The sequence below is a fragment of the Euphorbia lathyris genome, chromosome 4 (genome assembly GCF_963576675.1).
Source record: "Euphorbia lathyris chromosome 4, ddEupLath1.1, whole genome shotgun sequence".
Taxonomy (NCBI): domain Eukaryota; kingdom Viridiplantae; phylum Streptophyta; class Magnoliopsida; order Malpighiales; family Euphorbiaceae; genus Euphorbia; species Euphorbia lathyris.
The window spans coordinates 42,896,480-42,968,568 of NC_088913.1; the positions used below are offsets into that span (position 1 = coordinate 42,896,480).

Consider the following 72,089-nt stretch of genomic DNA (forward strand, 5'->3'; position numbering starts at 1 on the left):
TTGGCCTGGAGGTGGGGAATGGTAAGTCCATTAGTTTCTGGTTTGATAACTAGATTGGGGATAAACCGTTAATTGAGGTGTGTTCTTCCCCCCCGCCTAGTGATATACAAATAGCTTCTTTTAAATTAGACTTTCTCTTCTAAAGTTTGAAGGTAAATAGTAAAGGGTAATTTAATCATTTCTGAAGTCATAAACGGTAAAAAAAATATAACAAACAGACGGAAGGACTAAACAGTTCATTGATAAAAAGGTTAGGGACCTTACCATGTGTTTTTGAAAATACAAGAACTAAACAATGTGTTTTGTCAAAATATAGGGACTAATAAATTAATTACCTTTAAAAAAATGGCAGCGAATGTGTATATTTTGATTAACTGTGTATATTTTGGTTAACTGCTGGCCATGGTATAGTTAAAAATACTAAATGATAAAATTGTAGTTACTTTTTAAAATTTGAATTTCTTTGTAAATTTCCCTTTAAACATTCAGCATTTAGGCGATAAAACTCGGCCCATTTTCTAACCGAACACGAACACGCCATTAGGAAAAGAAAAAAGAAATTTCCGAAGCCCTCCCCTCGCAAGGGTTTCCTCTACCAAACCCCTCAACTCGGACCCAACACAACTCATTCATACACATTCAAATTGTCTATACTGCGTACTCTCTTCCGATATGGGTAGCACCACCGCTATTGAAAAGACCGAGGAGGAGCTTCAGCGAGAGATAGATGAACTCCATCGCCAGCAGCGCCAGGTCCTTATCTATTCATTATTCTTTTTTTCTGTAATCTGTCCCATGATTTATTTCATTACTGATTAAATCTCGTTCTCTTTTTTTTTGGTGTTGAAGATTACTGACCGACTGCGTGATCCTCGGGGACTCCGAAGGGGCGGGTTGTCTGCTGCTGGTCCTAGGAACTTCGCCGCCAATGGGGTTCGTCAGCGAGGCTTTGTTCGACCTGTAATTTCTCTTACTTTTCCTCTATAGTTACTATTTGTAGCATAATTTCATTATTTCCTTTATTCTGCTCTAGTAGCAGCTAACCATTGCAGTCTTTTTTTTTTCTTTTAATGCATTGGGAGTTGAAATAATTTTCCCTCAACTATTTTTCTTAATCCAAGAATTCGAATTTTGTGGGTGGTTTTCAGGCTGATAGGAATGATGTGGAAGATCAACCTCCTGCGAAAAGGAGGCTTTTGTCTGCTGTTGTAAAGGTAAACTATTTGTTTTATGCATAATTTTCTCATTGTGCCCATTAGCATTTTTGAGTGATGTTGCATTTGGAGGAGCCATAGAACGGTGGTTTATGATAGTTTCAGTTCCATGTTATTTGTTATCTCGGGTAATAAAGGAGTTTTTATATGTGGTGTACTAGTGAATATGTCGTCAATTGAAGTATGGATACAGTTGGGTCATTTCTATCTTCTTGTCATCATTTTAAACTGTTCAATGATTTGAGTTTTGATTTCAATTGGCCAATGAAGTTGGAGGATGGAGAGATTCTTGAAGATTATGCACCGGCAAAGGATATGGAGAAGCAATCAGGAGAAGAGGTGGAAAACATTGGAGTTAACCCACAGAACCAAAGTGATGGAAAACCATCCGATCTACGACAGAGTGGTTGGAATAGGAGGGAAATTAATCAAAGACTAGGGAAGAGGGTAAATATTATCTCATCTTATTGCGCTTGTGTGTTTTCCTGTGGATATAAATTGTTGTTTTCTCATTGTTTTCCATCTCTAGGAGACCGAACTTCCTATTGCTGAGCATGTTCCAAGGGTGCTGCCAAAGGATGAGGATCCTAGCTTGGTTAGCAGAAATAAAAGAATGTTGGGGCAACTCTTGGGTACTCTAGAGGTAACTATAACTTGATTTCTTCAGCCTTTATGTTGAAAGGATTTGATATTTGAAAATGTTAACATTTTCTATGATCATCTACATTCATTTCAATATCACAGAATCCACGTGGACTTAATAACATTTGCTTACAGAAATTGAAATTGAATTTGTTTTTATTTTACATAAAATTTGATTCTGAAAATGCTGTACTACCAACATTTACGTTTTTCCATTTATTAGGAATGATTATACTCCTCAATGCTTGGGACCAAGGATTGATTGCGGTGTAATTATACTCCCCAATTTTTCACTAGTCTTCCATAAATTCCTTTCTTTTTGTTAAAGTAATTTAGTTTGTAAAGGACAATTGAAGGAAAAAAAAAGTATTTGCAATATCAGCTTCAAATAATAGCATTTACAATCGTTCTACTTCCAAGTGTATATAAACATTATGGTCGGATTTCAATCTAAATCGCGAGTCTTCCATAAATTTCTGTCTTTTTGTTGAAGTAATTTAGTTTGTAAAGGACACTGGAAGGAAAAAAAGAGTATTTGCAATATCAGCTTCAAATAATAGCATTTACAATCGTTCTACTTCCAAGTATATATAAACATTATGGTCGGATTTCAATCTAAATGGTTCATGCATTTGATATGAGATCTTCTCATAAAAGATGTTTCTTTCTACAACTCGCTTTATGATTAATTTTAATATGAAATTGCTTTTTAGTCTATGATTTTTTATTTGTATATTTCTGCATTTTCTGAATAGAAATTCAGGAAAGAAGATGTGAAACTCTCAGGGTCAGAGGCTTACAAACAAAGGTCCAATGCTTTGCAACGAGTGAGTATATCATCCTTATATAGATTTTATTACAAACTTCTAATGCTTTGTGCCTGTTTGTTTACCGAAAAATATTCTGCAAGAAAATATATATTACTGATTTCACGCTGTTTGCTTGCTTGCTTGCTTGGGAAAATAAGTCAACGGAAAGTTTTAGGTTAGTCAATAGAAAAATTTATGAAGAAAGTGAGTAAACTCTTTTATCCTTTTGAAAAGAGTAAAACATTTTCCTAAGCTTTTGGAACTCTACTTCATCCCTTCTTACCCTTTTGAAAGTACTAGTCACCCACAACTGCTTTGGTGTTGTAGCAAAACACCAGAATTTTTTTTTTTTTTCCAACACAAAATTTTCCCTTAATATTTTCCAAAACACAATATTTTTTAACAAACAAATGGTGCTTTGATATGATTGAGTATTATTTCATAGAAATTCATACCGAGGCGCCTTAAGCAAGGCTCAAGGTAGTGAGCCTTAATTCCCCTAGGCGAGGTGCAGTTTTAAAGGCTCTCGCCTTGTGCGCCTCGACTGGGTTTCGTAGGCTCTCATCCAGGCGGGCCTCAGTAACATTTAGTGTTTTGATTAGGTTTTCTTTAACGGTTGATTAATCTCAACCACCGATCTAATCTAAGTAAACTTAATTTTAACCCTTGGTCTAATCTAAGTAAAAGTGTAAAACAAAACAAGAACATGAAGATAAGTACATCATAGAAGAGGGGATTGAAGACATAATCCATTGATGAATGGTTGATAGGTAGAATGGAAGGAGAAGTAGATGAAGATGATGCTTTAGTGTTTGAGCATGATGATTAACTTGGGTTGCAGTTGCTAGAGCTAGTGGGGTTGAGGATGAAATATATACAACAAGAAGTCGAAGCCAAAGTGTTGCTTCCACCTCAGGTGTTAAGGCTAAGCAAAAGTGTTGCTTCCACCTAGGCTGTAATCGAGCCGAGCCCTGCTCAAGCTCGGCTCGCTATAAAATTAATGAGCTCGAGCTCGAGCCGAGCTTTGACTTGCTCAAGCTCGGCTCAGCTCATTAGAAAATAAACGAGCTCGAGCCGAGCTTCGAGCTTGTCTCGAGCCCAAAATCCTCTTTGAACTTGGTTCATTAAGAAATTTATCTAACCATGAATTTTTTGTGAGTAAATCGTTAATTATATTTATGAAGTTTGCTCTTTAATTGTGTATATAAACAAGCTCACAAGCAAAGTTCGTGAATAAATAAATAAGATGCTTATAAATAGTTCGTCTATTACTCTTTTATTATGTTTGTGAACGAACTCATCTAATAGCAAATGAAATAAAATTAAGTTTAGATATTTGTGAACTAACACGAGGGCGAGCCTTGGCGCAACGGTAAACGTTGTTGTCGTGTGACCAAGAGGTCACGGGTTCGAGTCTTAGGAGCGGCCTCTTGCCAAATAAATTGGCAAGGGAAGGCTTGCCCCCAGTACACCCTCGTGGTGGGACCCCTCCCCGGACCCTCGCTCAGCGGAGACGCGTAGTGCGACCGGGCCGCCCTTTTTTATTTATTTGTGAACTAACACAAAACTATATAGTTTTCCACAAAACTAAAATTTGTTCATAAAAATTCTAATCGAGCCTGCTCGCGAGTTTCCGAGCCGAGCTTTGGCCTGCTCAAGCTCGGCTCGTTTACGAACCGAGCCACGAGCGGCTTATTTACAAGTCGAGCCGAGCCAAGCCGAGCTTTTATCGAGCTGACCACTAAGCTGCTCATGAGCGGCTCGGCTCATTTACAACCCTACTTCCACCTTGTGTGAGAGCTACGCTATGTCATTTATAAATGAGGAGCAGGAAGATGAATATGAAGAGGAGGAAATTGGAGATGAAAATGATAGTGGAGATTTTGGAGAGGACGATATTATTCTTGAGGAGGATCTTGATGATGATGATTAGTTTTTTGGGTTCTTTTTAGTTCATTAGCATTAGTTAGGTATTTAGGTTAAGTATATGTCTCTATGAAATTAACTTGGTGTTTTTGACATTTAATATTATGTTTTATGTGGTTGTCTTGTTTATGTGGTTATAAGTATGTTTTTTTGGTTCATCATGCCTTATGATTTAACTAGTAATATAGTATTAGTGATATTAGTATCAAATATTGATATGTAGATTTTGTATATATTTTTTTATTATTTTCTGCACCTCTCGCCTTTTGAATTTCGCCCGCCTTCCATTATAGAAGGCAGTGACTTGATCGCCTGGGCCGCCTCTCGCCTCAGGCGATCGCCTGGGTCGCTTTTCGCAACTATGGCCTTGCGCCTAGGCTCCAGGACCCTTAGCGCCTTAACGGGCCTTTAACAACTATGATTTCATGCAAATCCTGTTGTAGTATGATCTGCTACTCTGTGGAATTCTATTCAAGGCTAAATTTCTTGCTCCAACTTGCTAAACTTGGAAATTTTTGGCTATGAATAGTAGAAAAATAGTTTTTGTTGTTTCAAAATGGATATGTTGTTCACTTTTGGCTTTGAGATTGTCTCTATAGCTCCATCTTTGTGAGTGCTTTTTAAAAAAAAAAAAAAACAGGTTATGTTTATGTTGTTTTATGGTATGGCTAATATCTCAATTTTTGCATAGGCTGAGCAAAGAGCACGTGAAGAAAGTGAAAGGCTGAGGCAGCAAGAGCGTGAACAAATTGCAGAAAAAAGGAGGAGGGATCTGGTTTGTCCTTGAATCTACAAATTTAAACCACTTTGGGGAAAGCTTTAAATGTTTCTTTGTGACATCATACTCTAAATTGAATGATCTATCTTACGTTCCAATTGATTGGCACTTCATTGGTACAGACTCTCAGAGCACGTGTTTCTGCCAAAACAGAAGAAAAGAAATTGGAATTGATGTTTCTTCGGTGGAGTGAGCATCATAAAAAACTTAGCAATTTTATAAGGTCTGAGTTTCATACATTTTTATTAGGCACAGTGTGCCCACATGGCCACACATGTATCTTACATTTATTTGTTATATTAATTTTTATTTATTGTCTATTTGCAGGTTATTTTTAACTTTGGTCCAAAAGTGTCCATATTCACAGTTTTATTGAGACAAAGATAAGTTTCTGTTCAATTGCATAGTTGTGCTGAAGGAACTTTTGACAAGTGAAATTTCCTGCTTTGCAGGATCTTATGTAGAATTGCTTATAGTTTATTGATCGTTCTTGACTCGTTTAATTGCTTTGGGGATGTATCTTTCAGGACGAAGGCAGAGCCTCCAATTTACTATCTACCAAAGAAACCATTGGATGAAGATGCTTCCTTGCTGGAGCAGCGTAAAGAAAAGGTGATTTTCCTGCCATGATTATCAGAATTTTAGTTTGAGTCTCTTAATTATGCCTATGGATTGATGTATGAACACTGCACATCATTCATTCATTTTCAATGGCAATGTTGAATATCAAGAAAAGTTCATATCTTTTTGTGTGCCTACTAGTAGTCAGCCATATCCATTTTTGAATTCCAGGCTTCCAGTTTATATCTTTTTGTGTGCCCTGCAAAATAAATGGGAAGATGGGCAGTTGTGCTTTATCTATTGAAAGTTTCAACAATCATCTTCCCTGCATCATTTGTTTATGTCTTTCTCCGTCTTGCTTTAAATTCGTAGTGTCCATCATGTGTCCTAAATCCCGTTTTCTCCTCATCACCCTCTCACATCCGAATTTGATCGAAACCAGACTTTAAGGCTAATTTGGAGAAAAATGTAGCCCCCTTTAACTCATCTAGGAGCTCATCGACAATTGGGATGGCATATCTATCCGGGATTGCCACTTTGTTCAGTGCCTTATTATCAACACACATGCCAAGAAGCATCTTTCTTTTAACCAGCAGAACAGGGCTAAAAAAAGCACTCTGACTCGTTCGGATTAAGCCCACCTCTAACAACTCAGTGACTTGTCGTTGAATTTCTTCCTTCTGAATGTGGCGATACTGGTAGGGGCGAACACTCACTGATTCCTTCCCTGGAAGAAGATTGATAGCACGATCATGTATTCATCTTGGGGGAAAACCAGTCAAGGGCTTGAAGACTTTCGAATTTTGGAGGAGTAGGTACTGCAAATCGGTTGTCTGTTCTGTTGACAAAGGAGACCCAGTATTGCCCAAAATTGAATTTTGCCCGCCATCAGCGGTTATGGTGCAAGACTCGCCTCCCAGCCAAACTTGTAAAGGAGACAATACAGGTTGATTCCTTCATACCCTGTAATTCTACACAAATTTCATCCAATGTTGATCCCAATTGTGTAAGACTTCTCCCAACGATTTGAGCCCAGCCATTCCCATAACCATATCCAATTGCCCCAAGTCAAACACAAGAGCAGACAGAGAAAATGTGCCGGAGCCAATCTGAAGGAGGATGGAGCATTTTTTCTGAACCGTGACTATGTAGCCGTCTCCCAACTGAATGGATAAAGCAGGAACGGATTCCATGAACAAAACCAGAGATCGAACTGATTATCGGGAGATAAAATTATGAGTTGCCCCCCAAAATCAACTAATAGAACAATTAGAATTCCCAGAATTTCTCCAGTTAGCCTTAGTGTTTGAGGGCTTTGAATCATTGATGAAGCGGCAGATAGAAGTTCTAAGGCTGCACACTCTCCATCAGCCCCAACTCCATCTTCCCCTAGGACATTGTCTCCTCCTGATAAAGAAGGATCATAATCCATAAAAAATTCAGTCTCTGTCACCGTTAATCGCAGTTACAGTGGTGTTGGGGACTATAGGGTTGAGCACACTTAAAATAGAGACCCTTCTTTTTTTCCTTCTTCTAATTCCTTTGCTTAGAGGTGGTGAGAACCACGATTGCGATTTGAGGTAGAGGAATTGTGATTCGGAATGTTGAAATTCTGAGTGGGGCGGTCACAATTCGGATAACCCACTTTCTGATCCCGGTCTGTTTGGTGGACCCGTATCTTTGGGTATTTGAGTTCGGTACATATGGAAATCACATGGGTGTTACTAGTAACTCCATCGATATTCCCTCCCTTCTCCTTGCTATGCGATTGAATCCCTTGCAACCCATAGGAAAGCTCGATGTTTATGGAAAATTCCATGTCATCGTCGCAAGTTTGGGGTTTCAAGGTTCTGACCCATGGACTAATCTCCTCCAATCCACCAATGAAGAAACCCAAAAACTGATCTTCGGTGGTTTTAGGGATGAAGGCAGTGACCATTTCAAAGGATATATATACTTGTTGACAGTACCCGTTTGAGATGGGGTAGAAAGTTCTTCATATGTGTTAGCCAAAGTTAGTTTCATTAGCGGCTGGGTATTGTGGACCCGGAAATTCAATACTGTCTGTGTTAGCCATGAATGTGGATCCTCATCGCCATTGAATATTGGAATTTTCACCTTGGGCATCACCATCACAGCTCCGATAAAATGATTAGGGCGTATGTCAGAATCCAAACTGCTACAACTTCCTTCTCCCATCTTAGTGTTGTTGGAATGAGCAATCTTATGTTGGTTCAATTTAGACTCTCATTAGATTGGGAAGAATCAGTAAAAAGAGTGGATATACCTTCCATGGGATGTTTCCCTGCTCTCTTCTGGTTCTGAGCAGTGAGATCCGCCATTTCCGCATCCATCGCCTGCATCAATTTTCCCAGATTGTCCATGGTGTTCAGCAAAAACCGTGAGTGAGTTGTGAAATATCTCAAACTGCTCCTCATGACTTTCAAGTTTATTCTGCACCTCAAGAATGGTCTCAAATCTGGTTTGGGCTGGCGGATCATTAACCATGGCAAGAGTTTCCCACAGACGGCGCCAATTGATAGGAATAAATCAGGTAATGTCCTCAATCCTTACTCAACAGAATCAACAGCAAGGAAATAGAGAAGGCAGAGAATGATTATTATTAATAAGAAAGTTAGAAAAGAGAATTCTAGGTTATGTCAAATCCCTGGGAAGATCTCTCTACAAATTAGATAGAGCTCTGCAATCAGCAGAAATAACAATTCTAAAACAGAATATCTCTCAATTCCCTTTCTACTGTATATATAGAAAGTTGCCCCTTGATTAATGCAAATCATCATTACGTTGCCCCTTGATTAATGCCAATTAGTATTACTAGATTGCCAGCTCTTTATTGCTAACTCAATATTCCTTTTCTGGTCTTGAATGTTTAAGCTTCTTCCTTACATAAACTTGCAATGGTTTTGGGCCACTGTCAATGTCTAAAACAGCCCCATTTATAGTTCGTTCTCTATCAAATTTTAGTGTGTGTGAAAGGCAAGGCCACTTCAATTGCGCTTGTGGTGATTGTGTGAAGGAGTTTGTTGGAGTTCAGAACCTAGCGATCTCCCCTGTTATTTTTTGGAGAATATTTCATACATCTGTTCATTGCATTTCAGGAATTTTCGGAATGGAAGGCTGCAAGGAGAGAGGAATTGGCTGAATATCAGAAGCAGATAGCAGAGCAGTATGTTGGCAATGTTGAGAATGAATTGGAAAGGTGGCAAAATGCAAGGAAAGCAAGGAGACCAAACAATGATGCTAATTTACAGGAAACAATGGACAAAGAATTGGATAGCCACAGGCTTGAGCATGGTCCCAAGACAAGAAAGATTCCTGGTGGAAGCAACAATGAAGAGGATGATGATGTGGAGGATATAAATGTTGGTGAGGATGACATGATGGATGATGTTCTGGTTGTTGATGAAAATGGCAGAAGAGGTGAAGAAGCGCCCAAGCCAGAAGCTGGTAGCAGCAGTCCACGACCTCATAATCCTGAACAGTGAATGATTGAAGTCACTCGAATCAAACCCTGGATTTCAGGTTACACCCTTGCTAGGTTTATCTCTTATTATGTGGGTTTTTTTTTTTTTTTTTTAATTTAATTTTGTACTTTCTTATATTGTTGAATTTGAATGCATTTAGGGTTGTTAGCTAATCGTTTTCATTTTGATGGTTTTGCTAAGTTAGAATTAAAATGTTTTGTTTCACTCGCTATTCAACTTGAGGAATACTTATTGTGTGGTGAATCTAGTTATTATTATTATTTTGCAAATCAGCTAGCAGCCAAGGATGATTTTGCAGAATCTGTGTTGAATGAGTAGGTGGTTTGACCAGTGTTGAAATTTGATAATAGATTCCTTTGGATTGTCCTAGTTAGACAGTGTAGACCAGTTCAACTTGGTTTCTAACATGAGCAGTTGGAAAGTGCAACTTATTTCTGAGACCCATTATATTACTTGCAATTGAGAAAGAATCCATGTGCCAGAAAACACAATCCACTTTCCTAGTTTAGCTTTCTCACTTTACCTTTTTGTTTGATTTATCGACTCCCTAAATACTTTAAAAACCACACCTTTTATTATCTATTGCAACAAAATTCAATTGGTTCATAAAGAAAATTGCCAGCCTTTCTACTTTCCAACTTTTAGTGCTTTTTTTCTTTTTATTTATTTGTTTTAGTAAAATATAAAATATAAAAGCTAAATGCTTTTGTTAATTTGCTCTCATCAATTTACAAAGGGATATTAGATTACTAGGATTGATGGGTGGAGGGGGCTTCAAGTTAAAAAAAAAATGTCTACAGTGTAACTAGAAATCAAACAAATTAGGATGTGTTTGGTATGCTCTGATAAAAGTTTTAATGCAATGGGATGAATTTGTGATTTTACGATTTTATTACCACCTTGGTTAGTAATTATGTTATTTAGCTAATTATAGTCATAATTTTATTTACTCAATCAATAATTTGGAATATAATCACAAAGTTTTATATACATAATTAATTATTTATATTACATGAAAATTATTCAAAAACATTAGTTGATTTTTATGATTTTAAATTATTTATATGTTGCATCATTTTTTGGAAAATTATTTATGTGCACTAAAGAAAGAATAATTATGAAATAATATAAATATAAAGTAATAATCAAGAGAAATTTGTTTTTTAAAAAAACCACATCATATTGATTCAAAAAAAAAAAAAAAAACCACATCATAAGAAAATCCAGAGAACACATAAAAGAAAAACCAAAAAAAGAAGAGATAAATGGAGGAAAGACTAAAGACGGTGAAAAAACCCAAGAAAAAGTAAATGTGAAAAACAAAACGAATTAAATTAAAGAAAATATGTTTCAAATAAAAGAAAAGAAAATTTGAGAAAGCCTATATAATGGTAGAGATGTGTTTGTTCATACTTACTATATGTTAAAAATGTGTGTTGGGATCCTTCGTTTAACATGAAAGTTAAAATTGGCGCATTGGGTAAATACATCCAAGTTTGGTGTTACACAATATTTATTTAAATTTAAAAACAATAATTCAGTAATGGCGGTTTCTTCTCTTTTTTTTTTTTGTAATAAAATATTGTAAAGAGATCTGTTATATATATATATATATATATATATATATATATAAATATAAATAAATAATGACCTTGTAATGTAATGGAAATTTATTACAAAGTGCATTATATCATATCAAAGTAACATTTATAAATTCACTAGTGGTAATTTAGCTTGCAACGCAACTCCGTTTTTATAAAAAGATTTTAGGTTTTATAACGACTCTGTCTAGAGTGGATGGCATTGGGGTAGAAACCCAAAGCAAGAAGTGACTCTAGGAGATTTATAATATCCATGTTGGATTTGTCCTAATGCCGACAATGTCTATATGATATTGAATCAAATTGCCTACTCTTCATGTATGATGTGTTGGTTCGGAACGAACTGGGCAAAAGCTAGTGGACTTGTAACAATTCAGTTCAAAATGGGTGATGTTGGGTAGAAGGCCCGAGTAAGGAGCGACTCTAAGAGATGACGATGGGTTGAAAATTAACAAAGAGTGAATGCGATTTATTAGTAAAATACTGATAACATCTGTATACTATCCCGGGGAAAAATAATAAAAACCCACGGATACGAGGACTTATCTACACAAAGCACCGTCAGGTGGCAAACACCACAGATTCAAATATATGGCATACGCCAAATTAGCCCATATACGCCAGATTAGCCCAGATATGCCACCGGGACCAGGTACGCTAGGAGGGGCCTAGGACCACCAAGAAGGGACAAATACGCCATCTAAGGCTGATACGCTCTTGTTACCATTGGGCCATTTTCCTAAGAAACCGTTATAATCAGTGGCATTAAACAGTTCATTTAAGACACTAACGACCAAACCTGGAGAATGTTCAATTAATACATTAAATGACACTAAATCCTAGATTGTTCGTATACTACAAGGATGGTTACAAAATCCAGTATAAATACACCAATCTCAATGAGTATTAGGTATGCTTACTGATTCCTTACTATATTGCTTTTGGGTTTATTCTTAGAACTATATTGACTTTGGCATCAGAGTGTTCTTTGCCGAGCCCAATGACACCTCATAGGGTAGAACTCCGACATGAAGTAATTTTCACTGTTATCAATTGGTGCGATGAGCGTGAAACTCTCAAATTTTTAGAGTTTACACCACAAACATAATGACGTCGGAAGGACCAAATTTTCCCACAACTGTGATCAATGACACTACTCAAGGGGTCACAAAACCACTCTCTAGTGGGACCTCCACTATCCCGATGGAGCCTCTGATTCAAGACATGCATGAGGTTTCACCCTATTCCTTCCAGGCGGAAGTCCAAGCATTGGTAGCAACTCACATGGGCTATGCATCAAGGGATCGTGTGAGAATGATCATAGAAAATCAACTTGTGGGAGGCCCAATAACTAGCCGTCCTCCTACCCATAGGCACGGAAGAAGATTTGTCACTTGATCAGGCAGCACCAATACAGGACCCTCGGAAAATCTCGTTGCTCCTAACACATCGATGGCTCAAGATAGAATGGTGTTAGGTCCAAATGCACAATTCTCCGCCTTTATGAAACCTAGAAGGACAAATCCTCCTCGCACTCGGAATGTAGAGGCAATTGTCAGCTATACGAGGTCTGCCTCCATTCCTCTACCAAGGTGGTTATTCAGTGATTCGCATGAAGAAGTCCATAGAGAGAATTGACAGTTCGACCCAATAGCAAGGCAAAGATTCTCCAGAGATAGAGAACGTCCAAGCTCTAGCCGAAGGCCCCAACCCTAATCTCTATAGGGCAGAAATCAAGATCCGAAGCCGATTTCACCACAACGATTTAACATCAAGCACATGGAAGACGAGATTGAAAGGCGAGTACAAGCAGCTATGGATAGGCGAGAGAATAATGCTGATAGATACGCCAATCCTGGTAATAAAGATTTGGCATTCACAGTACGAATCTTGAGATTCGAAGGAGACCGAAGGTTTAAAGCCCCAAATCTGCCCTAGTACAAAGGGGAAGACAATCTTGAGGCGCATGCCAGACAGTACAAGGAGCTGATGGACATCTATGGTTCCAATGAAGGAATTATTTGTAGAATATTCTTCACGACTCTCAAAAGTCCAACATTTGATTGGTTCCAGTCCATTGTCTATCTGTTATTTAGCTTCATGTGTGTTGTCTATCTGCTGATTATATAAATAAATATATATCCTATCTTTTCCATACTGTTCTGAACATTATTTACTTATATGCCTTTCTCTCTTATAAATGAATAACCCTGATAAATCAACACTTAACTAAAAATTGCAATGTTTTTCAAACGCTTCTGAGAAAGTAAAAACATTTCAAGTATCATTATGTGCATCCTACTTCTTTCGATATTTTATGCCTTTGGTACATTATGCTTCCAACTCTGAATTTAATATCTGCCATTGAACTATCTCACTTCTAACACTTCTTTTATTTTAAGTGAAAATTCTTTTCAGTAGTTCAACCCTTATGCCCGGAAGCAATGTAAGTTCAACTATTATGGGGGAATTAAAATTAAATGTTCCTATCCTCTGAATTTTTGCTAACATCAAAATGGGGGAGATTGTTGAAACACGATTTTCACACTAACTTTTTATTATGATAAAAATATTAAATAGGAAATTAAAATCTCATTGAATAGTTTAAGTATAAAGATTAAATGTTGATTTAATTTAACTAATGGTTTGTTAAGTGTGTTTGATTAAATAAGAGAAAGAAAAGAAATCAAAGAAAGGCCTTAAGGATGGGCAAAAGCCGAAAGCTTCAATCCGATCCAGAAGCTGGAAGAATCCAGAAGCTTTGCCTCAAGCCAGAAGAGTGATTCTACCGGAAGACAAGAATCAAAGAGAATCAAAGAAGATCAACATTGAATTCTCTCACTGACATTGCGCTACTAAATGAGGAAAGAAGTACAAGCAACAGGTTGCTTGTCCCTTGGACAATTTGGACTTTTTGCCATAATTGTCCAAACCATCAGATAGCCTTTGGCAGAAATCAGAAGCATGTTGTCTCTTGAAGATAAAAGGAAAAGCTACTTCAATGGAAAGCTTTTGTACTGGAATCAGAAGGTGAAAGTGACAGAAGGAGCTTTCCCTCCAATGGGCTTTTCGAATTTTGAAATGACCCTTTCTCTAGGCTTCACTATAAAAGCCCCCAATAAAAGCTTTATTTGGACTTGATCATCAACACTAAAATCAAGAGAATCATCTTTCAAGTGCCAAAAGCAAAAACCAAAAAGCTTATACACATTAATTGTTTTCATTCATGTAATAGTTAATAGTACTTTATTCTGTGTTCTAAGTTAGAACAAATTTATCAATAGTTATAAGATCAGAAGCTCTTATGTTCACTTCGGTTATAAGTGAATAGGTTGAAAGGTGGATAGATTGCTGAGTGTAGTGTGCAAAAGACGGTACTTTGCAGTGCATCTGAGTCAATTGTAAAGGTTTGTGCTCTACCATTTGAAAAAGTTCATTAGTGGATTAAAACCCAAAAGAAGGTATTTTGGGACTGTATCTAGACAAGAGGCCAAACCAGTATAAATCGTTGAGTAACTTCTCTCAATCCCTTTACTTTACCCCCTATGATATCTGCTTGCTTTTGTATTAAAACATCTAAGTAACACTTTCGACTATTGTGCAAAATAGATCGCATAACCTTAAGTCATAATAAAAGCTCCTCTGATTGAGCTGCATTTTGTTTAAAAGGGCCAAAAGCAGAATCAAGCTTCGTTTAACTGTATAACTCAGTAAATGAAGATTGCTTGTCATTTCGAACTTGCCTTTGTTTCATGCTTTTGAATTAACTGTAAGAAAATTTTATTAAGAGTTAATTTTACCCAATAGTTCCATTCACCCCCTTTGGAACTAAATTCTAACTCACAAGGGACCAACAGCTTATGGGTTTATCTATTCACATTTTACGAAATGCAACGCAAAATCATCATATGCGAATCGTCGCAGAACAACTATTTTCCCAGAAATCACAAGTTCTAAACCATTAATCACACATATATAACCCAAATGAGTTTGAAAATCACCATTATATCCATTAAACACTAAACACCAGCCCTAACCAAACATAACACATTCAGTCCATGCAAATACTCTTAAACCTATCTAAAATAAACAATGCAAAACAAAAAACAGATGGAAGGGAAATACTTTTGATTTCATTTTATCATCAAGTTTATTCTTTCCAAATTTTCCCATCTTTCGCGGTTTGTTGGTAGTAGTAGCAAATCGCCGGAATTCGCGATAGAAATGAGAATGAGAAGTTTTTGGAGAGAAACGTGAGCTATGGATATTCCGAAAGTGAAAGAGTCTAATTTGGTAGCATATATCTAAATGAGTTTAAATATATAAATGAGCTTCCTCATTGAGTAAATTTTTTTTTTTAAGAAAAGATAGTACGTAATTGGATTTAATAAAAGTGAAAGGTAAATAACTTTTTTGGGGATAAGGTGCAAAAATACATCTAACGTTTACAATCATGAATAATTTTATCCTTGCTGTTTAAAATGGTACAATCTTACTCCTAATGTTAACAACCAAGAGCAATTTTACCTCTAACGTTAATAAGTTTGGTCAATTTGAAAAATAACTCATCAAATTGTCTTCTCAATCATGAATCTTGTCATCTGCACTTCATATATGAGTCATTTTATCACTAATTGGTACTAGATCACAAACATATGATTAGACGTGAAAAAAAATTAAAATAGATATTTTATTTTGTATGAGTTGAATAAAAAAATTCAAATATTTTACTGAATTTAAAAATATTAATTTCTAAATCTATTATTAAATTATAAAAAAAATGAAATATATTTTTTTTAGAAACAACATATAGAATAAGGAATAAAATGTTTGTATTGTATAATAAAATTGACCAAACTTGTTAATCTTAAGGAAAAAATTGCTTTTAACTACCAATATTTAAAATTGTACCATTTTAGACGTCAGAGGTAAAATTGTTCCTCTGTGTAAAAGTTAGTATTTATTGTAACTTATTATTATTATTATTGAAAGAGGTAAATAAATTTTGTCATGACAGATAAAGTAGAATAAGTCAGGTGTAGTGTAAAATTCGATTTTTTCGCAATCCACCCTAAGTCTCTTCCTTTGAAGTAGTCGTATCTCTAGCAAGCTAAACCTAGGGTTCCGTTCACTAATCGTCTTGGACGAACCAGCTCTGGATTGCTCTCCTCTCAATCCCAAGCTCCTCCCTTCTTCTTAAACTCAATAATGGAAAAAGGAAAGAACATAATCGACGATTATGCTCGACTTTGTCTGAACGACGATAACATCTCCGGAATCACCCTCGGCGACGAAGTCCTACACACAGTGGCAACTTTACCCTCCCTCTTCATCGTTGGTCAATTTCAAACAAACAAGGCTATCCACTTCGATAGTATACGCAATACCTTGGCCTCTATTTGGAAGCCAGTTAAAGGGGTTACGGTAACGGAATCAGGGATTGAAGGGTGGTTCTTATTCTAGTTCTACCATGAATTAGATGTACTCCGTGTCCTCGATGACGGACCATAGACTTTCAATCAGAACGTGCTAGTTGTCAAAAGGCTGGGAATCCAAGAACATGCGGCTACTTGTGAACTTCATCAACTGATTATTTGGGTACAGATCTCAGACCTCCCTGTAGGTTTTCAAACTGAACCTGTTTGCAAAATTTTAGGGGACTATATTGGCTCCTTCATCTGCTCTGATCCCAAAAATTTCACTGGATTAAGGAGGAACTATCTACGAATCAAGGTATCGTTAGACATCCGCCTGCCGATTGCTATAGGTCAGAAAATCAGAAGGAGCGGTGGAGATTGCATTTGAATTAATTTTAAATGTGAAAGGCTTCCCAGTTTTTGTTTCTACTGCAGTATCATAGGTTACGCAGATAAGTTCTATGTCTCTATGTTCGACAATCCCAGCAACCCTACAGAAAGACAGTATGGCAGGTTCTTGCGTGCAACAGTAAAAAGACCAGAGTAAAACATTGGCATCGAGTGGCTCCACAATCCTGATGAGGAATTGGGGGATAACACTCATACACAGGGCCATGATCAGGCCAATTTACAGACAGGAAAGCGTCCGGAGGTTAGAACAACTCAAAAAAGTCTCCAGCAAAGCCAGAAAGGAAATAGTGCAACACAGACAAGGCAAGGAATCTGGGGAATTAATCAGCTGGATGAGTCATGATTCATCATTGATCCAAAAAGACCCTAAATGGAGGAAAACATCGACATGATAAGCGAAGCGACCATCTAGTCAGTAAACGGAGCAGAAGTGGGATCTGCTCTTCAGACCCGCCAGACACAATGAGTCTCCTAAGTTGGAACTTTTGAGGGCTGGGCAACCCACGGACATTTAGTGTGTTACGAGACCTCATCCAGGTCCACAAGCCCATCATCATATTCCTCATAGAGATAATGATCAACAAGCAAAGAGTTACCAACATCAGCAAGCGTTTAGGTTTTTCAAATTGTTTCATGTTCGAAGGGCAAGGGCACAGTGGGGTTTGGCATTATTTTGGAAAGCTCCTATCAATATCGAGATTATTTTGTCATCACAACACTTTATAAATGGCTCAGTTTCAATACCAAACCTTCCAACTTGGCAACTAACAGGCTTTTATGGTTGTCCTGAAAGGCACCGTCGAATGGAATCCTGGAATTATCTCCGAATGTTATCAGCAGGAATTAATTTAGCATGGTGTTGTATAGGGGATTTCAATGACTTATTGAGTCATACAGAAAAAAGAGTTGGTCGGCCTCATCCTAATTAGTTGATGGAAGGCTTTCGAGAGGTCATCACAGATTGTCATCTTTCCCCACTTTCAATGCAAGGCTTTTCATTCACTTGGGATGTAAGCAGAGGTACGGATCGGTGGATTCCAGAGCGTCTGGACCGCGCCCTTGTGAATACTGAATGGAAATCAGCTTTCAACATCTCTAAATTAAGCAAGTTAATCACTACAACATCTGATCATACATCACTATTTCTCGAGCTCAAATTGTGGCGAAAGTCGCCACGCATCAGAAGATTTAAGTTTGACAATTCATGGTTCAGGGAAACCGACTGCTCAGAAGTAATACAAAATGCTTGGAACCTGCCGGAAGCACCAACAGTGAGTCTGAAGTTGCGGAATTTCACATGAACACTACAACAGTGGAGCTCAAATCTTGAGAACAACTTCAAATCTGTCATCTTGGAAGCTCGAAGACAAATGTCAGTGTACAGAAACAGCATGTGTTGAAACACTTTTCCACATGATTTTGATTTGACAAAATTATTTAAGTAATGATAAAAATAGTCCAACACATTAAATTTATAATGCTTTGATTTATTTACACTAATGTGTTTGTTCAATGTTGAGTTTAATTGTGTATAAGACATTGAGATTAAAAAGCCCAAAGGCCCATAAAGTGGAAGTCAAGCCCAAGTCAACACATTAACACCATTCGGCTTAAAAGTTCAAAACGAAGCCGTATCAATTAAAACCACGACTCAGCAAGAGAAGGATCGAGAAGCCTTCGTGGTAAAAGCTTCAAGGAGAAGCTGCTGAGTTGGACGACAAAACAGTCAGGACAGCGGCATACAATGTTCAACTTCTAGACAAAGTATTTCTACTTTGGGAAAAGTTCAGAAGGCGCAGAATGCTGTCTCGTGGACTTTTTCTTAAATGGCAAAACATTCTGCCGAAGACTGACGAAGACAGAAGATGCAAGAATCTTATTGGCCAACGACGCTGAGCACGCCCAGAGTGACAACGACAAGAAGCCGTTTCCCTCTAACAGTTATTTCGAAATTCGAAATGACCAGGTGCCTCAAGTGTCACTATATAAAGGCCATCCATTTGCTTCAATCAACACAAAACTTCAAGTTGTCAAAACGCTGACCAAATTCATACTCGAAGATTCTGTGAGAAAAGCAAAGCAAATACCATACACCAATTTCCATATTATTGTGTAAAAGTCTAGAGTGGTTTCCAATCATCTAAAGTGTATTAGCAATTGTTGTTTAGGACAATCTCATTATCATTTCTAGAAGAATAGAAAGGAGAGGCTGAGTACTCGATTATAGTACTCAGCGTAGATATAGGAGGGAGTAGAGGTATAGAGGAAGGTACTCTTGTTATACTCAGCTTCTATTTGTAAAAGGTTTCGTGCTCTACCTTTAAAGAGCTCAGTAGAGAATTCAAAAAGCTCGGAACGTGTTCTGGGGACAGGACGTAGGCGGAGAGGCCGAACCTGGATAAATCTGCTGAGTAATATCTTTCTAACCCTTAAACTCCTTTGATATATATTGCTTGCTTGAAAACTGATTAAGTAAAGAAGTCACGCTGAGTAGTGTGCATTGAGTATCTGAGCTCAGGAATAGACTCAAGTGCTATCTCCTGACTCAAGGAAAGAAACTGACGTAGTCACCAGTTGACTAAGCTAGTGTCTTAAATTCACTCAGCGCACTGTGTAACCCTTTTCATAAAGAAAAGAAGTCAGCCTTAACGGACAAAATTTTAAATAGTTCCTATCCCCCCCTTAGAACTATACATGTTACGTTATAAGGGACCAACAAGTGGTATCAGAGCTTAAAAGCTCACTGTGCAAGATTTAACTACCTTGATCTGATCCCCACTATAGCTGAGAACAGCACTCGGTTTCTCCCAGGAAATCTGACAACTCAGATTTTACCTGAGGGTCTGTCCATTACTCGGCCTCCTCTATTCTTCGGGTCTAACTATACCTTTTGGAAGAATAGAATGAAAAATTTCATTCAGGCAACAAACATGAGCGCATGGCTATCTATAGTCCAAGGCCCATTTGTTCCTGTTGAAACTATTGATGGCCAAACGGTTGTCAAAGCTGAGACTAGATGGACAGAGGATGATCTCAAGAAGCTACAAAATCATGCTTCGGCTATAAACATGCTTCACTGTGCGTTAGATGCTGCAGAATACAACAAGATTTCAGGTTGTGAGTCAGCGCAGGAGATCTGGAAGAAGCTCGAGGTTACCTATGAAGGAACCAACAAGGTGAAGGAATCCAAAGTCAACCAGCACATGAGGTTGTACGAGCTGTTCGAAATGAATGATGATGAAGGAATCTCTGACATGAACGCAAGGTTCACAAACATCATCAACGAGCTCAAGAGACTTGGAAAGATCTTCACTGAGGAAGAGCAATTCAAGAAGATTCTTAGGAGTCTTCCTAAAAGCTGGCAAGCAAAGAAAACTGCTGTTGAGGAAGCTCAAGACTTAACCACCTATAAGTATGATGAACTCATTGGCTCACTACTGACCCATGAGATCTCAATGAAGAATTTCAAGGTGAAGGAAAAGTCTGAAGATAAGAAGCAAAAGTCTCTTGTCATGAAAGCTGACTCCACTGATGGGAGCTCAACAGACGATGAAGAAATGGCTATGTTCACTAGAAAGATGAAAAGGCTGTTCAAAAAGAATGACAAATATTCTAAGAAGCCTTACAAGAAGTTTGATAAGTACAAAGCTGACTCCAGCGACAGCAAGTACAAGAAGGACAGCTCAAAGCCCATTACATGCTTTGAACGTCATCAAACTGGCCATATCAAGTCAAGTTGTCCCTCGCTGAGGAAAGAAAGGAAGAACAGCAAGAAGGCAATGGTGGCAACCTGGAGTGATAGTGATGATTCATCATCATCTGAAGCTGATGCCACTGAGTCAGCAAAGATCTGCTTCATGGCAGATGAGCTTGCTGACCCTTGTGTTTCTGAGCATGCTAACCCTTCCATTGCATCTGACGATGAGGAACACTCAACTGAGGTAATATCACTACCCTTGCTTAGAAATGAAATGGTTAATGCCCTGAGTGATCTTTATACACTTGTCAAAAAGTGTAATAAAAAGGTTAGAGCACTCAGCAGGCGATGTGACGAGGTTGAGGAGGTCAAACTGAGTGACCTTCGATATATTCTCTAGGACACTTTGATTTTTCATAGTAATGTAGAAATCATGCAAAAGTATGTCACTGAGGTCCAATCAGATTCTAAGAAACTGAGGAAGGACGTCACATCAATTCAGAACCAACTTAAGGTTTCGAATAAAAGAAATAATCCTCTGAACACTGAGTACCGAAGTACTAGTCAGCAGAGATGGAATCCTCAACGGAATGTCCAGTGTGACTTCTGTGGGAAGAAAGGACACACCACAAATGTGTGCTGGCACGCTCAGCACTGGGGTGCTAACCAGTCAGTGAGACATCCTAAACGGAAGGTCAACTGTGACTTATGTGGAAAGAATGGACATACTGTCCAAGTATGTCGTCATAAAATAAAATATGATGCTTTACCTGTTGATCCTAAAAAGCAAGGACCCAAAAAGAATTGGGTACCTAAAAACAACAAGCTATATTGCAGGTAAGCCTGAGGTGTGCTGAGAAGTCAAAGATGTGGTACATTGACAGCGCATGCTCGAGGCATATGAATGGTGATGAAACTTAGTTCATCACGTTTGTGCGTAAACGAGGAGGAAGTGTAAGTTTTGGAGACAACAAGAAGGGTAAGATAGTAGAGTCAGGAACTATTGGTGGCAATCCTACTATTGAGTGAGTCTCCCTAGTCAGCGGACTCAAATATAACTTACTCAGCGTAGCTCAGCTATGTGACAATGGGAGAAAAGTTATATTTGATGACACTGGATGTAAAATATTCGAGGGCAAAACAAATGAGTTAATTTTAACTGCCCCTCGTATTGATAATGTCTTTATGCTGAACTTGGAAAAGAAGTTTTCAAAAACTGTATGCTTAGTGTCAAAGGAAGAAAATTCCTGGCTATGGCACAGGAGACTTGGTCATGTAAGCATGGACCGCCTGGCCAAATTAGCAAGAAAGTAATTGGTTGAGGGTCTACCAGAACTTAAATTTGAAAAAGATCAACTATGCCACGCTTGCCAAGCTGGAAAACAAACCAAACAATCTTTTCATAGTAAAAACATTGTCTCAACTAAGCATCCATTAGAGTTACTACACTTGGATCTCTTCGGTCCAGTCCAGCCGCTGAGCTTGGGTGGAAGAAGATTCCTACCCTACCCACAGGATGTCAAACAACAAGTGTACTCTATTGACTGTACGACAAGTATACAATGGAACAATATAAAGAATCACCCTACAAAAAGGCCTAAATGAGCCTCTTAAGGTAACTGAAGTAAGAAATTTGATTTGTAATAATATTTTAACAACTGACTGTTGTCTACCTTTGATTCTGTCTTCCGGGTGAAGGTCCTGCGGAGGTCTTTTTTAGTGATCTAAATTGATTAGGGACAGTGACCCATGATGAAAGCTGAGTGGTTTTCTATTTGTATTTGGTAGGTTAGTTAACGAAAGGGTAAGGTGAGGCTGGAATGGGATATAGTAAGTGTGCCACGAGTGCTCTGTCTCCGAAAAGGCAGAATGCCCTACTGGTTGGTTTAGTACCAGACTCTTAGCTAAGGCTGTTGGGGGAAGTCAGCCTTTAGCTGCCAGATCAGTCCTATCTTTAGACAGGAGAGCTGCATTGGAGAGGAGGGGTAGGCCGAGATGGAGAAGAGGGTCACTGTCAAGGGAGGGCATCATTGCAGCTGGTCCATGGTAAGTAAGGATATGAAGAACGGGAGTAGTGCCAGTGGAAAGGGAAGGGGGAAGTTAGGCCTCACGAGAGCATGGATTGGAAGACGTCTAGACCCGGGCGGACCTTGGTCATTGTAGATGACTTTTCTCGGTACACTTGGATCATCTTGCTGAGTAGCAAGGATGAAACCTTTGAGACATTTTCAAATTTGGTAAGAAAACTTGAAAATGATAAAGACCTTAAGTTAGCTCACATCCGAAGTGATAATGGTGGAGAATTCAAGAACCAACAGTTTGTTGAATTCTGTGAAACCAACGGCATTGGCCATAATTTCTCTACTCCTAGAACACCTCAACAAAATGGGGTTGTTGAAAGGAAAAACAGAACCTTGGTTGAAATAGCCAGGACAATGCTGAGTGAGCATAGGCTTCCAAAGTACTTTTGGGGAGAAGCTGTCAACACAACGTGCTATATTCTTAATAGGGCTCTTGTTAGACCTATACTAAAGAAAACCCCCTACGAACTTTGGAAAGGACGAAAGCCCAACATTGGATACTTTCGTGCCTTTGGCTGTAAATGTTTTATCTTAAATACCAAAGATAGCCTAGCTAAGTTTGACTCAAAAGCTGATGAAGCTATCTTTCTAGGCTACTCAACAAACAGCAAAGCATACAGAGTTTTCAATAAACGAACTCAAGTCTTAGAAGAGTCAGTACATGTTGAGTTCGATGAAACTAACCCTGCAGGAAGATACCAGCCACTGACCGAGGATGATCCACACTCAACAGCCGCTGACCAAGAAACAGCCGCTGAGTCATTTCCTCAAGGGCTGACCAAAGGTAAAAGTGAAACTCAAATTACTTTCACTGACCAATATACACCTGCAGAGATTGTTGAAACATAGCCAGCGGAAGACATCAATTTACCAAAGGAGATTAAGATACCAAGAGGTCACTCAGAAAGTGCCATTCTTGATGCCGCTGAGAATACCCTGATGACGAGAAATCAACTCAGGAGATACCTCAGCAATGTAGCATTCATCTCAATCCAGGAACCAAAGAATTTCGCTGAAGCTGAGTATGACGAATTCTGGATGAATGCAATGCAAGAAGAACTTGATCAGTTCAGACGAAATGAAGTATGGGATCTAGTGCCAAAACCAAGAAGCCAGAAGACCATAGGAACAAGATGGGTCTTCCGCAACAAGCTGGATGAACAAGGGAACGTGGTCAGAAACAAAGCAAGCCTTGTAGCTCAGGGCTACAGTCAGTAAGAAGGTATTGACTACGGTGAGACCTTTGCCCCAGTGGCAAGGCTAGAGGCTATAAGAATTTTATGTGCATATGCATCTTATATGAACTTTAAATTGTTTCAAATGGATGTTAAGAGTGCATTCCTTAATGGAGTTATAAACGAGGAAGTTTATGTTAATCAGCCTCTAGGGTTTGAGGACCCCAAGTTCCCAAACCACGTTTATAAACTCAAAAAGGCTCTGTATGGCCTCAAGCAAGCACCACGTGCTTGGTATGAGAGGATGACCAGTTTCCTGCTGACTAGAAATTATGTCAGAGGTAAAGCTGATACAACCTTATTCATTAAGAGAAAGGGTAAAGATACCATGCTGGCTCAGATATATGTTGATGACATTATTTTTTGTGCCACTAACGAGTCAATGTGCAAGGAATTTAGCAAGCAGATGCAAACTGAGTTTGAAATGTCAATGATGGGAGAACTCAGCTTCTTCCTTGGACTTCAAATCAAACAAGGGAAAAATGGCATCTTCATAAGTCAAACTAAGTACGCTAAGGAGATATTGAAGAAATATGAACTTGAAAATTGTAAGCCAATATCTACTCCAATGGGCACTGACACTATCCTCTGCGCTGATGAGAATGGTAAGTCAGTAGACAGCAGATTGTATCGAGGTATGATAGGCTCTCTACTTTACTTAACAGCGAGTAGACTGGACATTCAGTTCTCAGTATGTTATTGTGCTAGATATCAATCTAACCCTAAGGAATCTCATTACATAGCTGTAAAAAGAATCCTTAGATATTTGCAAGGCTCAGTGAATGCAGGTTTATGGTATCCCAATACTTCAGATTTCACACTTCTTGGATACACTGACGCTGACTACGGACGAGACAAGCTTGAACGAAAAAGCACCTCAGGAGGATGCCACTTCCTTGGGAGCTGTATTGTGTCCTGATTCAGCAAGAAGCAGGCGTCGGTAGCCCTGTCCACCACTGAAGCTGAGTACATGGCTGCTGGAAGCTGTGTTGCTCAAGTCCTATGGATTAAGCAACAACTTGAAGATTATGGTGTTCAGACTAAAACAATTAAAGTCAAATGTGACAACAAAAGTGCAATTGATCTATCAAAGAACCCAATCCAGCACAGCAGGATGAAGCATGTTAGCATCAGACATCACTTCATTAGAGACCATGTACTCAAAGGTGAGATCAAGCTGACCTATGTCCCAACGGATGAGCAGCTTGCTGATATCTTCACAAAGCCACTGGCTCGTGAGAAATTCAACATACTTAGAGAAGCCATTAGTATGTTTAATCCTCTTCAATAAATTCCAAGTATAGTATGCATGCTGAGTGAATTTCCATGATGAATGATTTGTGATATTGCATGCTGAGTAGATAAATATATATGCTGAGTATTTACCTCAAGCTGAGCTTCCACGCATTATATCTATTCATTTGCATAATACTGACTACTCAGAATTTTAAACGCTTGAAATTCTTAACACTGAGTAAAGAGCCGTTGCAAACCTTAAATACAAAGCACGCGAGTTAAATAGCCACCTAGGATGGCGTATAGGCTATAATTAGAAAACACACGTGCCGTATATGTCATAAATGCTAGAATCTTTATCGATTGAGAATCTCGAGGTAAGTCGAACAACCCAACGCCTTGGATTATCTCAACACCGCTATAAATAGTGGATTAATTCCCACTTTTATTTCTTTACGCTTAGAAATCTTTGCCATTTATACTCTCTCTCTCAAAAATTCCCAAAATTCCCAAAACTTCTTTGAGAATATGACAAGAGTTTCTCTAAACATCTCCGGTGCCGGTCTTTCCCATAACCGCTCCGATGACAATCCCACTTCTCCTACTCAGCGTAATCCCGCTGGAGCTACTACGCCGAGCAAGCAAGCTCAAGCTGTCCAAGCTACTTCTTCCAAAGGGAAACATCAGCAAAAGGATAAGGGTAAGAAAGTAGTTGAACGTACCTACACTCAAGTCTTCGAGAGTGTGAGGGGGTGGAAGATAGACCACTCGCGGTGGTTCTCAAAAGGATTTGTGGAGGCCGAGCAACCTTTCTGTGAGTGGATCAAGAACAATGGATGGACCGAGCTGTTCTCAGTTCGGGATCCCACTTACCCTGAGTTGGTACGAGAATTTTACGCCAACCTGAGAGTCGCCAATGACAACAGGAACTACCTAGCAACTAATGTTCGAGGAAAGAACATCTCCATCAACCCAGCGTACCTAGCCTCACTGTTCAAGCTGAAAAACGAAGGGGCTATACTTTGTAAGTCAGGTGACCATGAAAAAATCACCTACGTTAAGACCTTCTGCAAACCTGAGGGTCATATCGGTGAAATTTCAAGCACATCCATGGGTCAGCATCAAAAGATGGCCCATTACATACTGACAAATTTCCTCTACCCCAAAATCAACCGCACCAACTCAGCAACCAACTTCGAGCAGTGCTTCATATGGCACATGCTGACTTACACGCCGATTAATATGCCTGTCTTCATCATCGGTGGGTTTCTTCGAAGTACAGGAACCTTTAGGCTGGGCTCCTTCATCACTCGCATCCTCCTGGATCACAAAGTGGACACAGTTTCGGAAATTCGAGTTCATGGAACCGAAATCACAGCTGCTGCCCTATTTGGTTTGGCGTATGACCTACCAATTGTGTCGAAGGAAGGCAAAGGGGAAGCTGTCCAGAACACTGAGGGGACAGTGCCTAAGAAGGGCAGAACACAGAGAAAGAGGAAAGTTGTGCAAAGCACCTCTAAAGGAGCTGCCTCTACCCCAAAGAGGATCAAGGTTGTGTGTAAAGGAACAAACCCGCTAACTCAGCAAAGTCTGGGTGGATCTAAGTCAGCTTTGAAATGATCTAGGCAAGCTGTGCCTGAGATAGAGGAAAGAGAGAACATTGAAGATCAACCACTAAAGAAGAAGAATAAGAAGCTCAATTTTGAGTTAAGACCTATTGAGGCCATGCCGACAGATATCGTCGTTCCTCCTAACTCATACTATGCACAGAGTCAAGGAATTGACGCTGAGCAACAGGCTGAGGAAGAACAAGACCAAGACCAATTTGGTGGTCAGTTTGATGAGGAAGAGTTGGATGACCAGTTTGAAGAAGAAGAACTGGATGATGAGTCTGAAGAAGAAGAAAATGGTTAGGATGACAATGAGGAACCAGCAGATGATGAGCATCTTGAACCAATCAACACTGAGTTGATTGATGATGAAGAAGAAACTGAGCACCAAGAAAATGCTCCTGCTGTTCAAGAGGATGCCTCACCCACTGACTCCATTGAGTCCATTCCGTGTGACCCTACTCCTCCGAAGCTTAGGAGATTGAGAAAGAAGAAAGCCTTCAAACCACCTGTCATTGACATCATGGGTGACTCACCACTGAGGGATGAGATTCCCGATCTTACAGATGTCCAACTAAAATACTTCTCCAACACACCTGTGTCTCAACCAGAGTTTGAAGAAAATCAAGCCTCTGTTTCTCAAAAGGAACGTGCCGACCAAAGCAATGCCGAGCAAGTGCTCGAAGATTCTGCTCCTCAATCTGTTGAGCAAAGTAAGGAATTTCCTGCTCAGGTGGACGCTGAACTTCCAAACCTTCCATCACCCAGTTAGCTTCAGCCTGACACTGAGCAAGCAACTCTTTCTGCCGATCCTTCACATCTCCATCTAAATGAGCAGATTCAAATTCAGTCAGTTTCCACTGACAATACTAATACTAGGCCAGCCGGTGACAATGCTGGGCCTTCAAATAACGAGCAGAACCAAACACTGCCCCTATCCGGTTCTACTCCACCTCTGGCATCTGGGCCAACACAGGATGGATCCTTTAGCTACCTTATTGCCTCTGAGTCTGGTCGAAGAATTGTTGACTCAGCTCAAGCTCTCATCCAGTACCTCCATCAACAAAGTGCCAATGCCGCTGAATCTCCCTCTGTTGAGACAACTCCATTTTCGTCTGTCACTCAGCTTCTCACCGAGATCAAAGGTATGAAGGATCTTCTGAGTGTCATGACTACACTACAATCTCAACAGCCCAGGCAGGACTCTATACTGAAGCTGGCCGAACTCCAGCTGACCATGGTCAACCATATAAACTTACTACAAAGGGAGTTTCATCAACTGTCAGCTCTGAACTCAGCATATGCCACTTTCGCCGAAGTACACAATCTCTTCAGCCAGCTTCACATCGAGCAAGAGAAAACCAATCACCAGCTTTCCAACTCCTCTCAATGCTCCATCGAGCAAATCAGCGAAGCTGTGCGTCTGCTGAACTTAAACAGACAAGAGATGGCAACTTACGAGCTTAAGACTAACGAGATTCTCAAGTATTCTCGAGCAACCTTCAGCAATGTGCGCAAAATCAACGATCAGCGTGAGTATTATGACTCCTCATTGCTCAAGATGTTTCATCAAGCCTTTGCCATGCTCACTGAAACAATGCACTAGATTGGCAAATCTCAAGCCGCCGTTTTGAGTATGCTGAGTGCTGCATCTATTGGCATTCCTCGATCCATTGTGGATGATGGTGTTCCTACCTTCGATGGAATGAATGAAAGCACGAAAAAGCTTAAGGCCTTTTCTCAGCGCCTCACTCAAGCTACAATTGAAGCCACTTTCATTCTCAAACCTGATGATGGCAAAACGGGGGAGAAAGAACAAGCTCCAAGAACTCAGCAAGCCTCAGTTAGTCAGCAGCAACACAAGGGCAAGGGGAAACAAAAGTAGCTTAACTTAACTTTTGCTGTCTAGGATAGCTTTTGTTGTTGAACCTTTTTATCTATGTTCTTTTTGTATTGTGCTGACTTTAAACTTGAAACAAATTATATGCATCTCTATCTCTTTCATACTGACTACACTTGTGCGATGCCTACTTAAGTGTTTGATATAATTTGTTAAAACGCATCTTCATTAAATCAACTGAGCTTTACTGTCTATATCAATTGATGATATGTTTGCTGTGTTGATCATGCATGTTGGCCACTTCTTATATGTCCACTTAACTCAAACTCATTGAACAAAGCATACTCAGTGCTCTCTGATATTTAAACCTTCCGCGTAAAACTGAGTTAAAAAGAATATGTTCCATGAGCTGACCTATCTCTGAAAACTGACCTTAGACTTACTCAATTAAACCTTGAAATGTTTAGAGTAAAACTAAGTCAGTAGCTCAACCCTTACGGGGGAGTTATCTGATAAAATAAGGTCAACTATCATGGGGGAGCTCAACACTGAGTTTTTCGACTGAATATTTTTGCCAACATCAAAATGGGGGAGTTTGTTGAAACACCTTTCCATATGATTTTGATTTGACAAAATTATTTAAGTAATGATAAAAATATTCTAACACATTAAATTTATAATGTTTTGATTTATTTACACTAATGTGTTTGTTCAATGTTGAGTTTAATTGTGTATAAGACATTGAGATTAAAAAGCCCAAAGGCCCATAAAGTGGAAGTCAAGCCCAAGTCAACACATCAACACCATTCGGCTTAAAAGTTCAAAACGAAACCGTATCAACTAAAACGACGACTCAGCAAGAGAAGGATCGAGAAGCCTTTGTGGTAAAAGCTTCAAGGAGAAGCTGCTGAGTTGGACGACAAAACATTCAGGACAGCGGCAGGCAATGTTCAACTTCTAGACAAAGTATTTCTACTTTGGGAAAAGTTCAGAAGGCGCAGAATGCTGTCTCGTGGACTTTTCCTTAAATGGCGAAACATTCTGCCGAAGACTGACGAAGACAGAAGATGCAAGAATCCTATTGGCCAACGACGCTGAGCACGCCCAGAGTGACAACGACAGGAAGCCGTTTCCCTCCAACGGTTATTTCGAAATTCGAAATGACCAGGTGCCTCAAGTGTCACTATATAAAGGCCATCCATTTGCTTCAATCAACACAGAACTTCAAGTTGTCAAAATGCTGACCAAATTCATACTCGAAGATTCTGTGAGAAAAGCAAAGCAAATACCTTACACCAATTTCCATATTATTGTGTAAAAGTCTAGAGTGATTTCCAATCATCTAAAGTGTCTTAGCAATTGTACTCGGTTATAGTACTCAGCGTAGATATAGGAGTGAGTAGAGGTATAGAGGAAGGTACTCTTGTTATACCCAGCTTCTATTTGTAAAAGGTTTCGTGCTCTACCTTTAAAGAGCTCAGTAGAGAATTCAAAAAGCTCGGAACGTGTTCCGGGTACAGGACGTAGGCGGAGAGGCCGAACCTGGATAAATCTGCTGAGTAATATCTTTCTAACCCTTAAACTCCTTTGATATATATTGCTTGCTTGAAAACTGACTAAGTAAAGAATTCACGCTGAGTAGTGTGCATTGAGTATCTGAGCTCAGGAATAGACTCAAGTGCTATCTCCTGACTCAAGGAAAGAAACTGACATAGTCACCAGTTGACTAAGCTAGTGTCTTAAATTCACTCAGCGCGCTGTGTAACCCTTTTCATAAAGAAAAGAAGTTAGCCTTAACGGACAAAATTTTAAATAGTTCTTATCCCCCCCTTGGAACTATACCTGTTACGTTATAAGGGACCAACAGCATGGACGTATTCGGCTCTAACCAATTTCAGAAAGCATCAGAATTATATATTAAGCTGCTTGATCAACAGGAATCATTCTGGTGCCAGTGTGCAAAGCTCTTTTGGTTACAAGATGGAGATAGAAATACCAGGCACTTTCACGAACAGGCTTCAGCAAGGAAGAAGTTTAACAGTTTTAGAGAATTAAAAAATCCACAAGGGGACTGGTGCGATTGGGATACGGGTCTGGAGAATATCCTTGTGAATTAGTTTACTGATATCTTTACCAGTCAGGGCAATGACGATGGAGATATTCTATCGACAGTTTGAAGCAGGTTCACTCCGGATCAGAATGAGTTCCTTATATAGCCGTTTACTGAGGAAGACGTTAGAGCTGCCTACTTCTCCATGCACCCTGATAAAAGCCTCAGACCCGGCGGCTTAAACCCAACATTCTATCAGAGGTTTTGGGGCATAATTGGGGCTAAAATAAGTTAATTCTGTTTAGACATCCTCCAATCAGGTTCGTTGTCTCCCAAGCTTAACGAAACATTAATTGTTCTGATCCCAAAGAAGGCTAACGTCGAGTTAGTGACTGACATTCATCCTATAGCACTTTGCAATGTTCTATTTAAGATAATTTCTAAGATGTTGGCAAACAGACTCAAACAGGTATTATCATCTGTCATATCTAATTGCTAGAGTGCTTTTCTGTCTGGAAGGCTCATAACCGAAAACATCCTAGTGGCATACGAAGCAATACATAAAATCCATGGTATGAGACAGGGCTCGCGAGGGATAGGTGCACTGAAGCTGGATATGAGCAAAGCCTACGATCGTGTAGAGTGGGGCTTTCTCAAGAACATGCTATCCGTGTTAAATCTACATTCAACTTGGATAAATTGGCTAATGATGTGCGTCACAACAGTCTCTTATCACATATCACATGACAGGAAGGAGCTAGGTCCAATCATTCCCTCTAGAGGCCTTAGACAAGGGGATCCACTTTCACCGTTCTTGTTTCTAGTCTGCGCTGAGGGACTGTCTTCAACAATTGCAGCCTAGGAAAGAATGGGTAACATCCATGGAGTTAAAGTGGCAGTTAATGCTCCTAGCATTTTGCACCTGTTCTTCATGGACGATTGTCTGCTTTTCTTTTGCACCACAACACAGGAAGCAAGAACCCTCCAGTTATGTCTGAACAGTTACGAGAAAGCTTATGGCTGGACAATGCATTAACTTCCAGAAATTGGCCATTTTATTCAGTAAAAACACCAGCACCAATTGTAGAACAGAGATGTGTTATGAACTACAGGTTGCAGAAGTTGAGGATCTCGGTAGTTACCTAGGAGCCCCACTATTAGTTGGCAGAAGTAGGAACAAAATCTTCAGCTTTATCAAAGACCGTATCTGGTCCCGTGTAAGCAACTAGAAGGAAAGGTTTCTCTCCCAAGCAGGGAAGGAAATACTGATTAAAGCTGTCCTCCAAGCTATCCCAACTTTTGTAATGGGAATTTTTGAATTACCAATTTCACTGTGTGATGATATTCATAAGTTTCTCAACAGGTTTTGGTGGGATTCATTGGAAGAAATGGGGGGATCTATGTCATCCAAAATTCAAGGGTGGTCTCGGTTTTAGGGACCTCCATTTTTTAATTTAGCCTTGCTCGCCAAACAGAGTTAGAGAATTTTATCAAATCCGGAATCGCTCGTTTCTCAAGTACTAAAGGCTCGATACTTCCTAGAGAATCACTTCCTTCAAGCCCCTCTTGGTCACAATCCGTCACTCACATGGAGGAGTATTTTGGCCGGCAGAGAACTACTAAGAAAGGGGTTAATCCACAAAATCGGAAATGGGCGGTCTACATCCATATGGAACAGCCCGTGGCTTCCTGACCTCATCCTCGATTCCATCAAGCATCCCTGATCAAGGTAACTCTCCCAACTTGGTTTCTGACCTTCTTAATCCGGAGGGAAATTGGATAAGGGGCAGTGTGGATTCAACCTTCAACATCAGAGACCGGGCGCTCAGTTATTCTATTCTGTGGCGCAACTTAACGGTGGCAGACACGACAATTTGGTTACCAGAGAAATCGGGCGAGTATACTGTAAGAAGCGGTTATCACTTGGCAACCAATTCTTTTTTGCAGGATCAGAATGGGTTCCAGTGGCAGTATATATGGAAGGTACAAGCGACACCAAAAGTAAAGAACTTCTTGTGGAGGATAGTGGCGAAGTGCTTACCGACCTTATTAGACCTGACTAGTCGACATAGTAGCCATCCTAACCTCTGTTCGATTTACCAAAGCTATGATGAAACTACATTGCACGCCCTCGTCCAATGTCCAGTAGTAGCACAGGTATGGGCACTATATTACTAGCATAGCAGAATGCAGAACATCACAGATATTGAACATTGGCTTCAATCAATTTTATCCACGACTATCAATAGGGCAAGCAACGAGATTGCTCACATCATGTGGAGCATATGAAGACATAGAATTGGAAAAGTCTGGGATAACGCCCTCCTTCAACCCCGGTCCATCCTTATTAATGCGCAAGTAGAGTTCGTTGCATGGAAAGAAGCCAGAATGCAGAAATTCGACCAACCGCACCTAGTCGTTCCACAAACAGTAACATGGTCGAAACCCCCGGCGGGTCAGTTCTACTGTAACGTCGATGCTGGAACTTTCCCTGCAAACAACTATTGCTCCTTCGGCTTTCTAATCTGGGATAGTTCGGGTGAATGTGTTCTAGCAAAAATGGGAGCCTTTCAAGGCAACCTTAGTCTAGTTCTGGCTGAAGCAATGACAATCAAGGAAGCATTGAGTTGGATCAAGATACACCGTCCCAGGGAAAAGATTCAGATTCAATCAAACTTTCTAGTTATTGTTAAAGCAATTCAAAGTGGAATGAGAGGTTCCTCATACTTAGTAGATATTATAGATGATTGCATTCTTTTATTACGAGATTTAGAGCTATGCTCTGCCTCCTTTATTAAACGTTCAATGAATATGGCTGCTGATACTTTAACAAAGGCGGTGAGTGAGATTGTCCACTACCTTTCCTTAACAACATCCTTTCATTCGATTTAATTTAATAAAAGCTTCGGATTAGTTTAAAAAAAAAGAAGGTAAATAAGTTTTGTATTCATCCGTATGTCTTGAGTATTATTTTTCTTTTTTAATATTTATCTGTGAAGCAACTTCCTACTTCTACTTCCACTTCCACTTCCACTTCTCTCTCTTCATAAGCAGAGCAAAAAATTCTACTAAAAAGAAATCAATTACTTGTGGAAAAAAAAAGATAAGAGAAGTGTGGGACGAAGCCAAATACTTCCAATTTCCTCGCCGCCGGCGGAAAGTAACCCCAAAAATGCAACCCAACAATCCACCCCAACAATCTCAACCGAGCACTAGCCAGAACGGCGACCACAGACCACACCGGCCACCGCAAGCTTCAAACAACCACCGCCATTACCAGCCCTACTACCCGACAACTTCTTCTTCCTCCGCCTCAATAAAAGGCTGTTGCTGCTGTATCTTTCTCCTCCTCTCCTTCCTTGCCCTCCTTGTCCTCGCCATTTTTCTCATCATTATCCTCGCCGTCAAGCCCAAGAAACCTCAGTTCGATCTTCAACAAGTCGGGGTTCAGTATATGGGCATCTCCGCTTCCAATCCAACTTCACTCGACCCAACCACCGCCACTGGTCCCACCACCGCCTCACTCTCCCTAACAATTCACATGTTATTCACCGCCGTTAACCCTAACAAGGTTGGGATCAAGTACGGGCAGTCCAAGTTCACGGTTATGTACCACGGGATTCCGTTGGGGAAGGCCACGGTTCCTGGATTTTATCAGGAAGCTCACAGTGAACGGCAGGTTGAGGCTACAATTTCTGTTGATCGGTATAGCTTGATGCAAGCTAATGCTGCTGATTTAATCAGAGATGCTTCGTTGAATGATAGAGTGGAGCTTCGGGTTTTGGGTGAAGTTGGGGCTAAGATCCGCGTTCTTGACTTCGATTCTCCCGGAGTTCAGGTCAGACATTTTTAATTGCCTCTGTTTTTTATTTCTATATTGTTTAGCTTACATTATTAGGTACCGACATTTCCATTTCTAAATTTGGCGATTTGGAGTATGGATTCTTTTCAATTCTTTCTTTCTCAGTTAATGTCTCATTGATTTCAAATTTTTCTTCTAGTTTGGCCTGGCCTGGCCTCAGCGAAACCGTGTCCCATTATTTTCTTCTGCTAACGTGCACCATCCATTATTTAGTGAGTCAGCTAATGTGCACCGAATATGAGGTTGTATTGTTGTTTAGGATTAGGAGCGCATGTTTGTTTTTGTTGGTTCTCCAAGGGATATTCTTTCTCGCCCGCCCCTACTTTTCTTTTGAGTGCATTTGATGATGGGCTTCTTTCTTTTTATTGTGTCTTAAAAAAAGTTTCTTTTTGAATGATGGCCGCATTGCTTCTTTTTCTTCAGCTACAGCACAGACAGTTTTCTCTTTCGAGTCTGCGCGTGTATTTCACTCTCTGTGGAACTTATCTTTGCCAATTTGTCAATATTCAATTATTCATCCCCCATTTCTTCGTGGGTACAGAAGATGAAAGTCAGGTTCTTAGAGAGACAAGTATCGACTTCGAAAATCACTAGTAACCAAAAAGATGCAGATTTTTTTTTCTTAATAAATTCGTCTTGGGTTGTGGTGGCTTCGTAGTGTGAACTGTGTCATTTCATTTCTTGACTTTAGCTACTTCCCATAGGATGCTCCTTGGTTCTTGCATATGGATTTTAGTTAGCTTTTTGGACTTTACTGATTGTGAGCGTCTTTATGCAATGCTTTAAGGTGAGGAGTTTAATAAACCTCTACGTGTTGGTTTTGTTAACAAAATCACTCACTATTTGCATGGAAAGTTTCTAATTTTTCACTAAAAAGAATCCCTGAACCATTGTTTCAGACTAGATTTTGCAAATCAAAAAAAAAAAAAAAAGACTTGAAAGAAGTCACAGTAGATAGGAAATGAGCATTTAGTGTAACAAATGTGAACTGCAATCCTCCTCATGTTTAACCAAAGGGACTCACTATATCTTATCATGTGAACTAGTGAGTTCTGGACCCAAGGAGATGTGTGATACTAATATTTAATGTATGGCTGTCTGGGTTAAAAGCTGATATGGAATTCTTCTGTTTCTTATCCTTAAAACATGAGAGCATCACCTGCTCGAATTCTTACAATTTAAGCATAGTCCTTTCTGAAAGTGAAGATCCCTGCTGAACTTCAATTCGGGGAAGGAAATGCTAAAAATGGTGGCAATCTGATACTACTGATGAGATGGCAAGACAAGTGCTAAAATGTGCATTTTAATTGACATCTTCTCATTTGTTTCAATCTTATGTGCATATTCAGTTATTTTTTTTTTTATTGGACTCCAATTTATGGAAGGAATTAAAGTGAGTCTCATAGAATAGAATAGGATAAAAGTGAACCTGTTCTGGTATAGCTTGAATTATTTGTCACTATTTCCAGGAAAACTAGTTAAAAAAAAACATGTTCCTGGTATGGTATGTGGCCAGGCCAGGCCAGGCCATGTCAGATAAAGAAAGAAATACCACATATTTCTGCAGGCAATAATTGGCGCATGGATACCAGTCTCTTTATTCACAAAATAAAGAAAGCAGTTGTTGGGTTGGGTGTATTTAATTATTTATGAGTTTATGCAATGATGGATGGATGTAAAGAAAAGAGTAAAATTTTGATGGGCAGGTATCAGTGAATTGTGCAATAGTAATTAGTCCAAGGAAGCAGTCTCTTACCTACAAGGATTGTGGATTCGACGGATTGAATGTGTGAAGTGTAATTTTGTCTGTTTAATTTAATTCTTTTCTTGCTCTCAAAATTAGAGAGTATGAGTCTGAGCATCACATTCGGGAAAATGGGAAATCAAAAAAGTTTTACTTCACTTCACTTGTAAGCAATTTGTTTTTTTTTTTTTTGCTGATTGCGTGTAAAGTGTTTGTACCACGCCCCCATCCCCCAATTGCAATTGCTGAAATCTTATCCCCCCTTCCAATTGTAAATGCTTGGATTCCATTCATTTCAATAGCCAATACTTTTGGTTTTTCTTTTTTAATTAGCTTTCTTAATACCTTTCTTACCTTTACATGTGCTAATATACCTTTCTTAATACTTGCTTCTTTCTGAAATTCAACTTTCCTTTAATAATACTAGACCCCAACTTCTTTTACTTCCCATTACAATATATTCACTTCTACATCTTTAAATGTTTTATCACCCCTTCTTATGTCAACCATAATGTAATTACTTCAACCCAATTTTATAAGAAACCCAATATATTCTCACATATCACTTGCTTCCAATCTATATGTAATATAAAACAGTAACGATGGAGCTGAGGTGTCACTCCCTCCTTTTTTACTGATAAAAAATATAATATAAAATATAATATATTAACTTGAGTTATATTATTATATTTATTTATAAAAAGATTATTTTATATGTACTATATCTAAGAGTTCTACAGAATTTAAATTAATCCCTAAAATCTCTCTAATTCTCTGCATATCTATATCTAAAAGTTCTGCATAATTTAAATTAATCCCTAAAATCTCTCTAATTCTCTGCATATCTATATTCTATATAAAACAGTAACGATGGAGCTGAGGTGTCACTTCCTCCTTTTTTACTGATAAAAAATATAATATATTAACTTTAGTTATATTATTATATTTATTTATAAAAAGATTATTTTATTCGTACTATATCTAAGAGTTCTACATAATTTAAATTAATCACTAAAATCTCTCTAATTCTCTGCATATCTATATCTAAAAGTTCTACATAATTTAAATTAGTCCCTAAAATCTCTCTAATTCTCTCATATCTATATATAATATAAAACAGTAACGATGGAGCTGAGGTGTCACTTCCTCCTTTTTTACTGATAAAAAATATAATAAAAAATATAATATATTAACTTTAGTTATATTATTATATTTATTTATAAAAAGATTATTTTATCCGTACTATATCTAAGAGTTCTACAGAATTTAAATTAATCCCTAAAATCTCTCTAATTCTCTGCATATCTATATCTAAAAGTTCTACATAATTTAAATTAGTCCCTAAAATCCCTCTAATTCTCTACATATCTATATATAATATAAAACAGTAACGATGGAGCTGATGTGTCACTTCCTCCTTTTTTACTGATAAAAAATATAATATATTAACTTTAGTTATATTATTATATTTATTTATAAAAAGATTATTTTATCCGTACTATATCTAAGAGTTCTACAGAATTTAAATTAATCCCTAAAATTTCTCTAATTCTCTGCATATCTATATCTAAAAGTTCTACATAATTTAAATTAGTCCCTAAAATCCCTCTAATTCTCTACATATCTATATATAATATAAAACAGTAACGATGGAGCTGAGGTGTCACTCCCTCCTTTTTTACTGATAAAAAATATAATATAAAATATAATATATTAACTTGAGTTATATTATTATATTTATTTATAAAAAGATTATTTTATATGTACTATATCTAAGAGTTCTACATAATTTAAATTAATCCCTAAAATCTCTCTAATTTTCTGTATATCTATATCTAAAAGTTCTGCATAATTTAAATTAATCCCGAAAATCCCTCTAATTCTCTGCATATAAAACAGTAACGATGGAGCTGAGGTGTCACTTCGTCCTTTTTTACTAATAAAAAATATAATATATTAACTTTAGTTATATTATTATATTTATTTATAAAAAGATTATTTTATCCGTACTATATCTAAGAGTTCTACAGAATTTAAATTAATCTCTAAAATCTCTCTAATTCTCTGCATATCTATATCTAAAAGTTCTACATAATTTAAATTAGCCCCTAAAATCTCTCTATTTCTTTGCATATCTATATATAATATAAAACAGTAACGATGGAGTTGAGGTGTCACTTCCTCCTTTTTTATATCATTAATTGTAATTATTAATTATATTTTTGTTAATATTTATATATTAAGATGAATCCGTGCATCGCACGGATCAAAAACTAGTAATAATAATAAAAAAGTTACGCTTTTTGTAGTTTCATAATAAATTTTATATGAAATGTTTGGATTGGCTCAATATAGATAAAGGAAAAAGAAAAGGAAAAACTAGTCTATACCAAGGCTAACAAACCTCTTAACATGTACAAACATAAAATAATTTGAATGGAAATAATTTTAGTAGCACTTAAAGCTAAATTTTTTATTTTTTTTATCTACATAATTCATTTTAATTGTAATAAAATGTAATTAAAAATATCTAATCGAATTCCATTAATCAATAAGAGTGGGTAAAAATCCAATCAAATCGATAACCCAATTAGAAACTAAATTGAGAAGAATGGTTAATCGAACCGACAGTTTCAATTTGTATAAATAGATTTATTCCGTTTTCAGTTTTGATTTTAAATATAAAAAAACCGACGATTTTGATAAATTGATTGTTTATATGTATATAAAAAAAAATTAGTTCTAAAATTTGGTGCCCTACCGTAAACCACCAAGCGAACCTGACTCCGATCAAATGATTTAGGGTCATTACCTTGTGGAGCCTCTTAGAATAGTATGACTATTGATAAGAAAGCTTGGAAGGTGCCTGAGTCAGGAGCGAGTGTTGATGACTCGGTGGTGAACCATGTTGAATCTAAGGAGTATAGGCCTTGGATGATGGTCCGAAATGGAAATAGTAAATACACCCCAAGAAATTAAACAACGAAGGTTAACAATGGTGATTCTCAGCCTGATAATTCCAATAAACTAGTTAAAGTGAATCCCAGAAGCTCTCATTCATGTGCTACTATAGCTGTTACCTTTAACTCCGGGTGTTCCTATCCTAGGACAGGGCCATCTCCAGCATTTTGGAGGCCCTAGGTGCCGCATTGTGCACTTTTTTTCATATTTAAATCTAATACTATTTTAGAAATAATAAATATTAAATAGTAAAACCAATATATTATTAACTACAATTCAAGTCATATAAAAATAACATAAAGCTAAGAAATTATTATTCTTCCTGCTTTTGTATATGTAAAATCGAGTTTTCTTTTATATATTTAAAATCAAGTTTCTTCTCACCAGTCATGCGAGAAGCAAGCAGACGATAAATTATTAATTTTTGGAAATTAATCTTAGACGGCTGAACTCGAACCTAATCGCAAGATTTTACGGAAAGAAAGAGAAGAATTTATCTTCGAGATTAAAAATTGGTTGAGTCGCGTATTTATTATGAATTACATGCTTAAATCACTATTTGGACATCGATTGATCCAAGGAATCTTGTCATTTGACGCTTGATCTATCCAAAATTTTATCATTTGGCCACTGAACTGTCCCAATTGGTGAAATTTCAATCCAATTTGGATGGAAACTTAATAGAATTATTGACATATGATGATATTTTGATAATTAGACTTGATAAATTTTAGTTTAGAGATTTGTTTTCTTGTTTTAATATCATTAATTAGTTGGGTAAATCAACTTTAAAATGTACGACATGTCAAGCTCATATGTCAAAATATCACCACATATTATAAGGAAACAATTTTATCAAGACTTCATCATAATTAAGTAGAATTTCATCAATTTGAATAGTTTATGGTCCAAATGTGACCAAATAATAAATTAGTGGTCAAATATTAAAATTTTAAATAAATCAGAGTCTAAATAACATTTTATATCAAATTTTAGTTTAGAGATTTGTTTTCTTGTTTTAATCTCATTAATTAGTTGGGTAAATCAACTTTAAAACGTACGACATGTCAAGCTCATATGTCAAAATATCACCACATATTATAAGGAAACAATTTTATCAAGATTTCATCATAATTAAGTAGAATTTCATCAATTTGAATAGTTTATGGTCCAAATGTGACAAAATAATAAATTAGTGGTCAAATATTAAAATTTTAAATAAATCAGAGTCTAAATAACATTTTATACCAAATTACAAATTGTAATTCATAAGTAAATTTCATGTTGTAATTTATAAAAAAAATTTAAAAATAACTATAATAACAAAGTAATAATTTATACATTTGTGTTGTCAAAGAAAAAAAAAAATAAGAGAAAATGTGAAACAAAAAATGCTAATCCGGGGAATTGAACTTTCCAACTTTGTGAACATCTCCACTATGTCTTTAGCATTCAAGCTAGCACTACTTCATGCTATATATTTAATTCTATATACCTTTTAACCATAAATTTTTTAATAATTATCAAATTTTAAAAAAATTCCGATCGGAGGCCCTAGGCCGCCGCCTAAGCGGCCTCCCCCTAGAGCCGGCCCTGTCCTAGGAATCCTATTCTTATTTGAGGTTGGGATACATTTGAGGTTTGGTCCTCAGCTTTCTTTCAAATGGGAATTTAAGAGTTATGTTTCTTCCCATTGAAGGCTTTGTGCATATCGGAATGACTGACTGATGTTCTCTTTTCAGTAACTTCAACTTTATATTATAGATCTTGGTTACACTAACTAACCATACTAGAGTGGCTTATCTCTATGAACCTCCTCCGATCTTGAATAAACCTTAATGGTTCCAACAGCTTGATTTCATCACCCTGATTTTCAAGTATTTGGATGAACTCCAAGAGCATGCAAAGTGTCACGGTAATATTCTTTTTTAGAAAGCAGAAGCTTCTCTCTCGGTTGGAAATAAGGGTGAAATGAGGTGCTGAAATTCTGGACTTTCCAATGAGATAGAAACACCACTTTCTGCCACTCATCCGTTGTCCTTGTTAGGCTCCGGAATGATAATCAAGTTCAAGCGTTGCTTTTTTTTTATGTTGAGCAGTTAAAGATGATGGTTATACATTTTTTGAGCTTTTTTCCTAGTTTAGAGCCACTAATTAACCATGGCTCATGAGTCTCTCCCTTTCTCGAGTCAAGTGTGGAGATTCCTAATGCTTTCTTTTCTATGGATCCCTCCAAGAGCCCATGCATTTCAAGCTCTCTTTTTTTTTATCAAAAGCTTTGGGAGGTTGTGGATGTTAATGCTTATGATTGTATGCTCAACTTTTTGAATAATGGGATCTTGAGTGATAACCTTAATGATACTTTGCTTACCCTTTCTGAGGTTAATCTTACTTAATTTAGATCCATGAGCCTTTGTAATGTTCTCTATCGCTTTATAAGCAAGTGTATTGTGAATCGTTTGTAGAAGAACCTCTGGTACTTTGTTGGGACTATTCAGAGCAGCTTTGTTTCTGGCAAGTAAATTTCAGATAATATTGTTCTCTTACAATAAATCTATGAAGGGTGGTAAAGGAAGAAAGGGTAGTATGGTACTCTACCCACGAGAAGGCATATGGTAAAGTTTGTTGGGATTTCTCATAGGATATGCTTATCTATTTAGGGCACTGTAAAGATTGGATCCAGATGATTTTGGCTTGCCTCTCTTCTTTTGTTATGAATACTACGTGGAATGGGGAAAAACTTGATGGCTTTAAGCATACTCGGGTCTTCGATAATGAGATCCCTTGTCCCCCTATCTTTTTTATGTTATATGTATGGAGCACCTCAGTAACTTATGTTGGAATTGCTATAACCGATTAAACCGGTGGAAAACAAAGTTTAATCTAGAAAAATCATTTTCCCACAGATCAAACATGTAGATTAGAGTATAGGAAAACTAATTACCATTCACTGAGGTAGAGATTCACTCCCATTGATAAAGATAGAAAGATACAAAGGGCAAATTCTCTACACCATACACACAAAGACACGAGCTAGGAACACCTAGTATTCGAACCAAAACACGATCTTTGTATATATATATATAACTTATTAAATTTATCTGAATTGAATTCACATTTTAACTATTAAAACACAATCTTAATCACATAAATCTCCTGCAATGGCAACAGTTGAGGATTTGAGACAGATGATGGAGGATATGCTTCAGGGGGATGCCTTAAAGAAAGCAGTATCTGAAGCTGTTAAAACCAATAATTCCACTTCAAATTCTAATGGTGAACACTATACCTGAGACTTCGGGTCCTAAGCATAAAGGAGAGAAGCCTCAAAGGCTAGATGATAATGGCAATGAAATCATATTTTCTGATGATGAAGAGTCTGAATGAGACCGCAAGTACAACCAGTAGATGACTGAAGAGAATCCGACGAAGGTTTGGGGAGAAGGAGAAAAATCCTGCCAAGGAAGTTTGCATTGATGTAGACGCTCACTATGCAAAAGGAGTTGATACTTTTCCTGTAGGTTTCCAAATACCGAAACTACCAATCTATACTGGGAAAGGAGCACCATCTTCTCATATAAACTGCTATTCCCGTGTTATATTGGGATCAGAGCAGCCAAGAATCAGCTGATCAACCTATTCTCAACAACCCTAGCAGAAGGTGTCTTACTCTAGTACAACAACCTTCCTGAAGAGACTCATAATGACTTGAAATTACTTTGTGATGGTTTTCTAGACCATTACAAAAATCGTGCCCAGATAAAGGTCAAAATGAGTGATTTGGAGATGATCAAACAAAACCACAATGAGCCTTTTGAAGATTACTTTAACCGATGGATGGATACAAAGCTCCTTGTCAAGAATAAGCCATATAAGAAAGATATGATAGCCAATCTGATAGAAGGCGCATTACCTACTTGTCGTGATGCGATGCGATGCGATACGATACCCGGACTTTGAATCTTATGATGATGCTTACCGCATGGCTCTTCGAGTTGAAAAGTATGAGGGGTCTCGTGCCACATGATCAAGTGGATATCAAGGAAGAACCTACAATCAGGCCAATCTGACTTATAACTTAACAAATCCTACTACGACTATTGTTCCAAAAAACAAAGCTTCAATGCAGGTCAAGGTGCTCGATGTGGCAGCTGTCTCTGACAAGAAGAATGAACCAGGAAATAATTCGGGTATCAGTCGTTGGGATATTCCTCTTAGTTTATTATTCTCCAAACCGAAGAAAGTGAAACTCATCGAACCTTTGAAGCCTTATGCAAATCTCCCACATAGCACTAATCTAGGGAATTTCTACTTCTACCATCATGTTATGGGTCATCATACCAATAACTGCAAAACTCTTGAATGAGATATTTAGCGTGTGATTGATGAAGGAAAGATAGTCGATTTATCTAAGCCTAACACTACAAAGAATCATCTTTATGACTTTGGGAAATCAGTTAACATAATGTCCTAAGGGTGAACGAGAATTTTGTATTTGAGCAATTCAGGAAGGTGAATGCTAGTGTACAAGCTGTATCAGTTGAGAAAATCCAGTCAGTGTGTCCAATTGACCTAAGTTATGTCTTCTCAGACGAAGAGGGTGAGAGTAGTTCATTCAGAGTGAACCATATAACTAGGACTGATCCTATTGATTTGTGTGCATCTAGTACTCCTATTCATGTGCCTGTAGTTCCGGAAAAGGAGAAGGAAAAGGAGGATATGCTGATTGCACAACTCAAGAAAACTCCTTCACAGACCAGTGTCTGTCACCTTAGAATGAAATCACTTGAACATAGGAGTTCTTTAGTCAAGGCTCTATTTGAAATGGAGGCTCCTCCTATGGTATCAACAAATGTCCTAGGTTGCATGTTGACTTAGATGCGTACAAAGTCTACTGAAATCTCATTCTGCGATAGAGATCTCCCTGCTGAAGGAAAAAATCACAATAAGCCTTTGTATATCAGGGTTAAGATGTTAGATAAAATCATTCCTTGTGTCATGGTAGATGATGGTTCAGCACTCAATGTTTGTCCTAAGAAAATGTTTAGTTCTTTGGGCCTACCAGAAGAGAGACTAAAAGAATCACACACAGTGATTCGAGCTTATGATGATTCTAAACATCGGGTTATCGATACCTTTGAAGCTGATGTTAAGACAGGTTTTGTTGAAACTTGTATGGAATTCACTGTGCTGGACATTCCAGTCACCTTCTCACTATTACTGGGTTATCTCTGGTGTCATAAACTTGGTGGAGTACCATCTACTCTACATCACAAAGTCAAATTTCCGTTATCCAATGGAGTTGAGATTATTGAGGCAGACGACGTACCGATTCTCGCCATGATTGGGGGGGACTTTCCTTTTTATGGGAGTTTTCAAGTAGCTAGCATCTTCGACAGCAATATGCCTGCTGGGGTAGCAAATGCAATGATGAATATAAACTTCATCCCAAGTTTAGGATTGGGCAAAGAATAGCAAGGGGGTTGTCTCTTTTAACATTGAAGCTGGACAGCGTCATCGTCACGGTTTAGGGTTCAAACCCGATAATGGAAAGAAGCCTCTGAATATTAAGAGCACCAAGAAGAAGTTCATCTCATTTGTAAAGGGAGAGACTTGTGCCTATATAGGAGAAGCGGAACCTATGGTTATAGATGGAATGAAGCTTTTAGGATTTGAGATCTTCAATGACACAGTGGATTTCTCAAAAGCAATGACGTTCCTTCCAACTCTAGACTAATAGACACATCCTTTTAGATGAAGAGGAGTTCAACCCAGAAATTGAGGAAAAAGTTTCCCATGCCATGAAGAGAATGAAGTCTCAGTGAGGATTCTAATCAGGGTGTTTCCTATTGCCACATCGAAGTCACAGATGATATGGGATCTATTGTCTATGAAGAACAAGAGTCGGATGAAGGCCAAAATGCTGATGAAATTATGACTGAGGTTAAAGAGAAGTTACCTGAAGCTCCCAAGAATGCTGATGAGACTCTGCCTATTTCGAATGAGGTTCAGAAGCTGTCTGAAGACCATATGAAAGAACTCTTCAATGATATTGAAGATCTACTTCTTGAAGATGACATTATGACTAAGACATAGGATGATCTGCTTCCTATCATGGAGGAGGACTTTAATGTTAACATTTCTTATGTATTCAATTTTGACAATGATCTGTTTACCATGTTTAATGTAATGAATTCACAGTTTGCTTATTTGTGTGATGTCTTTGATACTGGTATGATACATACATTAGATCCACCTAGTGGCATATTTAGCCTTCATAACTCATCATTAATTGAAATAATCTTGGTACACAGGAAGAATCCAAAAATGTTTCTATATCGAACAACTTAACTTTTGAAGAAAGGGTTGAGATGTTTAAAACACTAAAGAAACATGTGGAGGCCTTCGCCTGGTTTTACGATGATATGCTGGGAGTTGACAGAGAAATTGCCAAGCATAGAATTCCAACTGATTCGAAGATCAAGGCTATAAAGTAAAAATTGAGACTACTTTATCTAGAATAGGCTCTTATAGTTAAGGAAGAAATTGTCAAGCAGTTTGCAGCCAAGTTCATAGAGGTGGTTCAACAATTCGACTGGCTTGCCAATATTGTACCAGTAGCAAAGAAGGATCACAGAGTCCAGGTATGTGTTGACTTTCAAGATCTGAATAAGGCATCTCTAAAAGATGACTTTCCTTTGCCACACATAGATGTCCTAATAGACAGCGCTGCCAGAGCCGCAATATACTCTTTCATGGATGGGTTTTCTGGGTATAATAAGATTATGATGAAGGTTTTAGACATGGTAAAGACATCTTTCATTATAGAATGGGGGACTGCTACCGTGTAGTGCCTTTTGGTCTGAAGAATGCCGGGGCTACTTATCAAAGTGTAGTGACAGCAATTCTACACGATATGATCCACAAAAAAGTTGAGGTCTATATCGACGATATGCTTGTTAAATCTATGACTAGAGAGGAGCACCCCGTCATTTAGATTGCTTCCTAACTCAAATTGAGAAGTATAACCTTCGTTTGAACCTAAAGAAGTGTATTTTTGGAGTTACTTCCGGAAACTGTTGGGACACATCATCAATCAGAAGGGTATATAGATAGATCCACATAAGATCAAAGCAATCACAGAAATGCCTACACCAAAGATGGAGAAAGAAGTACGATCTTTCTTAGGGTCACTTTAGTTTATCAGTAGGTTCATTTCACGCCTCACTAATGTCTGTGAACCCATCTTCAAGCTCTTAAAGAAAGAACAATTGGCCATTTGGAATGAACAATGTTAGTTGGTTTTCGATAAGATTAAGAAGTATCTTACCAACCCTCCAATATTGAAACCGCCAATGTTGGGAAAACCCTTAATTCTATATGTAGTTGTTGAAGAAACATCAGTTGGGGCAATGTGTTGAAACACAATTTTCCACAGAGTTTTTGAATGTGACAAAACTAAATTAGAACCCCAAAATAAGTAGACTAAACTTGATTTATTTACTAATCTTGTGTGTTGAGTATATTGAACCAAGTTATAGCAAATAAAAACAGAAGGTGCTTGAGAAAAATCAAAGTCTTATCATTCAGCCGGAGGACTACATTTTGTAAAGCCTGATATTCGGAAGACCATACTTGCATCCGGAGTCAGCAAGTTAGAGGAGATAAACAGCTGGCATTCTTATTCCTAAGGTTTGATCTAAAAGATAAGTGACACAGTGGGCACGTCAGATCAACGTACCTATGCCATAGCAGCAGATAGAAAATGTGGCAGAATTACACAGCCGAAGACTGAAGTTGTGGACATGTGGCAGACCTTTTCACCTACCAGAAAAAAAGGTGTCAGGAGTGGAGAAGACAACCCCTGTTCTATCAGAACTGCAACTTCAAGTTCAAACAGATCTTTTGATTCCAGCCTCCTATAAATAGAAGCTCACAAGCTTCACTTGATGGCGAGGAAATCCAAAAGCTCTCAAGCAAAATCAACCTTCAAAAGCAATATTCAAACACTCAAGCATTGTTCTTATTTTGTTCGTCCAAGGATATTGTTTAGATTTTCATTGTATTTCTTGTAAAAGGAACATCATTGTTCATAATATTTTCTATCGAAAGCCCTGTTGTTTGCTTCGGTCATAGGCAATCAATAGAAGTATAGATAAGTTGAGAAATTGTAAAGGAAGGTACTTTACAGAGGCTCTATCTATTTATAAAAGGTTTTGTGCTCTACCTCCAAAAGAGTGCTCTAGTGGATTAAAGCCCAGAAGAAGGTATTCTGGGGACTGGACATAGGCTGGAGGCTGAACAAAGATAAGTCTGCTGAGTAACTATTTTCTAATCTCTGACCTGCTGCTTCTGATCATTACATGCTATAACTAATCTTGCATAAAATCATATTGCTACTTCTGTCACGTTATTTAATTATTCAAGTAGTGCATTGTGTTCTGTCATTTAATAAGTTTACATATCAAGCCTCAAAAGGCAATAATCGTGATTAGATTTGTAAGGCTGAACTGCTCCTTTGTCTATCTTAAAGCCAGTCTCTGATCTCAATTAATGGGAAATGAGAATTTATTAAAGAGGTAAAATTACCTAATAGTTCCATTCACCCCCACTTTGGAACTAATACCATCTCACTAGGGACCAACAAGTGGTATCAGAGCCTAATAAGCTCGTTAAAAAGATAACACTATCTTAAGCGTGAGATCCCTAATGGCTACAAGCAACACAAGAGACCTCCCTGCTAATGAAACCACTCAAGTTCTTCCGGAGGGTCTATCCATTACCAGACCCTCTATGTTCTTTGGATCTAACTATACGTTCTGGAAGAACAGAATGAAAAACTTTATCCAATCACAAAGTATGCGTGCCTGGCTAGCCATAACCAGAGGTCCATATCTGTTGGAATGTTTTTTCCTCAATTAATTCACTTAACGAAGAAGGAGCATCTCCAATGGAGTATAATGAACCACTCATTATACTCCTTTAATAAACTCTATCTCATTGGAATGAGTTTAATATATTGAGCTTTTATTAACCACTCAATGTTTATTGAGCTTTTGATTATATATATATATATATATATATATATATATATATATATATGAATCATATATATATATTTATGGAAAAAGTATAAAAATAAACCTTTTGGTTACACCCATTTTCGAACAACATCCATATGGTTTAAAAGTTTGCAAAGTGGTACAATGTACTTCATTCCATTAGCAAACACATACCAAATTGACTAACGGTGTTAAAAGTCAAAGGGAAAAAAGTTAATTTGGTCCTTATATTTATTTATTTTTATAAATTAACCTCCTTATTATCTAATTATCACAAACCCCCCCCCAAAAAATCAAATACACCATCTTCTTCGTCTCTCATTAATTTTTTATTTTTCTTATTTTTTCTTTCTCTTATCTTTCTCCTCTTTGTTAATTTCTCTCTCTAAATCAATTGAATTTTGATCTCCTTCTAAATCTAATCTTTAATTACAGATATTCTTTAATTACAGAACCAGTTTACAAGCGTTATTACACAATATTCATGGAGATATAGAATTAAAAGACATCCATTTCAGTTATTCTTCTGAATATTCAGCGGATTTTTGCTCTCAATACCAAAGTGGTACCACAACAGCTTGGATGATGCTTTCTCGAACCCCTGACGAAGAGCTTGCATCTCCATTTTCAGAACCGAAATCGGATTTGTTTGCCTCGTTTGGAACGGAGCAATTGAACTCAAGCATTCCGATTGATAATCAGTTGCTTCGCATATTTTGTTGAGGAGAGGATTTCCCGCTTGGCATGGGAAGATTTTGGGAATTGGAGGTACTGAATTTGGAGATTCGGTAGGTAATAACAGAGGACCAGATGCTAAGAAAGGCAGAGATGAGGGAAAAGGAGAGATAGGTCGGCCATTAACAGGGAATGAGAGAAGAGAGGATGAGCTAAAGGATGAAGATGAAGATTTTCATGGTCTTCTTTGTAGAAAGAAATTTATGGAGAGGGAAGAGGAGGGAGGAGGAGAGATAAAGAATGCATAGTGAGTATTGTTTAGTAACGTGAATGATTATGCTGCAAAATATGATTTTTTTTTTGAAACTTCGCCATAATTAAAACATATAAATCAAGTTGCAAAATAGGATTAGTAGCAGGAAGAAGTGGATGTTGAAGTGTTTGAAGAGATGTATTAGATTTAGAAAGAAATGAAAATTCAATTGATTTTAGAGAGAGAAATCAATAAAGAGGAGAGAGAGAAGAGAGAGAAAAAAATAAAAAAATAAAGAGAGATGAAGAAGATGGTGTATTTGATTTTTATTTTTTATTTTGGGGTTTGTTTGTGATAATTAGATAATAAAGAGGTTAATTTATAAAAATAAATAAATAAAAGGACCAAATTAACTCTTTTTCCTTTGACTTTTAACACCGTTAGTCAATTTGGTATGCGTTTGCTAACGAAATGAAGTACATGATACCGCTTTGCAAACTTTTAAACCACATGGGTGTTGTTCGAAAATGGGAGTAACCACAAGGTTTATTTTTGTACTTTTTCCTATATTTATTTTTAAAATAATATGATTGGTTTAATTAATTGGTGGATTCATTATGATTGGTTTAATTAATTGGTGGATCCTTTGTGATTGGTTATAGAATTTAACCATTAGAGTTAGATAGTTTAATAAAAATGATGTTTATTAAACTGATGATGTGACATGTATATTGAGTGATTGTGAGTATACGGTATTGGAGATGATCTTAATTAATTTATATTAATGCTGGTTAAAATCAGTGTAACCACTCAATATATGAGATTAATAAGATCTTAATTCAAGTATGAAAGGTTAGCAAATTTCTGTTATCTGTGTGGCTTGTTAGGGCACAATGATAGAGTCTGTGAGATGAATTTGAGGGTTGATACAATTGGTTTGAAAAAGGAATGGGGTGAATGGCTCAAAGCACCTTTACGCAGGGGGTTTGAACCGACTATTTCCAAATGGCTAAGAGAGCCAGGTAGTAGTATCAAATTACAATCAGGGGAGACTAATGGGCCTTTGTTTAAAAATCCAAACTTCTATTCTCAGAATTCTGGAGGAGTTAAGGGTATAGGTAAACAACGTATTGAGGAGTATAAGGAGAATGAGGTGAATTTCACAAAGGAGGGGACTGATATGGATACTTCTATTAATGAGTCGGAGAATACCTGTCTGGAGTTCCAAGATGATAGAAAGCGTAGAAGATCAATGAATCAATATACAGATATCTCTAAAGGGGCAACAATTAGTGAAGGTCCAAATACTAGCAACTTTAAAGTTCAGTTTTCTGTATCAGAGGTAGAATCTTCTTTAAACAAGGATCAGTCTATCTCTTTTACTCATGATTTGGCGAGACCTGAAGTACAGGTCCGCCAATCCAAATGATTTGCTTAAGTTGGAACTGTCGGGGTCTGGAAAACCCCCGGGCAGTTCGGTCTCTTGGTGAGTTATTGAAAGCTCATAATCCCAGTTTGGTTTTTCTGATTGAAACGTTAGTTCATAAAAATAAGATTGATAATATTCGCAGACAGTTTGGCTTTGATGGTTGTTTTATGGTTGATAGTCAAGGTAGGAGTGGTGGGTTGGCTATGCTTTGGAAAAATAACAAAAATGTAGTCATCTCTGGCTATTCTGATCATCATATTGAAGTAAAAATTACTGATGATAGTCTGGGGGATTGGAAGTTAATTGGCTTCTACGGGTTTGCTGACAGAAACCTTCATGGTGAGTCCTAGGATCTTCTTGCGGCAATTGCGGCTAACATTAGCATTCCTTGGGTTGTGGTGGGTGATTTTAATTGTATCCTTAATCAGAATGAAAAGAGAGGTGGTGCTTTATACCCAGGTTATCTTATGAAAAGGTTTGCTGATGTGCTTTTGACCACGAGTCTTAGTGAATTGGTTCTTGAAGGAAGTCGTTTTACTTAGGGAAAAGTAGAGGGTCCGCTGCTTGGATTCAGGAGAAGCTTGACCGCTGTTTTGCTTCGGCTGAATGGTTTCTTTGGTTTCAGAATTACAGGCTTACGAATCTTGCTACTGGTTACTCGGATCATAATCCGATTTTGTTGGAAACTATAGGTCGCTTTTCTTCTCAAAAGGCTTATAGATTTCGGTTTGAAATGGCTTGGCTTAAGGAAGCTGATTTTGTGGAAAGAGTTAAAGAGAGCTGGGTGGGAGTTAGTAATCTGAATCTTGTTTCAAAATTGGCTGCCTGCTCTGCGTCTATGGAACAATGGGGTAGAAATTTCAGAAATCGGTTTGCAAGGAAAATAAATCAAAGCAAGGCTCTAATGGTACAATTGCGGGATAAAGAGGACAGTATTTCAATTAAGCACTTTCAAGCGGCGAGAAAACAATTGAATTACTGGCTTGAAGTGGAAGATACTTATTGGCGTCAGCGGGCTAAACAGTTCTGGCTCTCGAAAGGCGATCGAAACACGAGATATTTTCACGCCAGCGTTACTAGTAGGAAAGGGCAAACCGTATTGAGAAACTCCTTGATAGCAATAATGCAGAAATGGTGGATTCCCAGGGGATTTCCTCGGTAGTTCAGTTCTATTTTGAAGAGCTTTTCAGTTCTGCTCAGGTATCTTCTTATGACATTGTCAACTATGTTCCGAATCTGGTTTCGTCTGAAATGAATGTGAATTTGCTTGCTCCGTTTTCGCTTGAAGATTTCAGATCTGCTATTTTCCAGATGCATCCTAATAAATCTCCGGGTCCTGATGGCCTTAACCCGAGATTTTTTCAACATTTTTGGCGCTATATTGGAGAGGAGGTGTTTGAGGCGTGTGTTGGTTGGTTAACCAAAAAGGAATTTCCGGCAAATTTGAATGATACAATCATTGTTCTTATTCCAAAATGTGAGAACCCTATCCGTATGTCTGAGTTTCGACCTATTGCCATGTGTAATGTTCTATACAAACTTATTTCAAAGGTCTTGGCCAATCGATTAAAGGTCTGTCTCCCAAATTTGATTTCTGATAGTCAATCTGCATTTGTGCCTGGTAGATCTTTGATTGATAATGCGCTTATTGCTTTCGAATCATTGCATTATATGAAAAGGAAAAATAGGGGCCAGAAGGGTCATGTCGCCTTAAAGATTGATATTAGTAAAGCATATGACAGGGTAGACTGGGGTTTCCTTAAGGCTGTGATGGGTAGAATGGGTTTTAGTGATTGTTGGATTGACTGGATTATGCTCTGTGTTTCTACCGTTTCTTACTTTATTGATGTGAATGGCTCGCTTATGGGCCCGTTTCAACCTGGTAGGGGTCTGAGACAAGGGGATCCTCTTTCTCCTTACCTTTTTATTCTATGTGTTGAGGTCCTTTCACAGTTGATTCAGAAAGCGGAAGTTGAGGGTAAAATCACTGGCTGCAGAATATGCAGAGGAGCGCCTAGCGTTACTCATCTTATTTTTGCTGATGATAGCTTTTTATTTTTTGATGCAACTGTTGAGGAGTGCCATGTGATGGGAAATATTCTACAGGAGTATGCTCAAGTATCTGGTCAGGTCATTAACCTTAACAAATCAGGTATTTTTTTCAGCTCAAACGTCAAATCTGATGCTCGGGTTGTAATTTGTAACCTTCTTAATGTTGATAAGGCTCTGGATACGGGTAAATATTTGGGTTTACCTTCTTTGGTTGGAAAATCCAAATGTGAAATTTTTGAGTTCTTAAAATTGCGTTTAAGGCAAAGATTCAGTAGCTGGACGGTAAGGTTTTTATCAAATGCAGGGAAGGAAACTCTTCTTAGATCTGTTGCACAAGCTCTACCAACCTTTTGCATGAGTGTATTTCTCTTACCTCGTTCGGTTACTGATGACCTTCAAAAAATGATGAACTCGTTTTGGTGGGGTGCGAAGGAAAATGGAGCTAAAAATATTCATTGGTTCAGCTGGAAACGTTTGTGTAGTAAGAAGCAGAATGGGGGTTTGGGATTTAAAGATCTTCAAAATTTCAATATTTCTTTATTAGGCAAACAAGGTTGGAAGTTTATAAATAATCCTCAGGCGCTTGTCAGTCGGATTTTCAAAGCGAAATACTTCCCTAGGGATACGTTTCTGACATCCAAATTGGGTTCAAACCCGAGTTATGTGTGGAGGAGCATCTGGGGCTCTATTGATATGCTAAAAAAAGGCTTAAGATGGAATATTGGATCCGGAGAGATGATAAAGGTTTGGTTTGATCCTTGGCTGGTTAGAGATGCGATATTTGGGACGAATTCGGTTTGTCCTACGGGTTTGGAAGAGTTGAAGGTGGCGGACTTGATGATTCAGGGTAGAAGGATTTGGGATAGGGGAAGAATTTATAATATATTCAATAGAGAGGAAGCAGTTCTGATCTGTAATATGGTAATTCCATTACAGTTGTGTGATGATCGTCTTGTTTGGCACTTTACTAAAGATGGCCAGTATTCTTCAAAGTCGGGTTATCATGTTCAAGATGATCCTGTGCATCATCAGAGTTCGGGTTGGATGAAAGTTTGGGAGCTATCAGTTCCCCCAAAACTGAAAACTTTTTTGTGGAAATTGGGAAATAATTGTCTCCCTACTCGCTATAGGTTATTGGAGCGGCATGTTGATGTTCCGCTAAATTGTCTAATGTGTGATCACGAAGTTGAGCATGGTTGGCATCTGTTCATTGATTGCCCTTTTGCAACTGAATGTTGGAGAGCGGCGGGCTTATCTGTTCCTACAGGTAACTGGGAAAGAGTGGATCAATGGCTCTTTGAAGATATTTGCGTGAACAACTCGGGGGAGGCGATTGAAAAGATTGTATTGGTTCTTTGGATTATTTGGGGACAGAGAAATCAAATGCTTTGGGAAGGTATGCATTTACCATCGAATGCTGCTGTTTCTGGAGGGCTGCGGTTTTTTTCAGAATGGAAGATGGCGAGAACAGTTAAATCGAATGTTGTAATTTTGCAACAGCAACATTTGTCTGTTAGGAATGAGCCGCAGCAGCAGCAACAGTCCGTTAGGGACAATCTGATTCCGAGATGGACTGTGCCGGATCCGTCAAATTTTAAGTGTAACGTGGATGCGTCATTGTTCATAAGAGAAGGGAGGTGCGGAGCTGGTGCAGCGGTGCGTGATGCTTCTGGTCGGTGTCTTTGGTGGTACAGTAGGTGCTGGGAGGGGACGCTTGAACCTAAGCTGACAGAAGCTTTTGCTCTTTATTATAGCATTCTTTGGGTGAAGTCTCTGGGTATCCAAAATGCGAGGTTTGAAACGGATGCGAAGATGGTGGTGGATAGTGTATACTCTTTTCAAGACAACTTGTCGGAGTTTGGTTCAATAGTTCTTAATATCAGAGAACTTATTGATTCTAGACCAGATTTTTCTGTCTCTTTTGTTCTTAGATTAGCGAATATAGTTGCTCATGCCATTGCTAGACAAGCTATTTCCAATGTTAATCCGTTTAGTTCTTCTGTTATTCCCTCTTGGCTCGAACTTGAGTTAAGTAAGGATAATTCGTTGATTCGTTAATAGAGTTCTTATTTCTTAAAAAAAAAAAAAAAAAAAAGATCTTAATTAAAATCAGTGTAACCACTGGAATATTTTTGTAACATTAATAATAAACATAAATGAGATTAATGAGATTTAAGCATTGGGAGTGACATGTCATGTCATCCATTATTGCTGTGCCCCGATTAAAACAAATGGCATAAACCATAATTCATTTATATAAAATAAAATAAAATTTTTAATTAAATAATATGTATCCCGTATAGTCTAGCACCCTATTTTTCTATATATGTTTTTTTTTTTTGAAAGAAACTATATATATTTTTTAAAAATAATTTTCTGCTGTTATAACAGGGCTAATGGGCTTATTCTTGGTCCATAAGGAGTGATGATGAAGAGTAAAAACATGAAAATCTAATCCATCAAAATCGGCCATGTAAAACCCTAAGTATCGAATGTTTTGTTCCCCTTCTTATAAATAGCCAAATTAAAAACCCGCCACTCTCTGTCTATTTTTTGACTGCAAATTATCTCTCATACAATAAATCAACATTTTACCTGCACTTCCATTTCCCATAGATAAGAGCTCCACCGCCAGCGGTATTTTACTCCTTCCTTCCTTCTTAAACCCTCGATCTCCTTTTTCCTTTTTATTTCTCTGTTTGGTTCGCCAGAAAACTCTTGAAGGAACATGTAACGATATCTGCTGTTTTTCCTTTTTCAAATTTCACCTTTCCAACTGTGGCAGAGCTCATCTTCTTTTTTCTTTTTCTGTTTTTTAATACCAGAAAGAAATGGATCGATACCAGAAGGTAGAGAAGCCCAAGGCTGAGACCGCTATCAATGAGAACGAATTGAGGGTTACTGCTCAAGGGAGGATGAGGAATTATATTTCTTACGCTCTTTTGCTTCTCCAGGTTTCATTTCTTTCATTTCTTTTAACTGCTGCTCGTCTCTTGTTCTATTTACTCCCCTTAGAAGAAATGCTTTTAATATTCTACTTTAGCTCGTTCCGTTTTCGACTAATTAGGTTGGAAGCAGCACTAGAGCCTGATTGACTATATCTGTTTGTTCTTTGAGTATATATTAGATCATAGTTTCTTCCTTTTGGTTTCTTTGGTGATCAATGATCATCATAAATTCTTAGTGTGATAATTGCGGGAAGTGGTGCTACCTAAATCATCTGTTGATTCCTTTTTTGTACTCTTTGTGTGGGTATGTATCTGACGCATGAATTTGCTATCATAACCTTTTTTTTTTTTTATGTATGGTTGTGCTTTGCATCAATTTTCCAGTGTTACTATGCTGGGTTATTTTTTAATTTTATCTTTTTAATCCTCCAGGAAAAAGGCGCTGATGAGGTTGTTTTAAAAGCCACTGGTAGAGCTATCAACAAGACTGTAATGATAGCTGAATTGCTTAAGGTGGCTATCCATTTACACTTATTTTTCTTTTCTATTTATTGGCTGGTTTATTTTACAGTACCTCTCTTTCTCTTTCTCTTTCTCTTTCTCTTTCGTTGGCATATCTTTTACCTTTTTGTGTTGGTTATTTGCTTCTTCATGTTAATAGCTATATTTCTATGGAATAATAATTTTTGAAATAGGGAAGCTTTTTTTGGCATTACTAACAATTATGACTGCTTAACCTTGGCCAATTTCAATGAAAGAACATATTAGAGCATCTCCAAGAGACTCTTAGTGAGCTCTCTAAAAATAATATAAATAATTGACTCTTAGTGATTTAAGAGTGGCTAAGATATATCATCTCCAACAATGCTCCTTATATTCACTCCTTATTTATTATTTTATTATTAAGATGATTCTTTATTGTTACATTACCAATAGTGTGAGGAGAGAGACACATCAATAATAAATTATTAATAAAAAATGAAGTTAAGAGGCACTAAGAGGTGGAGAGAGGCTCTCTATTAATAGAGAGGATGGAGAGGCTCTTAGTGATTTGAGGAGCCACTAAGAGGCCGTTGGAGATGAATTTTCATTCTCCCTCCTCAAATTTTAACTTAAGAGCCAACTTAAGAGGCTGTTGGAGATGCTCTTATGTTTTACAGTTTGGTTATAGAATCTGAATTACTATTGCTTTTCTTTCTCTCTTTTATCTTATTTTTTAATCCATCTCGTAGAGACGGATTGTTGGCCTTCATCAGATCACATCAATTGGATCTATTGATATAACTGACACATGGGAGCCGTTAGAAGAAGGCCTTCTTCCGTAAGTATCGAAAGTTTTCTATCTGTTTTAGTGCTTATACCTAGGATTATCATCTAATAATTGAATTTTTTTTTTTAATACTGAATGTGATCGAATTGTGCAGCCTAGAGACCACCCGCCATGTATCTGTTATTACAATCACTCTGTCAAAGAAGGAGCTTAATTTGTCTTCTATCGGGTAATATAAAACCTAAACTCTTTATTTGTAATGTTGGAGAACACATTTAATATTTACTTTCCAGTTATGCTGTAGAGTCAATAGGAGTTCAAGTATAATCCCGGAAGAAGGACAGCTTTTCAACTGCATTGTGGAATTAGGATTGTCTTTTAGAGTAATTATAGGCATATAAGATGAATCAATAGTTAAGATATTAACAATTAAATGTGCAGTTAAATCTTCTTTGGGTGTACATGTATCGTTTATGCATTTATAGGAAATTTTGATACAACTTAGAGAAATAGATGGACTTCTAATTTTTAGTGAACTTTTGGGCACTGAAAGATTGAAAGTTATTAATATCGTAGCTCTTAAGAGCATTGGAACTCAAAACGAGTTGTAATCTGTTGTGAAATTAATTTGCCAAATCATATGTTTCTCAATGAAATGTTACCTCCAGTTTCTTTGCTCTTAAGTCTGGTAAGCTGAGTCTCACTCTTTCTTCCTTGTGAAGATAATTTATTTTTTTTCTTCCATTTCTTGGGGTGCTCAACTGATCTGTTGCTTGTGATCAACTGATGATGACTGTTACAGTTATCCTGTTATGTCCCACCTAAATATGCACGTTTGTCCATTTAATTAGGGCATATTGTGCTGATATTTAATGTGGATGGAAAGTGTATTTGATTAGTTCTGTTGGTGTAAGTTTTACCTCTTGTATCAATCAGAAGATGCTTGCTTATCCTTCTCTCTGCATGTTTTTCTTCTTTTACAGAGACAAGATATATACTGTCACTTTGACATCTGTTTTTAAATAATAATCCCCCAATGCATATATGCAATGCAACTGTGGGGATTTGCATCAGGGACTTATTTTAAGGCCAGTGTGCTGCGTGTTAGCTAAGTTGGAGGTCTTGCCCTTTGGGCCTACTTTCCTTGCTTTATGTTTGGTCTTAACTCTCTCATATTTGTTGCCAACTTCTAACTCACTTTTTGGGAACTTAGAAAGTTGCTACTATTGGATGTGCTATAGGGGGCTATTGAGGATGATTTTGGTTACATACTTTCAAAAATCTCTATCCTTGTTAGCGATGGTTGCAATTAGCATTGCTTTATTGGAATTTTCTTTCTCTTAAAATGACAGATATCAGCCCCCAATCCCTGCCGATCAAGTGAAGCCATTGACTGAATTTGATGATGAACGAGGTTAATTGCTTGTTCCTCTATATGGTGTATTGCTGAATTTGCATTCTCCATATACTTTCCACAGTTCAATTTTAAACTTTACATTCTATCGTCCTCCTAGAAGCCTCACATGGCATACATAGTAAATATTGTAGTCAACGGAAAACTAGTGATATATTTACATTCCTAAGGTTTGGTATTAGTGTACAGTCTCCTTTGTCTTCAAATAAAGTGTCATTTTTCTGTAGTTTACCACTATTCTATTTGCGAAGAAAATAGCATAGTAAAGATGGTAGTCATGGGAAAACTAGTGGTATAATTACATTCCTAACCTAAGGATTGATATTGGTGTACAGTCTCGTTTGTCTTCAAAGATGTGTCATTTTTCTTCAGGTTACTATGTTACTACTTGGGGAAGAAAATAACATATTTTAGTTTGTCTTAGGACTAGAGAAGCTCCATCTGCTGGTTTGATTAAAATTGCTGACTTTACAAACTGCCATATGTAGATTACTCAAATTTGAACCGAATCAAACTGTAAACTGGTGAACCAGAAATTGTCAATTGACACAATCTGAAAAAATGAAAAAAATTAATGACTTAACTTAAATCTAGGGTCACATCCATGATTAAATGTACCTAATTGCATGATATACATAAACCTACAAAATCTTCACAAGTCTAAAGATGCAATAAAAGTAAAGTTGTTTCATTGCATTGTGAAACTCCAAGATCCAGGATGAATTTGTTGTGCAGGGAATATTAATGGTGCAGCAGAACATAGTAACGGTGGTTGGGATGGTGGCCGAGGATATGGTGGCAGAGGCCGAGGTCGTGGAAGAGGACGCAGTTTTCGTGGGCGGGGAAGAGGGGGTTATGGTTATGGTGGTGGAAATATGAAGCAGGATTCAGGTTACTACAATGGCTATGGTGGACCAGCAGGACCTGCTCAAAGCCGCGGTAAGTTCCTTTTTGGTTGGCATTTCCATTGCAATTCATTGTACTTTTTTCTCTTTTTATGGTTTTCTAGTTGCCTGTTAGTTGTTCTTTAGTATTTAACAACATGCGATTCGATTCATAAAATCAATATTTTACATTCTCTATTTGAAGACTACAACCTGCTATATGACGGAAACTGTTATGTTGGCAGAAGTTTTTGTTCTTAGACATGTTTAAGATGGTGCTTATGCTGTTGCACTCAACTTGAGTGTCTGGGAAGGCTACAACTCTGTAATGCCTTCATACTCAGGGTTTTTCTTCTCAATCATTTTTATTTTTGGCTACTGCTATTGTTATAGTTTTATTATTTATCATTTAGTGCATCTTTAATGCGTATAAGGAGTTATCCCAGTCATATTTCCCAGTTTACGGAGTTATAAGTTTAAATGGAAAGTTTGTGATAAGATTTTCCATTACGGCTTATGAATTTTTCTAATGAAATCGGTCAAACTTCAGCTCACATGTTGGGTGTATTCTATCATGTCATAAAACTCGGTTCTCTTTCAGCATGTTGTTAGAAAGTTGTTTGATGATTGAACTGTGGGCTCTTGCAGGTCGTGGGCGTGGAAGGGGAAGGGGCCGTGGTCGTTTTCAAGGTGTTAGAGGTGGTGGTCCAGTACAAGCAACTGCCTGAGTGTAAGTGCCAGGCATATTAGGTAAAGCATAAGTCTCCAATCTTGTAAAGATGGGCTTGAATAACGCACTTCATCTTTCAACAAAATTGGAGTTGACAAATTTTGAGTTATGACTTTTTAGACTCTTGAGTTCATAAGCTGCATTTTTGTAGTTAGGTACAGTTATTTGTGTTGTCATTAGTCATTAGTTATATAAGCTTTAATTTCACCTTGTTAGTGTTGTACAATTCTTAAATCTAAATATTTTTCCTATAAATAACAGAGTAATGCGCGAATTTGATTTTTTAAATAGCACTAAACCACGTCATTTGACCGTGTTCTCATTGGCTATGCTTCATTACTGAGAATGTAAACATCTTAAGAGCAGTTGTGTTTTCCAAATTTGACATTTTAACTATAATTGTATGTGGAATATACTCATAAATAGGTAAGAATGTAAAGTTCATCGTGATAACAGTACGCAAATTAATGCTTGAGAAATGGTTGTGGAGATAAAGCAAACAATTCCACTCCTACTAATTAAATTAGTGGTAAACAGGTGAGCAGAAATATTCACATGCACTTTAATGACCAAATGAATTTGGTCATTCACCGTTAGATATAGGCTTATTAAATATAGGCTTATGAATTTGGTCATTCACCGACAAGTGAGATACTGCAACAAGTATCGGAAACTATTGTTTTATTGAAAAATATTAGGTAATAAAATGTTTTCTGGTGTCCGGTTATAACATTGAAAAATGGAAAGTAGTGGCTGACTATTTTTAATAGTGTAAGAAAGAACCAAGTAGAGTTTTAAAAATTTAGGAAAATATTCAATCTTTTAAAGGAAGCGTAATTATTATTATTATTTTTTATAAAACCTTTGATTTATTTTTCTAAGTACAAGAGTTTTGTCATCCAACGTTACCATTTGGATTGTTTTCTAGAGAGAAGATATTTGTGGAAGTTAGAGCAAGTATTGTGAGGAGAATATAGTTTTTACTTCTAAATTGTAACCAACCAAAGTGTTGTGTGTTGGATAAAATACATTGTTGTGTGTTGGACTGAAAAATATTAAATAATATGATTGGATAAATATTAAGAATAGGTTTAATATATATTTACGTATTTAAACTTGGTATATTTTGTCTATTGGCATTTTGAACTTTTAAAATATTCTATCACACATCTACAATTGACTTTAAAACCCTATCATACATCTATAGTTGATTTTAAAAACTTATCACACATTTATAGTTGGCTTATTCAGATTTCATACATACAAAATCATTGATTTATCATTTTTGACGGATGAGGTGGTATGCGTGCCATAGAAGATAAGAAAAGCATATGAGTTCGTTTTGTATGTCGATTCATCTGTTAAATATGACAGATTAATGTTTTTCTATGCAGGATGTCCGAATGAACCAACTATAGGTATGCGATAGATTTTTAAAGTTAAATATAGGTGTTCAGAGTGCTATTAGGTAAAACTTGCCAAGTTTAAGACTGTAAATAGGCATTGAGCCTTAAAAATAAATAAGTATTGAATTTAAAAATATTAGTTGATAGTTTTTGAACTTAAAATTTCATATTAAGTATTTTGATTCATCAAAATAAGTGATCTTTTTACTTAATCGAATTTTTTTAAGTGGTTAAAGAAATTAAAAACGATAAGCACATAATATATTAATTTTAGGTCTAATACATCATTAGCTCCCTGAACTTGTTTATAATAGTAGATTGGCTCCCTAAACTTTACGAGTGTCTCATTATCTCCTTGAACTTGATTATTTCGTATCACCAACTCCCTGAATTTGTCCATAAAAGTAGATTAGCTCTCTGAACTTTATAAGTGTCTCACAAACTTCTTAAACTTGCTTATTCGGTAACAACTCAATATAAAATATTATTCCGTATTACTAACTTCCTGAACCTTACATTTTAATAATATGATATGAACCTTCTTTGGCAAATAGAGGTTTGCAGTACGTTTAGAGGTTCTGACCAGTGAAATTAATGGCGATGTTCGGTGAAAAAAATGTTTGAAATAGCTTATTGGGTTCAAACCTCCAATTCTAAAAAAGCTAGATTTAAGAATTTTTTCAATTAGTTTATTACAATATCTATTTTAAAAGAATTTTTTAATCCATAATTACTACCATTTATCTAAATAAATTTATTCTTTTACTAAATGTAAATTAATAGAATGATAGAGATGTTGACCTAGCTACATTTTAGTGGTAAATAAATGTCAATTAATAAATCTAAATATACTATTATGCTTTTAGAAATCATATTTTCTATTCAAAATAATATGGATTAAAATTAACAATTAAACTAATAAATATTATTGAAAATTTTGAGAAGAATATAAAACTATTAGATTTTTATTTTAGTAAAATGTTAAATTATAAATTATTTGGTATATATTAGAAATATATTATATAATATTAAGATACTATTAACAATCTAAGTCTAAAATTCCAAAATCTCCTCCCGAGAAGCATCATTGTTAAATAAACTTATCCATTTCATTTTAACTATTATTATAGGATGAACTAGTGTCATTTGAGGAGGATTTAACAAACTGTCAGAAAGGGGCCGTTGTACGAAGTCCCTTCTCTGATACTTAAGTCAGCGAGGTTACTAAGAATGAAATAAGAAATGAAGGTAAATTACACCAATGGTACCTGAACTTTACTCTATTCACATTTTGGTATCTAGATTACTGATAACATCCGCCATAAAAAATGAAGGACCAGGTTAAATATATTCCCTCAAGAGAAGGACCAAAAAGGAGAAATGGCAAGATAAGATCCGCCTCCTTGGTATATATGATGTACAGCTGGAAATATGGTGGCGCACCGTGGGTCCATCCCGAGATCCGCCAAGAAGAAGGATATGAGACCCGCCCCACATAATAACCCACCAGGATAAGGAACTAAGCGGGCATACGGCGAGCTCACTATCGTTAAATAAGCATTAATGATACCTTAAAGACTTTAAAAGTTCAGAGGTTATAGTCAGAGTTAAAATACATTAAAAAGGTATTACTTTTCATTAAAGACATCAAAAGTGGGTTATTACGGTTATCACTCAAACCTATATAAATACCTTTGTAGCACGATGTCAAAAGGTACACACTTTCCAAAAAACCCTACTTGTGATTACAGTTTATTCTTTCAAGAACATTACTGATTTTAGCATCGGAGTGCCCCCGGCCGAACACAACGGCGCCTCACAGGGACGCTATACGGTGTTGATAAATCTACGTAATATCAATTGGTGCGGTGATCGTGGAATCCTAATAGTAATGGGGTTATACAACGAACATTCAAACATGTCTTCGAATAATCTCAATATTCCCACTGGAAATATCTCCACTACGGTAAACATGGGAGGTACAGCGGCTAACAACGACAACCATGTCGTTCCTCCATAATCTTTTTTTGACCAAATGGTGGAATCAGTACGACGAGAATTAGGCAATGAATCAGCTGATCGAGCACGAAACATTCTCAATGGAAACGATGTAATGGATCGGGCTAAAAGGGTGTTCATGGAACAACAACCCCAGAGAGAAGCCACTAATGCTATACAAGCCAATATGGTGCCAAACAATTCTGGGCCACGGGAACGATCAAGATCCCGTCATAGACGTTCGCCAGGACCACGGTAAAATGCTAACCAGGCAAGGAATGGGGAATCCCTTTCTCCACAACGATTCATTGCAGCGGTAGAGGCACGGTTCCAAGAGGAATCACGAAAGCAGAATCAGAATGAAGAACGATACGCCCATAAGGTCAACAGGCATTCGCCTTTCACTACCCATATTTTAGGATTCAAAACCGATGGACGTTTCAAATCATCAAATTTGCCGCAGTACAAGAGCGAAGACAATCCCGAGGCACATACGAGAAAATATAGAGAGCTGATGGACATATACCGGGCGAATGAAGGGATTCTTTGTAGAATATTCTCTATAACACTGAGCGGATCAGCTTATGGGTGGTTCGAATCCCTGGCGGCCGGATCCATAAACAGCCGGGAGCAATTGAGTAGGGAATTTTGTGCGAAATTTGCAGGTAGCATCCCTTCTATGGTGTCCAGTAGAACATTATACGATCTTAAGCACAGGGAATGCGAATCCCTAAGAACGTATATCAACCGATTTAATAAGCTGTGCACTGACATAACAAATATCGACGTTAATACGACGGTTGAAGCCATAATTAAAATTACAAGGTGTAAGCGATTGCAAAAGAAATTGGTTATTCATAAACCAAAAACAATGGTGGAATTGGTGGAACGTTGCAAGAGGTTCATGGAAATTGGCGATATCAACCGGGTTAACGAATCGTTAAACACCAAATCACCAGAAATAAGAGATCATGTCGGATCTGGCAGAAGGGATAACAGGTGGGCGGATAGCAGATGGGCGGATCAAAGAGGAAAGCGACCCTCCAAAAGTGGCCCGAACTTTACGCCACTTAATATCCCTAAAAATGAAGTTTTATTATGGTTAGAGAAGAGCAGATTCAAATGGGACATCACGTACCCCGATCTAAAAGGAGGAGAACACATCCCAATGGGAAAAATGCAAAGGCATATTGCAGGTTTCATAGAAGGTAAGGCCATGACACTAATCAGTGTTTTGCGTTGGATAAAGAAATCGAGAAATTAATCGAGCATGGTGTGCTTGATAGATTCGTCCAAAACAAACACAATGAAGGAAAATAAAAGGAGGGTTCCAGAAATAAAGGCAAGGGAGTGATTAATGTTATTGCAGGCGGACCAGGATATCAACCGCTTGCTAAAAAAAGCAAGAACATATGCTTTAGATAAGGCGGCTCTTAATAGACCTTTTGCAGAAATTGGCTCGGCAAATGGCCCTCATGCCGATGCTTTGGTAATCATGATGACCATCGAAGGGTGGGATATGAAACGAGTCATGATTGATACTGGGAGTTCGTGTAACGTGATCACAAGAAATGCATTCGCCAAATTGAAAATAGATCATATGCAGGTGGAAGCTACCATCGTGGATATTTTAGGGGTAACGAGACATACAGTCCAAACTAAAGGGCAGGTGATGCTGGAATGCGAGATCACGGATGGAGATCAAACTTGGAAGGGAGAACAAGAGTTTACCATCCTAGATGGTCGGTTGGCGTATATCACCATCTTAGGGAGACCTTTTCTTTCAGAAGGCAAAAGGGTAAAAATTGTGAGAGGGCTCCAGCGAGAGATCAAAGAGGCAATTATACAAACCCTCATTGAATGCCAAGAATTTTTTTGCTGGGGATAATGAAATATTAAGAAGGGTAAGCCCAGACCTTATCACTCACAAGCTTAACATCATGGAAGAAGCTACGCCTGTCACACAAAAAAGGCGAAATCACGGACCAGAGAGACAAAAGGCGATATAGAAGAAGAGATCGCTAAGCTCAAAAAAGCAGATGCAATAGAAGAGGTGGTTTACACTAAATGGCTGGCAAATGTGATCCTTGTCAAAAAAGCTAGAGGAGCCTACAGAATGTGTGTTGATTTTACGGATCTAAATAAAGCATGCCCAAAGGACAACTACGCCTTGCCACGCATTGACATTCTGATGGATGGAACAACGGGGCATGAAGTCTACTCTTTCACAGATGTAAAATCCAGTTACCACCAAATACCCATGAATCCTGAGGATAGGATTAAGACGTCATTCATCACGCATCAGGCCACTTATTGTTTTAAGGTGACGCCTTTTGGCCTAAAAAATGCAGGTGCCACATATCAACGTATGATGAATAAAATTTTGAAGATAAAAAAGGCGATAATATCTCAATATACATTAACGACATGATCATCAAAAGCAAAACCATGAAGGAGCATGATGCGGACATTAGGGAAGTGCTGGATGTGTTAAAAACCCACAACATCAAGCTCAACCCAGAGAAATGTATGTTCGGAGCAACATCTGGCAAATTCTTGGGTTACATCATCAATCATCAGGGAGTCACTGCCAACTCGGAAAAAATAAAAGCAGTACTAGAAATGAAGTCGCCAAAAAATCTTCGAGAAGTACAACACTTGAATGGGCGGATCATAGCTTTGGGAAGATTCATATCTTGTTCCGCTAGGCGATGCCTCCCCTTCTATGAAGTGATCAAAAAACTAAAATCGTTTGACTGGAATGAAGATTGTCAACAAGCCTTCGAATGAATTAAAGAGTTATTATCCAAGCCGCCGTTGTTGAGTAGACCAATCAAATGGGAGGACCTTTATTTATACGTATCAGTCACAGAAAAGGCAGTGTGTACAGTAATAGGTCATGAATAAGAAGGACAACAATATCCTATATATTATGTGAGTAAGGTGTTAAAAGATGCTGAAACGAGATACTCAAAGCTAGACAAGATGGCATTAGCGGTGGTAGTCACTTCCATCCGTCTGCGTCCATATTTCCAAGCACACACCATCGTAGTACGAACAAGTATACCAATGAGAAAGGTGCTGCAATGCCCAGAAATGTCTGGAAGGTTGATGGAGTGGTCCATACGGCTTGAAGAATTCGACATTCGGTATGAGGGAAGGATAGCGTAGAAAAGCCAAATTTTGGTAGATTTTGTTAACGAGTTCACAGAGGAATTCACAAATTCACCAAAAGTCCAAAAGGAGGAGTGGACAATGCATACGGACGGAGCCTCTTCGGAGGAAGGAGCAGGAGCGGGAGTAGTGATACAAGGGTCAGAATACGTCCGAGTTTGTTCTGCGGCTAAACTAGATTTCTCCGTAACTAACAATGCAACAGAATATGAAGCTCTGATCCTGGGGTTACAATTGTTAAAGGAGGTTGTCCCAGAACATGTGGTGATATATAGTGATTCAAAACTAATGGTGAACCAAATAATTAAAAATTTCCATATCAAAGATGAAACCCTAGTGAATATGTGGAAGAGGCAAAACATATTTTGTCTATATTGGAGGGCAAGGACGTAAAGTGGGAAATAGTACATATTCCACGAGAATCAAATGTCGAGGCGGATCATCTGGCTAAAATAGCCTCAAGCAAGAATCAATGGCAAGACCTTACTTGCCCCTTCATATTAAAAATGAAGCCGACATTCGACAGGGCGTAAGTGGCGATCATTCAGTTGCCCCAAAACAACTGAAGAGCAACCTTAGTCAAGTATTTGGAAGAAGGCATTTTGCCTGAAGAAAAAAACCAAGCTAAAAAGGTGGTCAAGAAAGCCGCCCATTATGCTATTATGGAGGATCAGTTGTACAGAAAATCATTTAGCCAACCATGGTTAAAATGCATAGCCACGAAGGAAGGACATGACGTCTTATGGGAATTGCACGAAGGAATATGTGGGGCACACGAGGCGCATGCTACGATCTTTAAAAAATCAAGACTGGCAGGATATTATTGGCCCACGATGGAAAGAGACGCTAGAAAACTAGTAGAGGAATGCCACAGCTGTCAGATCCATGCGAATGAAACACATGTAGGGGTGGCAACGGGTAGTGTACCCGCGGATACCCGGCACTACCCGACCCTAATGGGACTACTCGAACCCTGTTTTAGAGGGTATGGGATTAAAAATACTACCCGTCACGGGTATGGGAATACCCCCCGGGTACCCGGTATATATCTGACGGGTAGTCGTTACCTGCTACCCATTTCCCATTACCCTTATATAAAAAAATATACTACATATACAGACACATGGGTTTCGAACCCATGCCCTTCTGATTATAAGGCATAAGCATTACCACTTCACCATCTCTATTATTATTGTTTACGTTTAAACTGTAAGTTTTATATTATATTACTTTCGTTATTATTTATATAAAACAAAACCCTAAAATGACAACCACCACATCGTTGTTTGTTCTTCTCTTCTCTTCTCTCAAACTTTCCGCCTCTCTCAAAATTACAGTCACCACATCGTTTCTCCATTGCTCTTCTCCTCACCGCCTCTCCTCCACTTCTCCATTGATTTTTGTCACCGTCGACGCCATCAACCATCACCGTCGTGCCGCCATCATCTCGTTGTCGGGGGCCTCGGTTGTTACTTCTTCGACTCATCATGAAAGGTATTTACCGAAAACTCATATGCTGTTTGCTGCCTCTCTAAGATTTGTGGAGACTTTGATGATTCAAATATTCTTCTAGTACTTTTTATATTATTCCCAAATGGGGCTCAACCCGAATTAAGAAACAAAAAGAAATAATCAAAAACTAATAGCTGCTACATTTATATTTGTGATATGATAATATTATAGAGTAAAAAGCAAAATTAAGTTAAGAGAAGTGAGTTTTTTTGATATGATATAAAAGAATATTGAGATAGAACTGATGTTGGTTTATTAATTGGAGAGACTAGAGAGCCACCGATATGATATTTGTGATATGATAATGTTGTTGAGGCTTGGTTTTGTTTCTGAATTTTGTCCTTTGTATGTAAGTATTTATATAGTATAATAAGGGACTATTTGTTGCATTGACAATTTGACATTATTACAGTTGATAATTATTGACAGAGGACACTCAAGATCCACCAATATAAAGGTTTTTAGCTATGGGTATATGGATATATGGATATTTTCAAGTTCATTGAATATATGACATTTCTATTTCTATTTTAATTCTTTTTCATTTCTATTGCTATTTAATTAAATGTCATGCATTTATATATTTCTTGTTCACTTTTAAAAAGATGTACCCAACTACTTAGTGTCATGCATTTAGATATTCCTGTTTCTATTATTAATCCTCATGTTTGATGTTAATTCATGTTTTCTATTAATAATGTAATTTCATTATTAAATTTGTAGGTTTCTGTTGCATCATGTCATCGTTTGCAAGTGTGAATACAGGGGATTTAGAAAGTGATAAAAACAAAGAAGTCACTCCACAATCTCAATCCAATAATCCAAGCCAAGATGAAACTAAGCTTAACCCACAACAACATCCACCAAATTCAGAACCTACAAGTGCTTCAACTGTGGGTGGTAAAAAAAGAAAGTTGACATCGTGTATGTGGGAACACTTTGAAAAAGTGACGCGTAATGATACAGATTTTGCTGTTTGCAATTATTGCAAAGCAAATCTAAAAGCTCCTAGTGGGAATGGCACTAAATCTTTGCATAATCATTATGCAAAGTGTTCAAATAGGCAAACTCCCAAGATAGACCAATGTTTTCAAAAGCAAAAGCAGATTGTCATTGACAAAAAAGGTGATGGAAAAGTTCAATATGCAAACCAGAGCTTTGATCAAGAATATTCAAGAAAGCAGTTAGCTATTGCCATAATTACACATGAGTACCCTTTATCCATTGTTGATCATGTCCAACTCAGACGTTTTATTACCTCTCTCCAACCTTATTTCAAGATTCCTTGCCGTAATACAACAAAGAAGGATATTATGAAAATTTATGATTGTGAAGCTGAAAAGCTTTACAAAGTCTTAGAGAACTTGAAGAGTAGAATTGCCATAACAACAGATATGTGGACATCAAATCAAAAGAAGGGATACATGTCAATCACTTGTCATTTTATTGATGATTCTTGGACATTGTGCAGTCATATCTTAAGGTAAATTGAGTGTCTTAACATAATTTGAATTTTTATTGATGTCGATTGGATATTTAACTTTTTAATTGTCACTTTGTAGGTTTCTTTATGTTCCATCTCCTCACACTAAAGATGAGCTAGCAAGGCATTTGCTAGAGGCATTCACCAAGTGGAATATTGAGACTAAGATATCAACTATTACGGTGGATAATTGCTCTACAAATGATGGTATGGTTTCTATTCTAGCAGAAAAGTTATATGATGATCTTTTGCTTGATGGAAAACTCTTGCACATGAGATGTTGCGCACACATTTTGAATCTTGTGGTAAAGGATGGGATGTCAATTCTTGATAGTGCTATAGTTAGAATAAGGGATAGTGTATCTTTTTGGATTTCCACTCCTCAAAGATTTGAAAAATTTCAAGAAATGGCAAAGCAATTGAAAATATCAACTTCTAAGAAGTTGAGTTTAGATTGTAGAACCCGTTGGAACTCAACTTACTTGATGTTAAAAGATGCAATTCATTATAAAGATGTGTTTCCTAGGTTGAGAATGAGGGAGAAATTATACACTAATGTTCCTACTGATGATGATTGGTTAGTTGCAACTAAGATTGCAGATAAGTTGGAGATTTTCTATACTACCACTGAATTATTTTCTGGTAGAAAGTTTCCTACTTCAAATTGCTTCTTTGTTGCTATTTGTCAAATTCGCAATTCAATAGTGGAATGGATGGATGCTAGTGATGAGGTTACAAGAGCAATGGCATAGAAAATGTTCAACAAGTTTGAAAAATATTGGAGTGCTTGTCATATTGTTTTGGCAATGGATGTGATTTTAGATCCTAGGTATAAGATGCTAGTTATTTTGTATTATTATCCTATGATCTATGGTGCAAATTCAGATATTGAAATCGAAGAAGTGAAAAAGTCTTGTTACACTTTGTTGAATGAGTATCAATCTAGGGCCAAGAAAAACTAATCTGATTCTACTTTAGGAGGACTTCCACCGGTGCCTTTATTTGAGAGTCAAGTCTTGCAAAAAAAGGATATGTCCAATTTGGTGGCTTTTTTAACTTCTACATCTAGCACTACACATGTGAAATCAGAATTAGATCATTATCTAGATGAGTCAGTGGTGCCATGGATTGAAAATTTTGACATTCTTAATTGGTGGAAAGTAAATGGAGTGAAATATCCAACCTTGCAAATGATTGCTAGAGATCTTCTAGCTATTCCCATTTCCACAGTTGCATCTGAATCCGCTTTTAGTACTAGTGGAAGAGTTGTCAATGATTATAGGAGTAAGCTTCGTGAAGATACTTTGGAAGCATTGATGTGTGCTCAAAATTGGTTGACGATTTATGGAGGTAACTATAATAACTTCAAAATTTATGCTTTAATTTCAATTAGAAGTTAAAGAATTACTTAACTAATATATGTGTTTTTATTTGAAGATCCTTCTCAAAATCTTTTCACAAGTGAAAACGAAGAAGACATTTGTGAAATTATTGCTTGATAATGGTGATTTAAGGTATGTATTTTCCTTTATTCAATATATTTTGATTTTACATTATATAACTTATTAATTTATGTGTTTCATTCTCTTAAAGGTTGATAAAGGCGACACAAAATGGAGCAAAAACAAAGATTAATCAAAACGGAAAAATTTATTTTTAGATGGACGTTTTGTGGATGATTTATAAACTCATGTTGGATATTTGTTTAATTTTTAGATGGATTTTTATGAAATGTATGATTTTGTTAAATTTATTGTATTATTATTTTTTTATTCCTTAACGGGTAAGGGTACCCGCGGGTACCCGTGAAATAACTGGAACGGGTATGGGATGCAGAAATGATACCCATTAGGGTAATGGGACGGATACGGGTAGTTCCCAGATAAACGGGTAAGGGTATGGGAAGGGCACTACCCGCGGGTACCCTACCCGTTGCCATCCCTAAACACATGTGCATAAAGCTCTACAAAGGCCGATTGTGGAAGGTTGGCCATTCGCCACTTGGGGCATCGATATAGTGGGACCCTTCCCGCCTACCAAGAGACAATACAAATTCGTGATAGTGGATCACTTCATAAAATGGGCAGAAGCCGAACCTGTCTCCATTATTACAGCTAGGCGAATTATCGATTTTCTCCATGACAACATCATCGGAAGATTCGGCATGCCACACACAATTGTTACAGACAATGGGATGCAATTTAACTGTGAAGAGTTTAAAAAATATTGCTTAGATTGGGGAATCACTAACAACTTCACCTCCGTTTATTACCCACAGTCCAACGACATGACTGAGGTCACAAACCGAACCCTTATCAAGGGAATCAAGGAAAGATTAGGAGAAAAGAAAAAGTGCTGGGCGGATTAGCTGATGTTAGTCTTATGGGCATACAGGACAACCCCCAGAGTAGCAACTGGAGAGACACCATTTTACCTTACTTACGGAGTTGAAGCAGTTCTTCCCATAGAAATAAAAAATCCGAGTGGTCGGGTCTCCTTTTATTGTGAACAACAGAATGGCGAAAGGCTTAGAAAGAGTCTGGATGATCTTGAAACAAGAAGAGACAAGGCTTCTACTCGGATCGCCGTCTATAAAGAATGAATCGCCTCATATCACA

The 72,089-nt window shown here is 37.5% G+C and overlaps 3 protein-coding genes and 1 non-coding gene across 5 annotated transcripts; all 4 read left to right on the plus strand.

Annotated features, from left to right (window-relative positions):
* Nucleotides 1-517: 517 nt before the first annotated feature.
* On the plus strand, nucleotides 518-9,603 carry LOC136226169 (uncharacterized). Its single transcript, XM_066014501.1, has 10 exons — nucleotides 518-753; nucleotides 850-960; nucleotides 1,149-1,214; nucleotides 1,485-1,661; nucleotides 1,744-1,857; nucleotides 2,612-2,683; nucleotides 5,283-5,366; nucleotides 5,492-5,592; nucleotides 5,897-5,981; nucleotides 9,050-9,603. Exons 1-10 carry the CDS (start codon nucleotides 673-675, stop codon nucleotides 9,434-9,436), a joined length of 1,278 nt encoding a protein of 425 aa, XP_065870573.1. The 5' UTR covers nucleotides 518-672; the 3' UTR covers nucleotides 9,437-9,603.
* Nucleotides 6,155-6,263, plus strand: LOC136228359 (small nucleolar RNA snoR135). The gene has a single exon (XR_010688682.1). It is a non-coding gene; the product is annotated as a small nucleolar RNA snoR135 (small nucleolar RNA).
* Nucleotides 9,604-33,624: 24,021 nt separating the features above from the next.
* LOC136226942 (uncharacterized) lies at nucleotides 33,625-36,549 on the plus strand. Its single transcript, XM_066015637.1, has 2 exons — nucleotides 33,625-34,452; nucleotides 36,183-36,549. Exons 1-2 carry the CDS (start codon nucleotides 33,787-33,789, stop codon nucleotides 36,267-36,269), a joined length of 753 nt encoding a protein of 250 aa, XP_065871709.1. The 5' UTR covers nucleotides 33,625-33,786; the 3' UTR covers nucleotides 36,270-36,549.
* Nucleotides 36,550-55,153: 18,604 nt separating this feature from the next.
* On the plus strand, nucleotides 55,154-60,186 carry LOC136226527 (uncharacterized). 2 transcript variants are annotated; one of them, XM_066015058.1, is made up of 8 exons: nucleotides 55,154-55,289; nucleotides 55,478-55,606; nucleotides 56,033-56,113; nucleotides 56,833-56,921; nucleotides 57,025-57,099; nucleotides 58,223-58,284; nucleotides 59,020-59,223; nucleotides 59,817-60,186. In XM_066015058.1, exons 2-8 carry the CDS (start codon nucleotides 55,484-55,486, stop codon nucleotides 59,894-59,896), a joined length of 714 nt encoding a protein of 237 aa, XP_065871130.1. In that variant the 5' UTR covers nucleotides 55,154-55,289; nucleotides 55,478-55,483; the 3' UTR covers nucleotides 59,897-60,186. The 2 variants fall into 2 exon arrangements, with proteins under 2 accessions (XP_065871130.1, XP_065871132.1); XM_066015060.1 differs by having other exon boundaries at nucleotides 55,225-55,382.
* Nucleotides 60,187-72,089: the final 11,903 nt, after the last annotated feature.

Bases quoted from the DNA above. Each gene is read 5' to 3' on its own strand.
- LOC136226169 (XM_066014501.1), top strand. From the start codon at position 673: ATGGGTAGCACCACCGCTATTGAAAAGACCGAGGAGGAGCTTCAGCGA. The intron at 961-1,148 runs GTAATTTCTCTT...GGTGGTTTTCAG, and splicing joins AGCGAGGCTTTGTTCGACCT to GCTGATAGGAATGATGTGGA. The intron at 5,367-5,491 runs GTTTGTCCTTGA...TCATTGGTACAG, and splicing joins AAAAAAGGAGGAGGGATCTG to ACTCTCAGAGCACGTGTTTC.
- LOC136226942 (XM_066015637.1), top strand. From the start codon at position 33,787: ATGCAACCCAACAATCCACCCCAACAATCTCAACCGAGCACTAGCCAG. The intron at 34,453-36,182 runs GTCAGACATTTT...TTTGATGGGCAG, and splicing joins TCGATTCTCCCGGAGTTCAG to GTATCAGTGAATTGTGCAAT.
- LOC136226527 (XM_066015058.1), top strand. From the start codon at position 55,484: ATGGATCGATACCAGAAGGTAGAGAAGCCCAAGGCTGAGACCGCTATC. The intron at 57,100-58,222 runs GTAATATAAAAC...TTAAAATGACAG, and splicing joins CTTAATTTGTCTTCTATCGG to ATATCAGCCCCCAATCCCTG. The intron at 59,224-59,816 runs GTAAGTTCCTTT...GGGCTCTTGCAG, and splicing joins AGGACCTGCTCAAAGCCGCG to GTCGTGGGCGTGGAAGGGGA.